Source organism: Atractosteus spatula, chromosome 10 (assembly GCF_055471065.1).
Source record: "Atractosteus spatula isolate fAtrSpa1 chromosome 10, fAtrSpa1.hap1, whole genome shotgun sequence".
Taxonomy (NCBI): Eukaryota; Metazoa; Chordata; class Actinopteri; order Semionotiformes; family Lepisosteidae; genus Atractosteus; species Atractosteus spatula.
The window spans coordinates 7,212,312-7,284,400 of record NC_142715.1 but is presented as its reverse complement, the minus strand read 5'-3'; the positions used below and the strand labels follow the sequence as shown (position 1 = coordinate 7,284,400).

Here is a 72,089-nt window from a genome sequence, read left to right as displayed (position 1 = left end):
CAGAAATTCTAATATCACACTGCCGTCTTGTGTACAGAGATCTGCTTCTTCCTTTTTGAGTGTTTTGGTGTTTAAGAGCACGCTTCCTACCTCGAGTGTTAGTTTCAGGAGATGTGTTACCGGATCACAGATCATCTTGAAAAGATTTGGGGATGCACTGGCTCAGTTATTTGAAGGAACCTATACCACCAATGCACTTCTGAGAAGCACCTGCATATTTTCGCAATCCTCTCTCTCACCTACAAAGTTATGAAGACACAGATGACCAACAAAAACTAATTTGATTCACTCAAGGTTTCACTCTTCTGTTGTGATGTTGTTTTAATTAGTGTTAGCTGTGATGAGGTGTTGTTTCTGCCTCTTAAAGTTTAAGAGTCTGCTCCTTTCTTCCTGGTATAGAAATAACATGTTCCATCTTTGTTTACAAACACCCCTGTAAATTATTTGTCCATCTCTAAAGCCTGTGTGTATTGACAAGGCAATTCAAAAGCACATATTAAATAAGAACATGATCCTTCTTGTTACCATTCCCGTGGTTGGAGCGTTGTTTCGCCCTTTAACGTTCTTCTACAATATTTACAGACAGGGTTTTATCACTGGAGTTGTGTGCATCGGTCCATGAACATCAACTGTACTGCTGTTTTTCTATGCGTAATTTAATCGCAAGCACTTAAAAGATGAAAAAAGGTTTCAAAGAAAACATAATTGAAAGACAGTCGAGTAAGGAGGTAGAAAAACACACTCCCCCGTTGAAGAATCAACCACCGTCGCCCATGTGACTGGATATAAAAATAAATTATTCATTTTGCCCAGTCTCTGGAAGCTTCAATGCGATTATTTTCCCTTCCTTATTTCTTCATTCCCATTGATTTACTTTGTAGTAGAAGAAACGCGAAAGTGGGAAACTGCAGGCATTCTTCATGAAGGGTGGATTGTGGTCAGTGAACATATGCACATCTTTAAGTCAGTTCCACCATCTGTGTCATAGGGGATGTAGCTCAGTGGTAGAGTGCATGCTTTTCGTGTATGAAGTCCTGAGTTCAATCGCTGGCATCATCAGGTGCTTTATATTATTGTGCTCACATCGCAATCTTCTGTTGAGTGAGAACTCTTTGCTCGTGTTCATAGAGAGCCAGGTTTACACAATTAAATTCAGTCACACACGAAGTGCTACAGTGTTGCTCTGCTGTTTTAAATGTACCTCCAAAGCATTTCGTTCTGTTAACTACCAAATGATTTGAACTAATTTGACGTCATATTCAGGAAATCCAGAGAAGGTCATCAGACTTTTAGTGGCTGTTGAAGAAAACACCTGTTGAATCTCACCGGGGATTTCTTGAGAGATCATTCAGTGAGCGAGTCCTCCCTCTGGACTCCAAACATTTTGGGTTAAACTGTTATTCACATACTCTAACGAAGAGAAACGTTAGTGTCTTCCGGTGTGTGAGCCCATTTCTAAAAAAAAAGTTATATAAATTGAATTGTTCTACTTTTTAGGCTTGCATAGTCTTATTAATATTTCAGTTAAATCTTTTTTTCTGTAGTAACATCAGTTGATATTAATATTAGTCCTGATTTATAATTTTTTGTCATGGTTGATCTTAAGTAATTTTGTAATTAGTTTCAGTTTTGAAAAATGGTGCAGAGAAGCTACCAAAACTGGTAATGTTCATATAATGTGTAATGCAATAGCAGCATTTTGGGTTGAAAACAAAAAGTATATCTTGGTATGAATCCCAACACTTCATAGGCAGCGTTCTAGGACTTCTCGCTTCAGATAAAGTTGTCAGTACATCATAGATTTCTACTCAATCAATATCAGCAGTGTTATCGCTACCGAACGCTAAATATAGATCCTGGCAATACGTGAGATCTTCGTAAGAAAATCCAAAATACTACGGAAGGAATCTAATTTATATGTTTCTTTGGATCGAGAATATGATCATTATGAGATTCAAAACATGCCTGTCTTTTCTTTTTTCGAGGACAAATGGATTATTGAGGTGTAAAGATGGGTTCAAAACCAAAATCACCTGCTATCGCTGCTGTTTCTTCAAATCCTTCAACTGATCATCGATATCAAGGAATAATATATAGTTTCTTCAAATCCTTCAACTGATCATCGACATAGAGAAATAATATTATACAAATTGTGTTTTCTGTTAATTGCCAATTTGACTGTAATTACATCTTCGTTTACAGATGTCTTGCATGTATCACAAGGTATAATAGTCGCCGTGCATCCTCAGTTAAAATGTACGACAAAAGTACAACATTTATGGTTACATCCATATTAAAATGAAGGTAAATATACCAAGATATTAAAATACAATTGTACAGTCCTAACTTAATAATGCCTGTGAAGTTTTCCAACAAATCCGAACTGTAATTTTGAAATATTATAGCTGAGAATGAAAAGAGAGTACAAAGATCAAATTCAATGAGTGAAAATGCACCAGTAGTTCTCTAAACTGAGTTTCTTCCCTGAAATGACTTGCTTGTGAAGCACCAAGCAGCCTTGAACGGATCGCGGAAATCAAATATACAGTACAGATGGATTCAGAGTGTGCTTTCCAACTTTTGTGCAACATTTTCCTTTGATAGGGCGGAGTTGTCTTCACAATCTGGGTTAAATAAAAAGGAGTGACGCCAGTGTTAAACAGCTTTCCTTCTTGGGGAACAACGGTTGTGTTCCATATTTCTAATTATTTTGGTTTCAAGATCGCAATTTAGTGTAAAACATAAAAGCCAGCTGGATAAGCTTTATTAATTTCCCTCACAGGATCAATAAAGTATCTACAGTATCTATAAATCTCTTACACGTCATTTACAATGGCCTTTCAACTAATAGCCCGTGCAGGGATCAAACCCTAGCTGTTGGTACAGTACGAGTTGCGTAAGGCTCTGTAACGCGCAGATGAGAAACTAACCTCTGCTTCTTCATTATATACACAGTGAGCTATATATGAGAGCTTACTGCCTCCTACGGGCTCTGTATTTGATTGCGGTACAAGACCGGCCGTGGAGATAAAGTGAGACGGATGTGTGCATTAAAAGGCTCATAGTGTCCCTGGGAGGGCTCAAACCACCACCCTTTTGGTTAACAACCGAACCACAAAGACTCATGTACAGCTTAACACTTCTCGGTCTCAGTGAAAGTGATACACTCTGTAAAATTTCCAGAGATTCATTTATTTTTAAAGGAAAATCACCAACAGCGGCCGAGATCTACTGGAGTTTTTTCATTCTATACTGCGATTTCTGAAAGGTACCCTGTGAAAATACAAGTTTTGACGAGAAGGGATGGACATATAAGGTCAAAAGGCTTGGGGAATTGAACTTTAAGGTGAAGACTGCAGGTTCAGTAGCAGCAGAACCTAATCAGTATCAGTTGACTCCGATATACTTTGAAAATGAACTTGGGGATTTAGAGTCAGACGTGCTACCGTTGCACCATGGGGTACTTAATTTAAAAAAAAAATAGGAAAAAAAAATCAGTGTTCCTGGATCTGTAATTGAGAACAACACCTGCACAAGAGCTGCGCAGGAAGAATAAAATGTGGTCTGGGATGAAGAGACTCTCTTCAGAAGAGCGGCGCTCTTCACAGGAGATTTTTTTTTTTGTGAAGCTGATTTGTCTCCTTTGGGGAATTCAAAGGCATTGACAGCTGTGACCTCGTGGCGCAACGGTAGCGCGTCTGACTCCAGATAAGAAGGCTGCGTGTTCAAATCACGTCGAGGTCAGCTGTTACTTTTTCAGGTTCTGCTGGTCCTGAACACGGAATTCACACCATGCAGTTGAGTTATATCTGTACACCACATAGATAATCTAAATAAAATAGAGCAGTACAGGACACGCAGTGTGGAGCTCACACAGGCTTACAGTCTCTAGTATTGGAGTGGAGGGGAAAAAAAGAAAAAAGATAAGGCACAGTTCACATCTGCTTAACATCACGTCTAACTTCAGAGACAGCTACCTCAGAGAATGGAATCCCGGAAGTTTCAGATAACTGTTTTTAATACAGGTTCAAGCAAACCTGAAAGTTAATGAGTTTCCGGACACTTTTGTTTTATTAAAAAGTGTCTGAAGCCTGAAAATGTAATTTGTAAAAAAAAAACGCTATTGGACATTAGCAGGTGCTTTTTGTAACGATTTGCTATTTCATGCTGGAAAACAAAGGAAACAGACCCAACGTTTGCTTTCAGGTGCGGTTCATCACATAATATACATTTATTACTGAGGAGCTTGAATAAAATTTACACGAGCCAGGTAGAAGTCGAACCTACAATCTTATGATCCGAAATCAGACGCGTTGTTTATCAAACCGCTGGCATTTCACATGACCTGAATTCCCCCATAGTGTGCTCAGCGCCACTACTAGTAATGCACCGCTCCATCTAAAATTTTAAAGTGAGAAACATGTGTTTTCTGATTTTTTATGAGTTTTAAAATATAATCTCTTTAAATCAGACAAGGGGTTTATGTTTCGCATTGAAATTCTGATTGATTGAGAATTCAAAGAAAGACTGTTTTCTTCCACAACACCGTATAATTATCACATCCACCAGACTCTCCAACCTCTCCAGACCTTGCTGGTTGAGCAATTGCTCCGATAAATTAGGTCACGTATCATGTTAAATCATTTCTTCTCAACACAACATTTCCTGGTGCACGTTTTCTCTATGAAAAAAATACATTTTTCCCTTGCATGATTTCTCGTTTTTTATCAAAGCGTACAGAAATAAAAAAGAAGAAATAGTGTCGCAAAAGAACTCTGTCGCCCTTGGGAGATGTCAAACGCATTGGACATGAAAAATGCCAGATAAAAGCCAGTTCTCTTCGTTTCTCAGTGTCGGGGCTGCTACTGTATGTAAAAGAGGCAATTTGCTCTGAGCGCAGGTTCAGCGCTTACTGAACGCAGATGTCTCAGAGCGGTGTGTCCAAGTGGCTGTAAAAGGTGATGGCTGTCCTGTCACCGTAGCTTAGTTGGTTAAAGCGCTTCTCTATTAAACAAAAGAACCGAGATTCAAATCCCAGCCGTGTCTTTCTTCCTATCTTGTAGTACAGAACGTACCATTTTGGGCACTCACAAAGGGCTTGATTTCGTTAAATGCATGTGTTCACTTCCTTTCTGGAAAACTTGTTTTTGATGAAATTCACACAGCTTGCGAAAAATGAAATTCAATTCTTGGTTATCAGTGCAGAAGAAATATTACCGGCTGGCAAAATAAACGGTAAGAGATTTTTTTTTAACCGAAAACTTGTGATTCGAGAGAAGAACCTGCCAGTCAGTCTCTGTGGCGCAATCGGTTAACGCGTTCGGCTATTAATCGAAAGGTTGGTGGTTCGAGTCCACCCAGGGACGGGGTTCTTTTGCGATGTAAACGTTGTCTTCAGTCGATTGGATTTCTCAGCGAAACCATAACCATTTTAATATTTTCAGGAAATGCGAGTGTTTAACACGTGTCAGGGTCACCGGGAAATGTCCAATAATGCCCAACATTGCAACTCCCCAGAAAACCATATTCACCCAAGAAAAATGATCGTCGAATCGTCATTTATACTCCAGTTGAATCCTCTGCTGAAATATTTTAAAAATACAATGCAGGTTTGTTTGAGAACTTGACAAGCATTGTTACGATAGCACTGTGCAGTTGGATTTTGATATTTTGACATATTTACCTTAATTTTAAACATAAATACTATACAGTCTATTGTAATTTTAAAATATGTTAGCTGAGGATGCAAAGGGGTGAAAGGGAAAGGTCAGAGGGTATAGTAACAACAAGGTTAGGATTGGTAGAGGTGGTAGGGGTGTTGATGGTTTTTCTCTGTAGAGGATGATTGAGTTTTTTATCCTTCTCTGAAGTGAGAAATTGGAAGAGTTAGGAGTTGAGGGATCTGATGAGGTTAGTTATAAAAGGAAGTTGATGTGGAGCTGTTAGCCGTAAAACTTCCTAACGTCTTTGATGTTGTCATCAAAGATAAACTGCAGTAAGTAAAGATAAAGAAAATTATCTTTGCTTACTGCCCTGTCTTTCTCACACCTGAAGAAGGCTCCACGGCCAACACGTTATGTTTCCTTTCTTCTCTTTTCAGCATGGAATAATCCTTTACTTTTTCCTTTTCAGCCTACGCATGCTGACACAGCTACCCACCTGATATATAACATTCCTATAATCACAACTATGAATGTCCACTGTGGGTATTTTTTCCATTATTATTTATTTTGGCATTGAAGCATATTTTATGTAATACCAAAGTGTCATAATCACTGAAAAACATATTTTTTCATTTAGAAAGAATGAAAAAAATTAAATCACTTTGAATTGCATTTAGCCTGTTCTGATCTAGGTTTTCTATATACTTTAACATGCCATGTTCAGAATGTCACAACGCAGAAATGCAACAGTGAAGTGTCGTAATTACAAATGTTCGTGATGAGTGATTTTGTCTCTCTTACCTTAGTGTCGGAATACTAAGATGTTTTGGTAACGAGGAAGGAGGGAAAAAGTAAATCAGCAGAAGGGGTGCTATTTTGTTGACTATAAATCCTCACATGCCATGTTCAGAGGGTCATATTTAAAAAAAATGGTACAGTAAATTTTCTTATACTTCATGATTTTCATAATTTGTTACATTGTGTCTCACACCTTTGTGTCAGAATTCTGAGATGTTTTTTTCTAAACAGGGGCCATAGCAATACAACAGAAAGAGCAATTAGATTTTCCCAATGAATTCTCTCATGCCATGTTCAGAGGGTCATATTTTAAAAATGATACAGCAACATTTCCTGAAGTTCAGGATTTTGACAGTCTGTTACATTGTGTCTCACACCTCAGTGGCAGAATTGTGAGACGATTTTATAATCAGGAGGGAGGGTCATAGCAATAAGCAGAAAGTGTCATCACCCTTTGCTCATGCTCATCCACCATATATTCTCATATGCCATGTTCTAAATGTCCCATTGTAAACTGCTATAATAACGTTTCTTGCAAAATGCAAGATTTTGAGACTTAGAGAATTCACGTTTTGCCTTTGTCTTATTTACTTGAAGTCTAACATGCCAGTTTGTGTTATTGTGAGTTTTGAAAATTGGTTTTCGATTTTCTGAAATGTGTTTCATACAAAAATGCAATTTGGATAATCATTACTTACATATTCCCCTTTACTGAGGATATGTGCAGTAATCCACTCGGATTAGTATTTTTAAAAATGACTATAGAGAGCCATCTACAGGCGAAAGGCGGCATAACATCACAGCAGCAGTATTTAAGGTGGAACAAAAAACGCGAATAAGAAGCTGGCGAATAAGCAGCCAACTTCAGCCTCGTTAATGCAATAGGCTTGGGTGAGGTAGAAAAATATTTCTTCCTCTGAATCCTAACATTTTTGTAGGTGTTCTAGGACTTCTCGCCTCAGATAAAGCTGCCAATACATCACTTATTTCTACTCCATCAATATCAGCAGTGTTATCGGTACTGAGCCCTAAGTGTAGGTCCTGTCATCATATAAAAACTTGAACGTATCGACTGCATTCACCTGATAAAATCTGATAAAATTGAAAAATACATGGGAAACAAATTTGCGTGTTTTTTTCAGATCCAGAATAGCATCATCATGAGACTCAAAACAGACCTGTTTTAAATTCTTTCCAGGAGGAAAGATTATTCAGATGCAAGCATGGGTCCAAAATCAATGTACTCACCTATCGGTGTTGCTTCTTCAAATCCTTCAACTGAATGTCGATATTGAGGGATGATATCATACAAATTTTGGTTTTCTTTTGAAGCAAATTTTATTAAAATATGAGCCTCTATTATAGTTTTCTTGGATGTTTCACAAGGTATAATCAACCCCCTTGTGCCCTCCGCTAAAATATTATTAAATACAACAATCTTTATATATATATAGAACAGCATTTATGGTTACATGTATATTAAAATTAAGATAAATATACAAAAGTATTAAAATAGAAATGTACAGTCCTAACATAATCATGCTGTCCAACTGTCTTTTTTGCTTTTCAAGTTCTCCAACAAATCTGTGTTGTAATTTTAAATATTTTAACTAAGGGTGCAACGAGAGTATAAATGAATTCTCCCGCCAGCCATTTGAAGGTCAAAGTCCATGGCTGAATACGATTCCCTTGAATGTTGGCCATGACTGGTCATTCCCAGTGATAATGACTAATGTACTCAATTGTTTACTTGTTGTAGTTCGCCACACAAAACAACTGCATTTCCTGCAAATATCAAGTGGGTTAAGGTTTTACTAAGAAATCCAATTATCTCCAATAATGAGAAATGGGCTCGAACCACTAACCTTTCAATTAACAGCTCCCAGAGACTCACATGCATCCCTTTTCTCCATTTGCAAGCTTTTGGTAAAAAAAAAGACTTTATTCTTGCCAGCCTGTGATATTTGTTTTGCACTGAAAAGCAAGATCTGTGTTTCATCTTTCGCAAGCTGTATGAATTTCATGAAAAGCAAGTTGTTCTAGAAAGAAAATGAAAACTTGCATTTAACAAAATCAAGCCGCACGTGATCATCCATAGTGATACATTCTATAAGACAAGACAGGAAGAAAGGCACCACTGGGATTTGAACTCAAGGTCTCCTGTTTAATAGGAAAACGCATTAAACAAATCAGCCAAAGTGCTGTCAGAGTATTAACATCATGTCTGATGTCAGTGATTGCAGCTGACTATCGCTGGAGGACAGTTCACTGTGAACAAGTCAGCCTGCATAATGAGGGGAAGAGACCAGCCTCTGTGATGCACTATAGAGTAACACTAACCTTCTGCCCTACTATTCTCTGCTGCATTCTACCCTAGCAGATAAATATTGGTTTCCATGCATGTAAGGTTTCTTTTTTTTGTCAAATATTTTCAAGCATATTTTTGCTGTTGAAAATAAGTGGTTTGTGGTTTTGAGTGTTGTGTTCCTCTTCCCTTAGTGTCACCCAAAGTGATACATTGTGCTTTGGCAATTCTTCAGGCTATAGTGTTTAGAGGAGTTCAGTTGAATTAGTTTGCATAGATAAAGTATTTATTTTCCTTTTAATCCTTTAAAGCATATTACATTGTCAATACATTGTATCTTTCTTCCTACTAACTGTCATCATTTTTTTTCTGGCTTGATCTCGTAATCAGATATTTCAGAATCTTCCTTAAAAACTAGTAAAAGAAGTGGGACACATTCATGCACACTAACAAATACGAAAGGGTAGCAGGACACAGTAACCACCAAACATCTTGTAGATTATGAATGTGCCTAAAATATTTCAGTACTTTAGAGGGTTCTGCCATTTTAGATGTTGTACTGTGCCTGTCTGATTTATCAAACGTGTCATTTAAATCTCCCGTCATTTCTATATCAGTCTGAAGGCCTTTCAGTAAAGATTGTAATTCATCCCAAAATGCCAAGTTTCCCACTGTTGATACGTACAAAGAAATTAATGTACATTTTCCCCCAAAATCAACCAATTTAAAAATCAAATGCATCCCTCCTCATCTGCAGTTGGAGAGAATAATGTCAGAATAAATACAGGTTTAAAAGTCAGGAGCATTGATAGTCCTATTTAAAAATTTTGCTAAAATGCTCACAATATATTAAAAAAGTTCTATAAAATGCAAAAATAATTAAAACATATTAAAACAAGCTAAAAAGAAATGATACACAGTTATAAAGATCAGGAATTATCAATTTGAAGTTACAATCCACTTACAATATGCCAAAAATGGCAAGAATATGTAAAACAGGTGTATAATTTTTTTAAAATAAAACAAGTTAAAAATAAATACTAAATGCTTTTAAAATTCAGGAATGTGATTGGTCAGATGCTTACGATGAGTGTTGTTGGTGTTTCGTGTGATTTAGCGAATTGAAAAAATATTAAATTTAAAAACGGCAATAGCTCGTATGAAAAAAATTGTTCGTAAGTATCTTTGTTGTAACAGCTGCGCCAGAACTAGTGTATTCATATTCATCAGAAAAGTACCTGAACTTGACTGGTTTATATTCAGTTATGTGCGTTGGGAACAAAAGGGAGACTTACTGTACGTGGATTTTATTAGGTTTTAGGTTATTAGGTGTTGTATTTTTACACGTTTATGCCTACGAGCAGAAATAACTTCCTGCTTTCAGCGCTTTTATTGTTTCTGCTTGTAACCTCGAACAGAGAAACCCAGTACTGACTCACAGAAACGCCCCAGAGTTTCTGTGTTTCTGGGATTTAAGAGAGATGTATGAAGACAGTAAAGGGGAGTTTGTTGTTTTTTTCCCCCCACTGTAGAGTATGAAGGCGGTGTGACGAGTCTGGAGGGAGGAGACGCGCATTCCGCACGGGGAGCGCAGAGCAATGAGTTTCACCTGCAGCTCGCCGAGCCCTGTTCTATATAGCCGCTGAGCCCGGACACACAGAGTCTCCAGCCAGTGTTGGAGACGCACTATGTCAATAGTTTTTTTTTTAGCAGAAGCCGGGGTTCTTTCGCTATTATTATTATTATTATTGGATTATTTGAGTTAGTGGTTACTGTGCTAGGCGGCGCGAATAGCGCTTCTATTTCTTTTCTCTGCTCAAACACTGCTGGGCAAAGCTTAAATTAAAACCCTTTTTCTGAAACATTGAGTGTGAGGGGTAACAGGTGGAGATAGTCTGTATCGAGGTCACCGAGGGGGTACTCCTGTCTCCCCAGATGACACTTTTTATTTTTAAGAGAAACGCGAGATAAACAACGTTTGTTTGAAATCGCTCCACAAATTTTCTCACATGCACGTATTCTCCAACAAAACCATAAAGTTTGTTTCCACAGACATGACACTATTATGCAATAAACCAATAAATTAATGAACTAGCAGAATCCCAATAAAAACACCCGGCCACCTGGCCAGCACAGCATGTCAATATCATACATTTTTACCAACAAAACCGCAAAAGCAAAAACCAGCAAATATATATATATATCCCATGTTTTTACCTTATTCTGGAGCATGATATATATCCAAAATAACCCAGACTAGTTTATCTCAAGAGCTAGAGACTAGTAAACGTTATTGATTACGTAGTAAATGTTTGAAGAACGACCACTAGAAATAAGGCGATTTGATTGGTAAAAACTGCTGTCATTCATTGTATTTTCAGCCCTTCAGAGCCATTAGGGGGTGAGACTTCCTCTAGAAGCTGCAGGCTGCATTTTTAGCTGTCAATCATTGACTCAGAAGGGGTAATCAATCAGTTTTTTTATCAGTTTCTTATCAGTGCTCCTTTTTTTCCCACACTAGAAGTTAACTCTGAGGTTTTGTTTTCATTGCATAACAGCAGATAAAGGCTCTCTAGCAGTGTCTAAAGGTTTTTATAGCAATTGCAATGATTTTTATTCTTATTTTCAATATTTTCATGATTTTTTATTAATTTATTAATGTCATTCCAGGTCCAGTCTTCACAAAACATGATGTAGAATTTTTTCTAATTGATCAATTTGTCCCAGATTTTTATCCAAGCTAGTAGTTACCTAGAACAAGGTTTTCAAATCATTCCCAGGCCCTTGACATACATATAGTTGAAAAATCTGACCTCTGAAGACCAAAAAAACATGTTCACCAGCTGGTTTTTTTTCATATGTTTGTCGGCTGAGTGGACACATTAAGAAATTTGACTATTCACACTCAAAGCCAAGGGGGCTAGCTTCAATTTAAGACCTGAACCAGGCTCCTGCTATGTTCTGCTGCAGAGATATAACAAATGTTTAAGGGGGAGGAAATTGCAGGCGGACATTGACATATTTAGACAATGTTGTTAAGTGGTTAAAGCCCAAATGAAGGGCTGTTTTGGATGAAAGCAGTAGATTGGGTCTGATCAAGCTCGTTACTGACCTCACTCACGCAAACTCCATACGCGGTATTCGGGACTACGTGCGATAAAGAGAAGAGTGCCCCCTTCTGATATATCAAGAATACACATAACTATGGAAGCCCGTCTAACCAGGGAGTGAAAAAAAACGCGCTATGGTATCTCATATTTGCAACTTCAAAATTATCCCCATTTAACTGTCTGTCCTTTTCTTATTGTAAGGGATTTGGGTTCTAGGGCTTGTACCCCTGCCACTCCCACCCTAGTTCGTGCCTCACTGTATAGGCTCGAACCCAGGTCTTGCCCACTATGCTAAAGACCTTCGAGTAAAAAAAGAATTGTACCAGAATTGTTTTGGATAGATTTGTGAAATGTTATTGTTAAATACATAACTCACCAGAGCTGTTTTTTAAACAAAATAAATAAAAACAATAGGGCACTGCTGGAGTTTATAGACTGTGATGCAAATACAGGAACAACTAAGAGAGGAGGGACTAGTTCAGGAGCACAACTGGCCCTCCCCTGCCCAATTTCACAGCAGGCTCTGTTGTACCCCAATGTGAAATTCAGTATCTTGGAGTTCAGCTTTTGATCACTCAGCTGAGAGATGAGCCCTGGGAGTATGGGGCAAATACAGGAGATACACATGACTCAAGGGAGAGTTTTTATCCCTAAGGGATAACTTGTTTTACAATGGCAGACAATATAATGAAACAAAACCTCTGTTCTGCTGCTCCAGGCTGGTTCCACTGGGAACAAGTGGAGCTAGGAGCTCATGAACAGCAATTGGCCCAGAGGGCAAAAGATGTAGAATATAAGTCTATTAAATGCATACCTGAGACGTATAAATGTGGTCCGTAATTTGTCTAGAATGAAATTCTAATATACGTATATTGTTATACGTCAATTATACATCTATGATTATATGTTCATTATATATAAATGGTTGGAGTTCTATTATACAGATAACTTTAGAGGTCTATTATACATCAAAGAGATTTTATAGCCATAAAAGCTAGTAAATCAAGCCAATGATTTAGTTTAGGAATTTGTTAATTTTCAGAATAATCAAACACACCTGAAAAACATGTAGTTCAAATTATACATCATATACAATATTGTAATCAACAAAGGCTAATTATAAAAAGACACAACTAGTAAACTTTAGCTACAAATTCTTGTAACATGGCTATATATAGTAAAGAGAAACCCAAACTAATTACCTGAACATGCTAATATTTAAGTCAAAAACACATTTCAATTCAAATGTAAATTTTGAAACGTATAACTTCTATATTTCCAAGAAAATATAATTACAATGTGAAGTTAAGACCAATTTTTACTGTTCACCATTTGCAAAGCCCTCTCTAATTGTCCTAAAAGTTAGGACCAGCAACTTATCATTTTCAGTGTCCAGACTTCCAGGCCCCCTGCCTTGCGAACTCAATCTTCAAACAAAGCATTGTGTGCTCCTTTATTTCTTTTTCTGTTGTTGTTGGGTGGGACTTCAGCACTGCAGCTAGGAGAAAATGTTATAATATTAGTACTCAAATAAATGATGATTAATCTCTTTTTGAATATAATCTCAAGAAAGAACCATTAAGGTTTACTAAGCTCAAAGCTTAATCAATGTATTAAGTTTAGCTTGCATCATAGTAATGGACCAATAGTCTGTCCTAATTAAAGAGTACCCAAAGTTTGAAAGTACAACATAGAATAAGAGTACCTTTAATTGCTCTAAAAAGATTTGTCTCTCCCAGGCCCCTCTTTTGTCATTGATCTTTCCAGTTTATGCCAGCGAAGTTGAATTCCATCATCAGTTCATTTGTCATAAGTCTGAAAACCAAATTCTCACTGAGCTTAGATGTTTTTCAAGTGAGTTCCAGTCAATGTTTTTTTACTCATATATTTAGGATCAAATGTACTACTGTAATCCTTATATTTTAAAAGACAGTTTTGCAGCTTTACACCTTGCAAATTCAGTGGTTAGCACATAGGTATCTATAAACTAAATTTTGTGGATATTTTAACTTGATCAAAGTAAAAATGTAACGTAAAAACATCTTAAAAATCAATAAGCAATACCTTGACAACACTGTGAACACACTCCCTCTGACATCACTGCCACCTACTCTCCAAAGTTGGTTTATTTGGAAATAATATATTTGAAATAATATTAGAAGCTTTTTTACTACTGGATCTTCATTAATCAACTAATCAGACATACACATTACCCATGACTACTCAATGGAACGAACACATTTTTACATATTAACTGCACTTTTCTGCAGTATTTGCTCAGTCTTAGAATACAAAGTGACCATATTTCAAAGTTAAATTGTAGTAACGTTTTAGAACATAGAACATTATGTAAAACACTTTATTTTGGCATTAAAAGATAAGTAATATTATACATTATAAACTAAAAATAAGAAAGTATGCCAGAGATGGATCCTATTAATCAGATGTAGGCTGTCAAATTTTGACGCATCTGTAACCTAGAATACTAGTGAATATTTTCTACACCACAGAGAGAATATACAGTAATATCATACCAGCAGCAAGGACTCGCTCATGTGTACAGAACTCATCAATTGTGCTCAGCCTCTTGGAACTGGGAGTCCAACGGTTCTGTACACCTTCCCACACACCTCAGTTCATCTCTGATCAGGAGACCCAATACCCACTTCTGAAACTCTGAAGTCATTCACATTTTGTTTCAACATTTGAAAGGAATTGGATCAGGATTTTCTTACACTATTGTTATATTAGCATTACTGTAGTGTTACTAATGTGCTACATGCAATTTATAATCTTACAAATTTTAAGTTCCCACATTTGTAGTTGATTTTACGTGATCTTCACCTTCAAACTATTTTATGTGCCATTTATTGCTTATTAAAGTACTATTTTTAATCAAAATAATATTAAGTAAGACCTGTAAGTAGTATAAAGCGACACCTTTCGTCAAACTTTTTGACAGGTACCATGCCCCCTTTTTCAGCCAATGGGAGGCCGTGGTGGGTGGATGTCCAGCCCCCTTTTCAACCAATGGTGTGTTGTTATGGTCGGCTGTCCCGCCCTCCACCCGAGCCAATGGTGTGTCATTGTGGAGTGGATATCCCGCCTTCCCCCACCGAGCAGTCCTGAGCCTCAAGGTCCAAATACCCCCCACCGCATTCCCCTCGATTTATAAATAAGTGTTTGAAAGCACGTATTAGCGACGAGGGTTGGAAGGCAAACATGTCTGCTGCGGGGTTGAGCGCGCTCTATTATAACCCTAAGGAAGTGGGGAGTTACGGCAGCATGGGGAGTCTGGTGAGGGCCGCGACTTCCTGGGGTGTGAGCGCCAGCCGCGGCCGGGTGTCAGACTGGTTGTCCGGCCAGCTGGCTTATATGCTGCACAAGCCGGCACGTGTGAGCTTTAAGAGAAACAGAACGCTGGTACCTGAAATGGACCGGCAGTGGCAGGCTGACTTGGTGAACATGAGAGACTACAGTGAGTTCAACGATGGTTTCTGTTACATCTTATCATGTATAGACATGTTGTCTAAATATGCCTGGGCCGTGCCACTGAAAAGTCTGGAGGGGGTGTGACAAGCACTTTCCGAAATATATTTCAAGAGGGTCGTACTCCTAAAAAGCTACAAACGGACGAGGGAAAATAATTTCTTAACAGGACCTTCCAAAATTTTCTCAAATGTGAGAATATTGAACACTTCATTATGGCCAGCAATGTGAAGGTTAGAGTGATAGAGAGGTTTAACAGAACTATTAAAACTTGGATTTTTCCACAGCATGTTTCATTTCATGCATGAGCTGATCGATGTTGCACTAGTACCCTCTAGGTAAGGTACATGTCCATATAGTCTCATCACTGATGAACAGAAAATCTTCATCTTGATCAAATGTGTTTAGCGTATGCGGATAGTGCAGCTCGACCAGACCCACTTCCCAGCTCCTGTCCAGGTCAATCGCCTTTGCCAGATGCTCTGTGAAGCATGCGCTGGTGTTCTTTGGAAACATCTTTGAGGATGAATTACTAGCCAGCGTAACATAGAAGACATTGGGGTTCATTTTTCAGCACCTCTATATTTCTCTGACCTCGGAAGCCTTTACCCAACTATTGAATTTATCGCTCTATCTGCACCACTTTACCAAAATCTGTTTGTTTTTCTTACGCCCCCTGGCTGCTTTAATCTTTTGGATGCGATAGACACTCTCAGCAGTGGTGTTTATCTTCTGTAGCTCTCCTGCGTAGAAGGAGCCCTTAATGTCATCGCCTGCGTAGTCCTGCAGTTTGTAATAGGGTTTCAGAGCCGGGGTCCGCTCTTTGACAATGAAAATTTCATCTGTGAAGGTCTGTTCATACCCCTTCTCAAACACTCCCTTTTATTTTGGACACCCGCACATGATCACCTACATTAAATGAAAACTTTGACGGTTTTCGCTTAAAGTGTTCGCCATAGACAGTTCTCCACATCTCGAGGGAGTTGTCAGTCGTAACAGAAGCCGGGGTTCGTTTAATAGTCGTGTGGTAACTATGATAATAAAAGTAAATAAGATCAGACAGATCGGCAATATATCGAAGTGTTTTTGTGTGTCAGGTACCTCCACATTTTTGTTTTAATAGTTCTGTTAAACCTCTCTATCACACTACTGCTCGGTGGGGGAAGGTGGGACATCCGCCCTATAACAACACACCATTGGTTGAAAAGGGGGCGGGACATGGGGTTTTAAAGATTTGACAGACGCTGCACACCACAGTGGGGCAGACTTGAGTTTTTCAAGTAGCTCTCGGTTACCAGCGTTGGCTAGCAAGGTGCCTGGTATATTGATTGTGAACATATCCCAACCCCTGTGAACACATCCCAACCTTTTAGCTTCTTACCGGCCGCAACTGATTGCTGTTGTGTGAGAGCTCTGACAAGATCAATCATGTGAGAGCCCTCAACGGGTGCCTCCTTCTACACAAATTTTCCTTTTTAATTCCAGGCTATTAATGGTTTATTGCGTGCCTTAGTCTTTAACAATATCTCGGCATTTCTCTGGAACCACTGAGACGTGCTGCGTAAAATATACCCAAAGTCAGTGTCAGTCGATGACGGCTGTTGTGGTAACGCGTGTAATAGATCGGCGGGTGCATTTTCGGGTAGTACAACAGTTAAAGTCCCCTCTTCAGAAACCTCCTGGCGTACTAATGTCAAATACCGTTGTAACACCTGACTATACAGTTTCACTTTTTCATATTCAGGCAGATGCGAGTTCTGAAAAATGTCTCTCATTTCGTCATCCAACCTGCGGGTTATTTTTCTCACATCGCTTTCGTTGCCGGACCGGTCTCGAAGTCGATCGAGCTGTTTCTGAGGTACAAGGTACATTTTTTTTCAGTGTGGTCCATTATCGGTGTTGTAGAAGCTCCGTAATCAATGGTACTGCAATACTCAACAGTGTCCCGATAAAACTGCCGGACTGAATCACCAAGAGTCTCTTTCCTTTAAGAGAAAGACCCTTTTGACTAAAAGTCTTTAAAAGCTTATGCGTTCTCTTCAGGGTCCCAAACTGCTTAGCAGGCTTAGCTATTGCCTGTACAAGATCATCTGAAGCCCCACAGAGAATAGCTTTCCGGTGACTGGGGCTGGCTTTTACCAGAAAATGTAAGTGTCAGGTTTCTCCGAACGCGTGAAGACATGACGACGGCCCGAACGTGTTTTTTCTACTGAGTATATGGTTGCGAGATCACCGACTTTTAGATTCTAAATACATAAGCTGCGGGTTCATCTGGGGGGAAAAGACCTGTTCACAAGCGATAGTCATCTGGGGTGTCGGCATTTAAATCCACCAACAAGTAACCGAAAGGTTTTTTAGTAGCGTCATCGAACGCTTTACTGGGGTACATCTGCCGGGACAGGGTTGTAATCTGTAGTTTATCTCTAGGGTTTTTAAACAGCACCATGTACTTTGTATTTAACGCTATGGTTCTACTTTTCCGGCCTTGACAAAACACATTTTGGACGATATACATGATGCTGAGGTTTCGGTGGTGTACGTATTTGGTAAAAGGTTTTTCTATCTCATTATTTTCACACGCACAGACTCCATCAAATCATCAACTATAATCAAATTTACTCTATCCGGTGGCAGTAGCTGGTCGTCGGAAAACAACGTCGGTAGCCCTTCTATAAACTGAATGTATGGAAATTTCACAAGCAACTCAGTGTATAGAGGTTGCCAGCAGCTGTAACACCAGACTATGTTTTCGGGTTTACGAGTCATAACGGTATCACCGTTCTCCAAGAGTTATTTTATAAAATAACTTTTACCGCAATTCGAGGGTCTGGACAAAATGCATGAAAAAGTGTGTTTTAACCCGACATCCATCGTGTTAATATCCGTAGGGCAACGATGTCAAATTTTCTTGCAGCACCCGCTTGTCGTACACCACCTTCTGGGTTTTCTTTAAGGTCCGGGTCTCACTGCGCCAATCCTTTTTAACACGCACGATCATCGGCTGTTGAATAGAAATGTGTTTAAATTACCAGCACTCTGCATAAGGGTTAACGCCATAGTCAAAAACCAAGTCCCGCAAACTCTCAAAGTTAACTTTTTCACAATTGTTCACATTGAGTGTAATGCCTTTCACCTTTAAACAGGCTTTCCCACCAGACAGCTTGTACCCGTATGACTTGGGTCCTGTTGACACAAACTCGGTGATGTGTTGTCCAGCATCGATTTCGCTGGTCAGCTCACCCAAATAGTCACCCAGCCCCGGATTCTACTCACCCTCCCGGCTCACAAAGATAACGGAATCTGTGTCGTGGTACAGACAGTGGCCTTGCAAAGCATTTAGCAGGTTGTATAACTCCAAGCGGGCATAGGCTGATGTAAAGCTAGCGATGAAAATGTTAGTGTTTGAATGGCCCGTATAGTGGTGTTTAGTGTGTTTCCACGTAACACAGGCTGTGTCTTCATCGATAAACTCGCAGGCTGACACCTCATGATATGCCGTAAATAAGTACCTGAACAATTCATCGGGGTTTCTCACAATGGTGGTCTGTGGTAAATTGTCTCTTTGCCCATACTTGCCCCACAAACTGGCAATTTTTGAAAGCTGTCTTTTGGCCGGATTCTTTTTAATGTTGCCGGGGTCCAGCCGGACACCCTCTTTTTCATAATATTCGCTGATATATCTTTGTTGTTTCGCGACATCTGTACACCACTCTGGAAACCCCGAAGCTACCTATTTCCCTTTCAGATGCAGTTTGATGTAGTCGGGGAAAAAAGATCGTGTGAGGCCTTTTCGAAATGCCAAATTTAGTAAATTTTACACACTCTATACCCCAGATCTAAGACCATCTGCAATTCAGGGGTGCACCAGACACCAGTCAAGGCGCGATCTTCATCACTGTGCTCGCAGGGAGTGGTCTGTTTTGTTTCAGCACACGTACGACACAGTGTGAAAAACAGTCAATTTTGGTTGGAAGAACTGGAAAGTACAAACGTCTGGGTGGGTAAACTTTCACCTTCGCTAAACCGAAATACAGTTTTAAATCTCCAAAGTTGTAATACATTATTCGGGGGTGCCCCAGTGGGTATTTTTTAGTTTTGTTCACAAACGGATACAGACTGGTGAAATCATAGTAATGAATGTTTTCACCGGGCTGCACTGTGTAATGCAAAAAAATAGCATTTGTTCTCACCCCAAAAAGCGAATCGCGCGGTTGCAGAGGCTCTGGTAACTGCGCAGCTGTTAGAAATTTACCCAAGTCACCAGACACTAGCAATGGTCACAAACTGAAAGGGGTCGATGCAGACAACGCAGGCGGCCCCTGTCTCAGTCACGCATGTCTGTCTGGTCATATTCTTGACCTCGTCCCGAAACCTGACACAGCCTTCTCTTAGAATTGCCACTTCCAACTGGTAGTAACGTTTCAACTCCCTCTGTAAGTTAAACACACTTCCCTTGCATTCTTCATACCAAACCAAAAACTCGGCTTTCTTGCTTGGCAGCATGTAGTTAACGCCGTAAAGTTCTGGCGGCGGCAGCGGGCCGACATAATTTTGGTTTTCTGAAGTGTTCATCAAGTGTGGAAAATGACCCTTACCCCCGGGGAACCCCGGGGAGAAAGTTTAAAGAATCGATAAATCTGATGTTCAGAGCTTTTACAGTCATACACATTATCTTAAAACCCTGATTAATTAGTTCAACGTCCATCTTTTCATCTAACAACTGTCTGATTACTAGGTAATTGTCATATCCCTTGCCATTGTGCGATATGAACGTATGGTTTTTGAAACGTCTATCGATAAATTTACACACAAAATCCTTTAGACAAGTTTCACCATAAAATTCCCAGCTTCGTTTATTGTTAATATGAAGGGCGTGGACGTAATTTGGTATGTGTGTCCCCATTTCTTGCATACATTCAAAGTCGAAAAAAATGTACTTGTTTGAAATTTTGGGGTTGTCCAAAGGCGGTATGTAGCACAAATGTGTGTCAGGGGTGTCGATCACATTGTTACAACGCAAGCACAGTTTCTCTTTACATTTGTGACATGCGAGGTTATAAACCCCACATTTCTCACAAAAGACCCTGCGCTCACATTTACTAACACCCGTCGCCGCATTCTGAAAGTGTCTCGCCAAACACTGAGAGCTACGACAAAAGACCTTACAGGCCGGGCAATTCAGAAATTCTGCATCAATTTCGCAGCACTGGGGATCTAAACATGTTTTACAAGCTTTAACACAGGCGTGTGCGTTCTTGTGGCTATACGCCGCATGGCAGTTAGTGCAAAAATACGCCGCCCCAACAAAAGCTTTAATATTTAAAAACCCGTAACAATGCTCTTCATGCAGTAGACCAAAAAAATATTTTAGAATTTGGTGGTGTGGGCCCCGTTGTAAAATATTTCCAATCACCCTGGTCGTGGTACAAAATTTTAATGACCACCTTTAAGTGTTTTTCAAAAGCTGTAATGTCTGACAAACTAATTTTCAGATTCTCTGGAAAACCCAACTCTTTGTGCATTTGTTTAGCGCCCTGTAACATTTCCCCATCGGTACAACCTTCATTCAACAAACCGTACACACTCCCGGCGAAACACAGATTACCGCCCGTGTAATGTAAGTCGATAAGGTGCGCTTTTTTCCGAGCAATTACCCGGCTGTACAGAACGGATTTAAATCTTCAGCGGGCACCCCCCTGCATATTCCTAACTATCGTCACCACTAATCGGAGGCTGTCATTGGTGAGAACTTCTGTGTGGCTCTGTAAGAGGTCTGAGATGTGGCTTAAAAAATCGGCAGCATTTAATTCTCCGGGGTGTCTCCTGCTTGAGAACAAGGGTTTGTTAAACCCACCCGCAGTCAAACGCAGCTGTACAAAATCATTCGCCCCGATGTTTAGAGATAGTTCATCTAATATTCTCTGGACTGCACCATGCACAGCGTCTATAGCCTGTACATACGAGGCTATTCTGTCGAGATTAACAAAACGAAATTCTTCATGGTGCTCTGTTGCTCTAAAATTATTATAAGACCTGTTATAACTACGTATATGCTCCAGGAAAACTAAGGGGTCTCTATTCACCCCTGCACTGCCACCAACCTGATTCAGATCATTCAGCACAACCGGTTCTCGGTTTTCAAAGTTACCGACATCCTGTTCTGCTACAGCACCCCAGGCCATGAAGTTATTTTCCACCAATGCATTCTCATTGTTTGGTTCGGGCGGCCCTTGGGAAATCTGATGCCTCTCTGAATCTTTTACGGCGCAACAAACATGGTTTTGCCAGTTTAATTCTTTTATTAATGTACAAACGCTTGATGTTGGCAAGCGGTTGGTCTTTTAAACACTTTTTAGACCGCATGTTTAGTCATTTATCCCTGGGGGTCTTCACCAATGAACTATGAAATAACATTATAAGGTTATGAAATCCGGAGTTTAGAGTGGCATCCTCTTAAGAAAATTCGTCTAAGAGGCTAGCGGCTTAAACCTGGATCGGTTTTGGAAACAAGGAATGTGCACTTGCTAAAGAGGCTCTTAGATTCTCCAAATCCCGCTTTTTATCCACCTCATTAGTGCCCACTGTTGATAGTAACTGTGCAATATACCACACTGAGTCACGCACATCACCAAACACCAAGTCTCTAATTGTGTTATTATTTCTCTACAAAGGCTTGGCACGTTTGGTTTTGGGCAGAGTATTAACAGCCGTCTTCGATGCAGTCACCACCTTGGGGTCCGACGTTTCCGCCACATGTTTCACCGCTCGTCGATACAGCTGCAGTGTGAATAAATAAAAGACTTTTTAATGCCACGCCAATGCTCCACATCTCAAAATCTGAAAACTACACTGTGATAAAAATAAAAGACTTTTCAACACAACAATCAATGCAATCTAAATGGTCAAAATCAGAAAACTACGATAACTAGGATAAAAATGCCACACATGTGGCGTATCCTTACACAAAGGGCTGCAGGTGAATGGAACAAGTTACGTGGACATGTTGTTACACCGGTTTCCTTTAAGACGGTGGTGGCGCTACTGGGTCAAGCGGCATTGTTAACGGCATATAGACACATGGCACAGACCAGTCGCTTTTAACTTTAAAGGCTAAGCAGTTTTAAAATAAGGCTTTTTAACACTCCCAAACAGAAACTACGCGAACTAGGATCTTTCAATGAATTAACATTCTAACAAAAAAGTAACGTTTGCCGTAAGTGGATCGTAACACATCTTGACCACGCTTAAATTATATTAACCTTTGATTGTTGATTTCAGAGGTTTTGAGCTCGTTGACCCAGTTAACGTGTTGGCTCAGCGTCGCAGTTTACTTTTTGAAGGTCCAGGGTCTGCACGGAGAGGAAAAATACCATTAGTGAAAGAACTCAACACCGCAAATTACCAAAAAATAGAAAAACGGTGGGGATTTTTATTATAGACAAGTTTAAATGGCCATGCTAAAAGAATGTTTTATATAATACCGACCTCTTCTCCCAGGCGATCTGATAATATGCTCCGCACCCTCTGGTATGACGTGAAGATCTGCATGTGTCTCCACAAGGTTTTGTGGTGGTATTGTAAACCCCAAACGAGGTTTTTTAAATGTGTAGCGACTTGTCCCTTCGCCCGCATCTGTGGAATAGACACATATGTGTATTGGTGTGGAGAATGTACCCCTGTGTCTTTAAGACTCACATGGTCGTAAAGCGTTATTCAAAACATTGTCGTAATTACTCACCAGTGTTGGGTTGCGCCGTAACTGGGATTTTTACAGCTGTGGTTTTCGGGGCTAATGGAAATGAATGAATACACACAGTCACGACCACATTACGGAACAACTCCCTGGTAATTCCATTATAATAATTCAATATTGCCTAGTATACAAATATTATACAACGTTTTGTAGCTATAGCTAACATGAGACATGCACCGTGACGTTGTAATTGTCTCACAATAAGCCAGATATACATACCGCTGAAATTCGTGGAGTCCTCGGCTTCGTCTATCAAGTCGAACAGTGTTAAGTCTGTAAATAGACTATCTTCAGACTGTTGTAATTGATCGGCGTGATCCATTCTGACGAGTTAGGCGATAACGTGAGACTGTAAGAATTGGAATCCAGCCAAAACTTCGCCTGTTAAACTGCTGGTACTTATACCCAAACCGATAAACATTATCTTCTAAGAAACACACATGGCCCCCCCATAAAACCATTAATCTTAGGTATCGTTGGGGGTGCACGTACTGGTCTGTAGAAATTATTTTAAGAAACATTTTAGAAAACGTTTTAGACCGCTATAATGTTAAAATCTATATTATTTTAAGGCATACAACGGTGTCTAAATGTCATAGCTGTTAAAACGTGGTGAAAATGTGCTGTGGTGTCTGTGTTTGATTCACCAACAGACCGCTAAGAATATTATCAAGCAAAATGTTTTTTATTAACGCTATAAGAAAATGTATCTGTTCTTTATAGGGACGTGTTCACAAACCAAGCTGACGTTTTGAGGTTTTATTTTTTCGCGCTGCGATGTTAAGAACATTTTTGCGTGAAATACATGGGGTGCTTGTAAATTAGAAAACTTTACATGAATTTAAAATGTTTGTAAACTTTCCCTGGGGGTTCTCACCCCACTCTGCATTCCAGAGCCTTTAACTAACCCCTCACAAATTATCTCTACTGGGTAATTTTAGAACTTTAGGACCAATCCGTTAAAGTATGAAAACCAACACCCCATCATTTGTTGCCTGTTAATACCTTAAAGACTTTTACGCTTGCGCTGTGTGGAAATTTATCTCAAACTTTCGAAAAAGCTGTCGCGAATGTGTTATTAAAAATAAAATGTGTCTTATTACGTTATTTTAAAAACTTTAAGACCAACCCCGCGTGTTTAAAATTTATTTTCTGGGCAAATACATCATTTGTGTTTGCGTTGTGTGTTAATACTTTAAAACTTATAAACTGATACGTGAATACTTTTCGCTCTCGATAAATCAGGGGGGGGTCATCACAACCAATGTTGTGATGCGTTTTAAAGCATCACAACCAATTGAAAAATGTCTTGTGTTATGTAGGCGTGTTACACCATTGGCGCATATTCTTAAACGCTCCGGCCTGACAGGGTCGCAGTGCGTGCTTGGAGCTGTCAGACACCGCGGAGCTGCTGAGATGGCTTCTTTGTGTGGAGAAACAACGGGGTCCGCTACTCTACAAAGTGAAGAGGTAGGCGGCTAAAATATTTTTTCTGATCGTGGAATAGTTGTATCGGTGCTTAGCGTATGTCATTTTAATACTTGGTCTTCTTTTTAGCAAAACCCGATCCCACCCTCTGCACCCTGTGACAGCAGCAGGGGTGTGAGTTCAGCTGGGGTACCAGATGTTGAAGAACTGCCGGGTGCTAGCGATGATACCACGCTACAAATGGTAAATATTAACGAAAAACCTTAGCTCAAAAGTGCGTTAAATGCTCTATATTTTAGGTACAAAGCATGTCTATTTTGTTAAGCCTTCCTTTTCTTTTTCCTTTAATAGAATAAAGAGGATGTGGACGGGTCAGTCTTCAGCCTACCGGCACAAGTGAATGTCTCGTGTCTATGCTTGTGTGTTCGCCCAAATGTTAATAAAGCTGATGCCCATGTCCCTAATGAGCCCGATGTTATGCCCCAGATTGTGAAAGCAGTAGTTTATTGCATCTTCAAACACTGTTTAAAGGGGGTCCTGGTTGATGACTGCCCGGCCTGTTTGATTGACCATCCCGGGCAGCGGGGTCACACATGCCTGTCTGGCGGCTACACAGATGTGTCTGAAGACGTGACGTTTGCCGCTTTAGAAATTTATAAGTCTCTCAGTTTAGCCCGAATTTTATCGGCTGTTCTGTACACCGCCCGGTGTCTGGGTTCATACACCATTACAAATGACACTGAGCGGTGCATAAAACAGTTGCTAAAACATATAATTGAGGACCGCTCCCCATACGAGCATGTACACACCACACTTGAACAGCTGGATGAAAAATTAGTAGACGTGACTTTCGATGCGTTGCAAAAGAAACACTATTCTTATTTGTACAGACGCAAAAAAAAAGATCTAAGTAAAATGTGAATACAGATTTCACTCTGTTTTACAGACCCGGGTGTGCCATTGTCCGAAGAATGAAGAATTTCGAATGTATATGTCTGAATTCTTACTAAGAGTGCTTTACACACTTCTCTCTACAAAGCTTGATATGCAAAACAAAGAGTCGAATGCTAATGTCCTTAAATTTGTTAAAGAGGTAGATGTGTATGTCAAGAACTTGAGTGAAATTATTGCAGATCTGATGTTTTCAGATCAGAAACAGAAGCCTGGGGGGTTCTACAGTGTGTATTCCAAAATACAGCGTGTTTTGTACAGAACCTGTGGTAACACCATCCCGCTGATTACGCAGGCAATTTTTTTTGCTCTGCTAGATCGGATCGCCCAGTGTGGTTCACATGGCTTTAGACATGGGGAGCGGAAGGGGGTTATGAATGCTTTTTCAGATGCCTCAAAGTTTCTCAGCAATGTTGGGGTGGTGGTTACGTGTCCCGAACTAATTTTCCGCACCAACATTTAATTATTGTTTGCAAACAGGAGCCAGTAATGCGTGTGTGCTGCGTTGTTTCAGTGTTTGAAACACCCACTGTTGAAATAAAGCGGTTCACATTTCACATACTTGCAAACTGGAGTCTGTAACTTGTGTAAAAAGTGATGCTGCGCTGTTTCTGTGTTTGAAAACCCCCTGTTGAAATAAAGCGGTTCACATTTCACATACTTGCAAACTGGAGTCTGTAACTTATGTAAAAAGTGATGCTGCGCTGTTTCTGTGTTTGAAAACCCACTGTTGAAATAAAGCGGTTCACATTTCACATGGTGTTTGTCCTGCGCGTTCTTTCCGTGAGACTTTACGCAGTCAGTGTGTGTGTGTGCTTAAAACCCTGCTGCTTTTGAGACACAGCTTGTGCAGCGTATAAGCAGCCTGGCCGGACAACCACTCGGCCACCCGGCCGCGGCTGGCGCCGCTCACACCCCAGGATCTCGCGGCCCGCACCAGACTCCCCGTGCCGCTGTAACTACCCGATTTCCTAGGGTTATAATAGAGCGCACTCAACCCCGCTGCAGACATGGTCCCCTTCCAAACCAATACACACTTTCACACACCTAAAGCGAGGGATGCGCCGCCTTGGGGCTTTGGGACCCTGAGGCTCCGGACCGACCGACCGGCCGGGGGGGGGGAAGGCGGGAGTTCCGACCCTTAACGACACACCATTGGCTCCTGAGGGGGCGGGACAGCCAACCACCGCTGACTCCCATTGGCTGGAAAAGGGGGCGTGGTACCTGTCAAAAGTTTGACGAAAGGTGTCGCTTTATACTACTCACAGGGTTGCCCATAAGAGTGAAAAATAGACATCAATTATTCAAACAATTACAACACTCTTCCTCTTACAGTGGTCTCATGTTATTTTTCTTGCAATAAGAACAGTGGGATTGTTCGACTGTATTGTTCCCCAACTGGTTGAATAATAATAACAATAATAATAGTGGTGGTAGCTGATTTTTCTTGTCCGTGGCCGAGTGACCTGTGCAAGTATGTTGAATTATTCTCCTCAAGGTATTGCTTTAGCAATTCAAAGAGTGCAGGTTTTAACCCATTCAGTGCTTATTTCAACTAACGCCACGTTCCTTCAAATAATTCACAATGTAGAGGTATCATTAGTAATAAGAAAATAGTTGCACCTCGGAGATCCATCTCACAAAAGCAAAGACTTCTTAAAGTGCACTTATGAGCTTTAGAACCCGAAGGAGTTATCTCTCCTAGTTATTAAATGTGCAGATAATGAAATCTGTAATTTACGATTTCCAGCACAGTTTTCTCCAAGCTTCTGCAACCTTCCAGTAAGCGCGGTACTTATACAGCAGTACATGGTGGAGTAATGCCGAGCTTGTGAGTTCAAGCCTCACATGGAGCAGTTTTGCCTGTGTTTTCAGCTGCAGAAACTTAACATCCATTGCCCTAAGATTGTCAAAAAGCAATTCCTTCTCTTTCATTTGAAGTCAGATGAAGAGAAGTCCCAACAAAAGCACCTAGCAGCAGTGGGATTTGAACCCACGCCTCCAAACAGACTTACGCCTTGACCCAGTGCCTTAGACCACTCAGCCATGCTACCTGCCATACTAGGCCTCTTTGTCTCATTACTTGCTCGGAGAAAGCCGGGTGGCTTTTGCTCTTGTCACCCGACTAAGTGGCGTTATGACCGTGGAAATGACTACACCTGCTTTTTTCTGAGATGCTTCCCTTCTCATGGGGAGATCTTGACTTCTTTAACACCTCTGGATAAAGTTCTTCTGTGGAGCAGGCTTCAGACCTCTGTGTACAGCACCTTTGATGTCATTTTATTTTTACAGCAGCCACATCCTAAAAGTTGTGTTTTTTACGTTTTATTTGAACAACAAAACTACATACAATACAAACAAGAGCACATATAACGTATCAAGAAAATCGTCAGGGGCACATGCTATTATACAATTACACTTTATGAAAAACGATTACACAAGGTAAATAAAGATAAGGTCCGCACAGCTTGTTCTTACATTTCGAAAGAGTCCGTAAATACCCCTTTACGTCTATTTTGAACTGTTCAAATGTAGGACTCTTCCAAGACCATTTCACTTTATACCACATTCCTAAACGAGGATGCATCTCCTGTTTTAGAACTATTTTGAGCGGTATGGCTTATACAATGCACCAGCAGTTTTCCTAATCATGGACTGCAGATCTGTGGTATAGTTCAGCCGAATTCGAGGGATCCAGCAATCGTACTGGATTTGACTAGGATTCTGAAATGTCTCTTGCAAAGGTTTTCGGGTTTGCTTGAACCTTTAATAAAATAGTGATCTGAAACTACCCAGCTTACAATCTGTGGGGTTCTTGTGGCAAAGCACAGTCATACCTGACCTGTCTGGAATGACCACTGAGAGTCTTTATCCAGAAGTGACGGCACCACTCCCGGTAGAATGAGCGAGAAATACAGCATGACATGGGGAGTCATGGGGCTCCCACAGTTCATTTTTCCTAATGTTACTGATTTTTTCACTAACATTTTGAGCTTTTCACAATCAGACCTTTTTTCACATTTAATAAAATATTTTAACCAGCGAACCGGTTTTATTGGTTTGTGAGGTTTGTGAATGCGTGCAGTAAGTCCTTATTGAACTAGGACAAAATATTCCTGATGGAGCGCTGTGCGCAAACATTGAATAAACTCGACCCTTGCAGATGATTCGGCATGAAGAAGCAGAAGATTAATGTTTCACAGACAAGCAGCACGCCAGTACAACCAATATAAAATTTAATTGACGGCTCACAAACATTTGCACTGACTCAAAGGTGATCTCGACGGACGTTGTACCCTGCATAACGCTGAAAGAGCTAAAGAACATTTCTGTTGAGAAGACAAAAACACGCTTCTTTGTGCTATGATGATAAGATGACAAAATTTGTCTTTAAACACCTTGCTCAGCCTCTCACGAGACTGTCAAAAATTGCTCCCACCGATTGTATTTCAAATCGGAGGAAGCAGGGTATTGGGAAATGTTTTCAACTAGCAGTAACTGCACCTCTGCTAAACCTCATAGGCGAAGATACTGCCACTGTGCAAAGCTGACGGTTGCCAGGCAACCATGGGGCTCCTACGGAAATTGCGATTAATCATCTCATGATATGCCATTCCTGTAACGCTTCACGTTTGTCTTCCCCTTATAGCTTTAGGTTTACATAGGTTTAACTATTACATAGTTTACATCCTTTGGATACATAGGGCATTCTGAGAAATCACTGCTCATTTTCAGCAGTAGATGACAGAGCCTTGATGACGATGACAGAGCAAAGATATAAGATAACAGAGCAATGTTCTCGGATTTTGCACAAACAAATCCTAACTTCCTGAAAGTATTACAGCACATTTCCGTCTGACTTTCCGTAGCTTCAATATGACTGACACGACTGGACAAACACAATCTGTGGCATTGAGCATGAATAGTCTAGCAGGCATTGTGTTGTCTCACTGCAATACAATACCACTGCGGTTCGTGACTCTCTAGGAAACAGTCCACCTGGCCCTGAAACCCATTCGAACGTCTAGCGACAGTATTGAACAATATCATGATTCCTTCGCGATTTGTGGAATCAGCACAAATGCTGGAGAAAGCTTCCGATATCAGTGGCATTATCGTATGATGTTCTGAGGGGCTCTGTGGTGTGCGCGTTGATGGTGTAGTGTTGGGCATAGCTGTCTTCCAAGCAGTTGACCCGGGGTCAGTTCAAGCCCAATGCATCAACAGCCGTTTTCAAATGCTGTTGAAAACTGTTAGGAAGCTAGTCACCTATACATTTTTGAAAGCACTAAAGCACAGCCAGTCTGAATTTGGGAGAATCATACAGGTGATTCTGAGTGATGTCTGCATCCACACAATTTGATAAATGCTAAATGGAGAGGGGATTCTGTGTTAATTGTGCTCCTCCTGGGAGAGGTCAAGATGAGAAGTTCACGAGGCTGGTGGTAAATATCCTGTCCAGCAATATCGGGGCTGTGGGGGGTCAGATCTATAGATGTAGTAAACACATTAGTAGAGACGGTGTGTCTGCTCTCTGTGTGAGAGCCGAGCAGGAAGAATAATCTGTGGTCTGGGACGAAGAGACCCTCGTTGCGGTGTTCCTCACAGGAGAGAATGAAAAAAAAATAATTTTTCAGGGACGCTGATTTTTCTCTTTGGGGGAATTAAAAGCACGTGTAGCGAGTGATCTCGTGGCGCAACGGTAGCGCGTCTGACTCCAGATCAGAAGGTTGCGTGTTCAAATCACGTCGAGGTCAGCTGATGGGTTTGCAGGTGCTGCTGGTGCCAAACCCGGAAGTTACACCACGCTGTTCAGTTTTATCTGTACACCACATAGGTAATCTGAACGACAGAACAGTACAAAACACGCAGTCAGGAGCTTATGCAGCGTTTCATCTTGAACACGACAAGAGAAAAGGCACACTGCACATCCGCGAAACATCACGTCTGACTTTAGAGAAAGTGACATCAGAGAATGGAAGTTTCAGACCGCTTTTTTGTTACAGGTTCAAGCAAACCTGAAAGTTAGGGAGTGTTTGGTCACTTTTGTATGAAAAAGTGTCTGAAGCCTGTAATTATAATTTGCCCTTTTTTAATTGTGGTTGAAATCCACTCCCATGTACCAAGACCTTACAGTATATTCATGTTTACTTAAATGACTAACTATTGGACTATTGGACATTAGTTGGTGTTTTTTTTGTAACGATTTGCTATTTCATGCAGGAAAGAAAGGAACCCAGACCCAACGTTTGCTTTCAGGTGCGGTTCATTTACGTAACGGACATCTATTTCTGAGGAGCCTGATTTAAATCACACAACCCCGGTAGAAGTCGAATCGACAATCTTATAAACCGAAATCAGACGCGTTATCCATTAAAGCACTAGCCCGTCACGTAACTGAATTGCACCATGGTGAGTTCAGCGCCGCTACTAGTAATACCCCACCCCCATCTTAAATTTCTACGCGAGAAACGTGTTTTCTACATTTTTATCAGTTTTAAAAAATCATCACTTTTAAGCAGACAAAGCCTTTATGTGTCGCTCTGAATTTCTAATTGATTTAGAATTCCAAGAAAAAAGCGTTTTGTTCCACAACGGCGTGAAATGATCACGTCTTTCACTCTACTTCTCTCTAGTAGTAAAGCAGATCTTGCTAGGTGAGCATTTGCTCCGGTAAATTAGGTCACTTTTCATGTTAACTCACTTCTTCTAAACACAACATTTCCTGGTGCATGTTTTCTCCATCAAAAAAGACATTTTCCCTTACATGATTTCTCGTTTTGTTTCATCAAAGAGTACAGAAAGAAGAAAGAAAGAAAGGAAAAGTGTCGTAAATGAACTCTGCCGCCCATAGGAGATGTCAAGCGCATTGGACATGAAAAGTGCACAATAAAAGCCATTTCTCTTCGTGTCGGGGCTCCTATTGAATGTAAAGGAGGGAACGTGCTCAGCCAGCCGACTCAGCGCTTACTGAACGCAGGTGTCTCAGAGCGGTGTGTCCAAGTGGCAGTAAAAGAGGAGAATTCTGCCGGCGCCGTGGCTTAGTTGGTTAAAGTACCTGTCTAGTTAACGGGAAATCCTGGATCCAAATCCTAGCAATCCATCGCCTGTGTTGCACTGGACACCCTGTAGATCATCAAAAGCATATTGAGCTCCTTGGTAATGAAATTGCCGGATAAAAGCCATTTCACATCCTTTCTCAACATGCTCAGCGAGCAGGCTCACCGCACACCGAACGAAGATGTGACAGAGCGGTGTGTGCAATTGGCTGTAAAAGGGTACTGCTTCGCCGTCGTTGTGGCTTAGTTGGTTAAAGCTCCTGTCTAATAAACAGGAAATCCTGGGTTCAAATCCCAGCGGTGCCTTTCTTCCTGTCTTCTCGCACCGTTTATTGATATAGACAACATGCTTCTGCATTATGTTTAAAAGAAGTGTTCATTTCCTTTTTGGCACAGCTTATTTTTCAAGAAATCCACACATTGCGAAAGATAAAGTGCTCATCTTTCTTATCAATGCAAAAGAATTACTGCCAGCTGGCAAGAAAATGACAACGATTTGTTTTTACTTTAGCCAAACATCTGTGAATGTAGAAAAAATACGACATGTGTTAGTTTCTATGCCACACTCAGGGTGTCCTTCAGTTAAACACAACGTTGGTAGATCAAACGCACGCAGAGACACACTTCGAATTAATCCGATCTAAACATTACCTTCTCTAAATGTGATTGAGTTTCTTTCCATGTCCTTAGCCATCTTGATGTTTGCAGAGATTTTCAACTTTTGACACGAGTCAAACTACGAGTCAATAGTTGAGTACCTAAGTCAATATCACCGGGAATGTGAAAATAAATGTAAACATCAATAATTCTGCTGTCTCCTGAGAAACACAAGTATAGAGTCAAAACACAATAAATAATGCTAAAAAATTATTCAGTTAACACCCAGATGTGACAAAACACATTTAAGACTTACATCCCCTTTAAATATGTATTTCCTTAATATCAGTTCTCTTCCCTCCCCAGGACACTTGCAAATTCACTATAGCATATTAAAAGCTGTGTGTAAGTCTTACATGTGTTCTGTCACATCTGGGTGTTAAATTAATAGATGTGTTGTGTTATTTAATATGATTTGACTCCACGCTTGTGTTTCTCGGGAGACAGCAGAAATATTGGGGATTTGCGGCTACAGAGAATAATGTGAACTTTACAGGCAAAAGTAAGGTTACGTTAAAGAAACAAAAACTTATTGTCACCCTTTTTAACGTGATTTTTTAAGACATTTGTTCGGAATAGTATATCTTCTCGTGTCTGTGGCTGTTATCCTACAATAACGGTGGTGAAATAGCAGGAATGTGCGGAAAGAATCGGAGATTGAACAGAAGACTCATCCAGTCGATAGTAAGGTTGTGTAGGACCTCACACACTACGATGTCAGTGTTGAGTAGCGTGGTTTAAAAGCTTCTTCACGAACCAGGAAGGAGTAGAAACCTAAAGTCTTCTGATCCGTAATCAGACACGTTATCCATTGTGCCATTGGCGTTTGCATCGCGTTCCCATACAGCACCACATTCAGTTCAGAGCCGCTACTATTCATGTGTTTTGTACGTGTGTCTAGTTACTACGTCTTTCATTATGTCTGGTTTAAAATAATGTATCTTTAAAACAGACAAAGAGTTTATGAGTCTCCCTGAAATTCACACACGAAGAATAAAAGATATCGCGTTTAAAAAGAATACAGAGATGCCGGCGATAGAAAACGGAGCGTCTTAAGTGCGCGCTATCACTGAACTAAACTCCCGATCGGTAAGTTTGTCGGCGGGTTTTTAATTGTGTTAGGAAGGGCAAACAGTCCACAGTGTACATTTTAAAGGTCTAAGCAAAACAGTCAGACGTGAGGATTATTCAGAACAGGAGCCTTTACTTCTTTGTATACTGAGCTTTCGGGTGAACGTCAAAGTGAAAGACAAATTCGCAATTTTCACTTTTTGATTAAGGAACAAGAAAATACCATCCCTCGAGCTGGATTCAAACCAGGGACATAGGAAATGTCCGTTGTTTTTGTTTACAGTCTTAAGATCTAGTAACTGAGCTATCGAGAGGTCGAAAAGCAAACGCTTTGTCACACGTGTAGCCCAATGTAGTTTAGTGTTCCTCTTTATTTAAATCCCAGTTCGACATCAAAATACTCACTCCCATAGTCTCGTTCAGAAGAAGAAACGGACCAGGCTTCCACTGTATAAACGTCCAGAGTTCTTAACGTAAAACGTTTGAAGGGACATCAGTGCAGGCGGAAATTGACCCTTTTTCTAGTAGGATCAGGATCATATAAAACCTTTCTTTTGGATTGAGAAGAGGATCATGGAGACACTCAAAACATCCCTGTCTTTGCTTCTTTCAAGGACGAATGGAGTATTGAGCTGCAAGCATCGGTTCAAATCAAAACTCTCTGCTACTGCAGTTGCTTGTTTGAGAGTTTCTTCAAATCTTTCAACTGAACGTTGATATCAAGGGATATTGACGGTAATATCATACGGATTTTGGTTTTCTTTTGATCGAAAATTGTATTAAAATACAAGCCTCTTTCACATTTGTATAATACTTTCCCTTGCATCCTCAGATAAAAATTCTAAATACCACAAAGTTACAATATATGGAAAATGTATTTTAAAATTTGCATTTAATTAGAGCTATATTTAGAGCTTAGTAAAGATAACATTGCTAATATTGATGGAGTAGAAATGTAAGATGAATTGATAGCTTTTTCTGAGCTAAAAAGTCCTACAACGCCTCCTGTAACAGGTAAGGACTCATAGCAAGACATTGCTATTGCATTGCGCATTTTGCAGATACGACCAGTTTCTGCTTCTGGTGAGTGCATTTTTTCCAAACTGAAATTAACAAGAACATTTTCAAGATGCGCCATGTCCCTAAATCGTTCATCAGGACTACTATTAATATCAGGTGAAAGCAGTACAAAGCATAAATGTAACCTATTAAGAGACGATATTTGTCAGCTACTGCTGTAAGCCATGTTCAGCCAACTCTAGAAATATTACTGCTCTACTACAGCAGCTGAAGAAAGCAAGTCAGACTTAGATTTAGAAACGGATCACAAGTCGAAGACATAAACCAACGAGGATGGGATTCAAACCCACGCGTGCAAAGCACAATGGATTAGCAGTCCATCCCCTTAACCACTCGGCCACCTCATCACAAAAGCCATCTACCCTTGGGCATGATTTTGGTCGGCAACCAGGCTCAGCGCACATCGACCTCAGATGTCTCAGAGCGGTGTGTCCAAGCGGCTGTATAAGATTAGGTAATAGGTTTATTCCATGCTGAAAAAAGAAGAAAGAGACAACAACGTTTCGGCCGTGGAGCCTTCTTCAGGTGTGAGAGAGACAGGGCAGTAGGCAAAGGTAAAGTAGTGGGAGAACAAAGGTTTGAGGGTGGGTACCCACCTGTATAAGAATAGTGTTCTGCCGGCGCTGTGGTAAAGCTGGTTAAAACACCTGTTTCATAAAGAGGAGATCCTGGATCCGAATTCCAGCGGTACCTTTTTTCCTGTCTTGTTCTACAGAACATGTAATTTGGGACACTCAAAGAGGTCTTGATTTGGTTTAATGCGTTTATTCATTTCCTTTGCAGAACAACTTGTTTTTTTTTAAATCATATAGCTTGCGAAAGATGAAATGCGAGCGAATTTTTTTGTTCACCAAAAGTATGTAAATGAAAAAAAGCAAGGTGTTAGCATTTCTGTGGTGCAACCGGTTAGCGTGTTCAGCTATTAACTCCAAGGTGGGTTTTTTGATCCCACCCAAGGACGCACTTCTTCCTATAGTAAACATCATCGCCGCAAAAATTTAATTGTTCCGCAAAACCTGAACTATTTCGATATTTGCAGTAGTAAACAATTGAGTACCAGAGTCAACATTACCGAGAATTTCCAATAATTACGGACATTGGCAATTTCCAAGCAGTTAGTATTCACCCATGGAATTATAGGTTCCAGTGGGTGGCGGGAGAATTCACTTATTGAATTACTTCATGAGCGTTTATGACCGTCTTTAAAAAGCTGAGAGCAGGAGAAAAAGTCATTGGAAATGAGGAAATGTCTGCTGACTGTAAACAGACCTCACGCTCAGCTGCGAATAAGCGCTCCTCTTTAGTACAGTGCTGAGTGCCTACGCTTGCTGCGCGGGAAACCGGGGTACTTTTCTGTGACAGGGCGCTGGTTTAATTTTTTAACAACCTGACTCCACTTAAAAGTGTGTACTGTGTACTAACTTTCGAACTACTTAGTGCGGTAGAATATGGAGATCATCTCTAGCTCTGAGCTCAACTGCAACAAGAAGTCGTGCTGAACAAAGTCAGAGCCCAGCTGAACGTGTGCTCAGTGTGGTGCTCAGGACACGGGAGCATTGTTGTGGTTCTAATTAGCACAAACTGCAGGGGCTCTGAATCAGAACGTTTCAATTTATCTGTTCAATAACTTAAAATGCAGAACATGTTAAAATCGGATTATGACTATATAACCAAATGTCCCTCACAGTTTAAAAGATACCAGTAAGGACACACAATTACTAATGCGATACTTATTGGAAATAGTCCCAAAACAAGCACGTATCGCAGCTGGTAGACCCCTGTAATAAATTTGCAGTGACAGAACACTTTGAAGATTTGCAATCTATTTAAATATGAATTTTCTAAATTTCAGTTCTCTTCACTCCCTGGCATAACTGAACTCTCACCTTCACATACTAAAGGCATTACATGCATTAGCTGTGATAATGCTTCTAAGAAACACAGAATGACATTTAGTTTTGTTCCTCATTTCCCCCAAGAAAAAAAAAGGAGTCAATTTCCACCTGGAATGATTGATGCCCCATCAAACATGTTTTAATATCCCCGGAAGTTTATACGGTAGAATCCTGGTTTGTGGCTTAAATTCAAGGTAAAAAAGACTAAGGAAACGAGTTGGAAACAATATCGATCTGGGATTTTACTCATCTGGAACATTTCACTACATTGGGCAGTATGTGCCAGAGTGCAGCTCCTGGTATCCCTTCGATAGCTCAGTTGGTAGAGTGGGGAACTGTAATGGAAACACTTGGGAAACACTTGGGAATCCCTAGGTCGTTGGTTTGACTCCAGCTTGAAGGAAGGTGCCTTTTGTGTATTTTAATCAAAGAGTTAAAATAGTGAATCTGTTTAATTCAGTCATTGATCAAAAGCTCAATAAACGACGAAGCAGAGGCTCCTGTTCCGAATTCAGCTCCCATCTGATTGTCTTGTTTTGGCCAAGAACTGATCTATGAATTAAGGGACTTCTCTGTCTGCTTTGTAATTCAAAAATACATTTTGTAATGCAAATGTCACGTTTTTTGTAGATATAAAGGTCTTCTCTGTTTTCAAAGGATAGCTACTTAATTGGCTTTATGATTTGGTATTGATTTTGTATCGTTGTATTATTAACTTTGTGCTTTCTGTGTTTTTATCGTATTGTGGACTTATTTTTTAAACAAATGCTTATAGAGGCAGACACGGCACACATCTGTTTATACCAGCGGTGAATTGTACATTTTTAATTAAGTACAATCTACTGTGCACTTTTGGGAGTATAACAGGTTCCATATAAAGTGGCAAAAATATAAAAGGGGAAAATACCCCAGACTGCGTGTAAAGCCCTTGTTGTGGCTGTTGTTTTATTTTTAGATAAAAATGGCGTACTGTGCACGAAATGTTGCAGAAACACAATCTGATATTTTAATAACTATTATTTTAATAATTTGATAAGTATGAGGCCCCGGATCCAAATCTTCGGTTCTGATTTTTTAAACATGATATCTTCCCTTCCTCTCGATGTGAGTAATTGTATTTTTTCACGTTGCGATCCAAAGAGCCTCAGACGCACAGTCTAACAGTAACCAAACCAGAATGGATTCTGCTGGGAGCCGGACTGAGCTCATTCTCACTCCCTGTGCTGAAAACAGAATTATCTCTTCCCCGAACATCGTCTACAGATCACTTGTGTGCTTTTAACCTTCTCCCAGCTACAGGCGAGACTGAAGCTGGAGATGTGAAGGCACCCGCTGGTGCATCTTCTCCAAATTTCACAATTGCAACAGACTTCTCTTTTTTTAAAAAAGTAGATATAGCCCTGAAAAAAGCATTAGCTTTATCAGTTTTTACATTAATCGATTTTGAAACAAATATTCTATTTTTATTGCAATTTACATAATAATAATTATTATTATTATCGCTTACACTTATATAGCGCTTTTCTGGACACTCCACTCAAAGCGCTTTACAGGTAATGGGGAATCCCACTACCGCCACCAATGTGCAGCCCCACCTGGATGATGCAACAGCAGCCATACTGTGCCAAAATGCTCACTACACATCAACAATCAGTGGGGAGGAGAGCAGAGTAATGAAGCCAGTTCATAGATGGGGATTATTAGGAGGTCATGACTGGTAAGGGCCAATGGAAAATTGGGCCAGGATGCCAGGGTTACACCCCTACTCTTTCAAGAGACGACCTGGGATTTTTAAAGGCCAGAGAGAGTCAGGACCTCAGTTTTACTTCTCAGCCGACGGACGGCACCTGTTTACAGTTTAGTGTCCCCGTCATTATACTGGGGCATGAGGACCCACATGGACCGCAGGGTGAACGCCCAGCGACAGAAACCAGATGGTACCGTGTGTCGGGCTCGGCTGCGAGCAGGACAATGACGTCACGGGGACAAAGTAGAAAAAATCAAAACAGTTCTGTAAAAGACCTGTGTCAGCTGTTGGTTAGCAGTCTGGACTCTAAATCCATCGATCTGATTTCAAATCTCTCTAACACCTGAGCTGCGGCTTCTTTCGAGTAGTTATTCAGGAGAACACTATGTTGATTGTATAGATGAAACGTTTAATGTATTCAGGTGGGTAGCTACTTCAGCATGCATATCTGCAAAGAAACAAGTAATGTTTGTATATAAATGAATGTCTCTGACAACTTAATGTTAGTTTTTAATTTAGTTTTAGTTTTACGATGTAGGTCAGGCGTTGACATATGCACAAACACACGAAATGTCTCACTCCTGATTCAGCTCATGCTTCATATGAGTGAAGCGATTCCTCCTGCTTCTCGTACAACCATATCAGAACAGAAGCCCGTGTCACCATGCTCTGATTCAAGAGCAACTCACATCTTGACAGGGTGCCCCTTTGGTCAGAAAAAATAGTTGTCAGAAAATGTGAGAAAAGGAAAGTTATGTACAGTAAGCTCTCACACACAGCTCTCACACACAGCATTAGAGATTGGAATCTGATTGTAAAATAAAAAACTGCCCGTCTCCCAGGCATTTAACGGTGCTGTTGTTTTTATTTTACATATTGTTAGCATTTTAATGAATTGTTAAAAGATTTATACACAAATCGCTAAATACGAAACGTAAAAAAACCAACTGTATGCATTTGACCATTCATATTCCTGAATTTTAAATCCCTGTGTTTATCTGTGTCCAAGTGCCTGGTGCAGCTATTTTGAAAGCATACCTCAAGGAGGGCTTTACACGCAGTCTGGGGTATTTTCTCCTTTTACATTTTTGCGATTTTATATCGAACCTGGTATACTCCCAAAAGTGCACAGTAGCTTGTACTGTGTGCCCTGTTTGCCTTTGTAAGCGTTTGTTTAAAAAATAAGTTCACAATACGATAAAAACAGAGAAAGCACAAACTTAATAATATAACGATTCAAAATCAAAACCAAATCATAAAGTCAATTAAGTACCTAACTTTTGAAAACAGACAACACTTTATCTATAAAAAACTTGACATTTGTATCTATTTTTGAATTACAAAGCAGACAGAGCAGTCCCTGAACTTAAAGACCAGATTTGTTCAAATCCCTTGTACCAATTTAGATTGATCTTGATCAGAACACGACCATCAGACGTGAGGGGAATTCGGAACAGGAGCCTCTGCTTCGTCATTTATTGAGCTTCTGATCAACGTCTGAGTGAAAGTTATTTATTGTCTTTGATTAAAGTACGCAAAAGGCACCTGCGTACACCTTTTAGCTCATAAATTCATCGTACATTTATATCCCATCAATATAAACAATGTTATCTTTACCTAGCACTAAATGTAGCTCTAAATAAATGCAAATTTTAAAAAAACATTTAAAAATTAATGCTATTCCATATATTGTAACTTTGTGGTATTTAGAATTTTTAGCTGAGGATGCAGGGGAAAGTATTATACAACTGTGAAAGAGGCTCGAATTTTAATACAATTTCGATCAAAAGAAAACCAAAATCCGTAAGATTTTACCGTCAATATCCCTCGATATTGACGTTCAGTTGAAAGATTTGAAGAAACTCTCAAAGAAGCAACTGCAGTTGGAGAGATTTGATTTGAACCGATGTTCGCAGCTCAATAATCCATTCGTCCTCGAAAGAAGCAAAGGTTAGTATGTTCTGAGTGTCTCCATGATCCTCTTCTCAATCCAAACGAAAGGTTTTATGTGATCCTGATCCCACTAGAAAAAGAGTCAATTTCCGCCTGCACTGATATCCCTTCAAATGTTTTATAAGAACTCTGGACGTTTATACAGTAGAAGCCTGGGCCATTTCTTCTACTAAACGAGACTATGGGAGTGAGTATTTTGATGTCGAACTGGGATTTAAATAAAAAGGAACACTACACTACATTGGGCTACGCGTGTGCCAAAACGTTTATTTTCTGACCTCTCGATAGCTCAGTTGCTAGCTCTTAAGACTGTAGAAAAAGCAGCGAGTATTTCTTATGTCCCAGGTCTAAATCCAGTTTGAAGGATGGTGTTTTATTGTTCCTTAATCAAAAAGTGAAAATTGCTAATTTGTCTTTCACTTTGACATTCACCCGAAAACTCAGTATACAAAGAAGTAGAGGCTCCTGTTCTGAATAATCCTCACGTCTGATTGTTTTGCTTAGACCTTTAAAATGTACACTGTGGACTGTTTGCTCTTCCTAACACAATTAAAAACCCGCCGACAAACTTACCGATCGGGAGTTTAGTTCAGTGATAGCGCGCACTTAAGACGCTCCGTTTTCTATCGCCGGCATCTCTGTATTCTTTTTAAACGCGATATATTTTATTCTTCGTGTGTGAATTTCAGGGAGACTCATAAACCCTTTGTCTGTTTTAAAGATACATTATTTTAAACCAGACATGATGAAAGACGTAGTAAGTAGACACACGTACGAAACACATGAATAGTAGCGGCTCTGAACTGAATGTGGTGCTGTATGGGAACGCGATGCAAACGCCAATGGCACAATGGATAACGTGTCTGATTACGGATCAGAAGACTTTAGGTTTCTACTCCTTTCTGGTTCGTGAAGAAGATTTAAACCACACTACTCAACACTGACATCGACGTGTGTGAGGTCCTACACAACCTTACTATCGACTAGATGAGTCTTCTGTTCCATCTCCGATTCTTTCCGCACATTCCTGCTATTTCACCACCGTTATTGTAGGACAACAGCCACAGACACGAGAAGATATACTATTCCGAACAAATGTCTTAAATAATCAAGTTGAAAAGGGTGACAATAAGTTTTTGTTTCTTTAACGTAACCTTACTTTTGCCTGTAAAGTTCACATTATTTTCTGTAGCCGCAAATCCCCAATATTTCTGCTGTCTCCCGAGAAACACAAGCGTGGAGTCAAATCATATTACAGTACACAGCTGATAGTAATTTAAGTAGGGAGCTGCGTCAGCATGCGTGGGCATGCTGCAAAGGGAAAAGTATAGGTTTATTCCATGCTGAAAAGAGAAGGAAACACAATGTTTCAGCTGTGGAGCCTTCTTTGATTGTGACTCGAAATAAACCTTTACTTGTTCGTTTGATGTTAATTTATCTCCATCAAATACCTAAGAGTATCTAAACTCGACAGTTGCTTACAGTAGCTAAGGACACTGCTCCAGGTGAGGCTTGAACTCACGACTTGAGCATGACTCCGCTGTGCACTGCTATATAAGTACCGCGCGCTGACCGATTGCGCTACTGGAGCTGTGGGAGTTGTGCTCCTCATACAGACTGACGCTGCAGAAACAAAGGGTGAAAACGGTTTAGGTTGTGGATCCATCTCCTCATGGGGAAAAGCAACAGTAAAATAGCAAGGAAAATACAAGAAAAGAAACTGAAAGAATTGTGCTAACAGCAAAGAAGGACGGAGGGGGGTGGTCTGACAAGTAAATCAACCCGGCGGATTATTTGTAGCGACATTTTTGAGTCAATCGGCACACGGATTTCTCTTCATGTGCCTTAAGCTGTGCAGTTTGTATTTTCGATGTCGATAGGTTTCTTCAGAAGTCCAGTAAATTGACAATAATGGAGAACTAGCTGACGCACCCCGTCGTGAAGACCCTCTGTAAGGTGATTACACGTTTCATTTTCAAGTCGCCTCCTTTACACGCAATTGCAGCCCCGACACTGAGAGAAAGCATGAGAAATGGCTTCAATTTCAATGTGAATCGCAGTACAGGCTCGATGGCTTCACATCTTCCATCGATCACATAAAATTGCAGTAAAGCGCTCTAAATATGACTCTGAAGTACTGGGAAAGATGATTATTTTGAGCGTGCCTCCCAGGGTCTGCTACGAGGCTGAAGTTGGCTTCTTATTCGCCAGCTTCTTATTCGCGTTTTTCGTTCCACCTTAAATGCTGCTGCTGTGATGTTATGTCGCCTTTCGCCTGTAGATGGCTCTCTTCGATCAGTACTAATCCGGCTGGAATACTGTAGACATCCTCAGTGAAAGGAAATATCCAAATAAATAGCGACTGTCTAAATCATATTTTTGTATGGAATATATTTCAGAAAATCGCAAACCAATTTTGAAAACTCACCATAACACGGACTTACACTGGGAAAAGGTGATTGTACTTTCTGTTTATTGCTACGGCCTTCCCCCCCAATTATGAAAATGTCTCACAGTCCTGACACCGACGTTTGAAAGACAATGTAACAGACTATCAAAATCCTGAAGTACAAAAAATTTTAATGCACCAGTTTTTTTAAATATGACCCTCTGATCTTGGCATGTCAGAATACATTGGGAAAAAGTATGGCACGAATTGCACGAATTGCAATGGCACACATTGTTGAGAATATCACTGACCTTGCCGATATTTGCAGGGGATACGAATATTTTGTACATGTTGAACTGCAACACGTAAAAATTGAGCTCCTTAGTCAATATCACCGGGAATGTCCAATAATGACGAACATCAGTAGCTCCAAGGAAACTTAGACTCGCACATGGAGTTTTATCTTCGAATGGAGGGTGGGAGAATTCATTTGTACTCTCGTTGCTCATTAGCTAAACTATTTTAAAAATATGACACAGATTTGTCCGAGAAACTTGTAATCGCCTTAAAGAGAGTCTTCTTGAAGATGTGCACCAGCTAGCTCTCCACTGTCAATTGACAGGACTTTAGAAGAAACTGTTCTCATACAACCAACATACAAATTACACATCTTAAGTCACATGAAGAGAAATCCTTGTACTAAATAACATAAAACTGTCACTGCAAATTATCACCAAGCTGTTTTATGTGTCTGACCACCTCTTTCCTACTTTGCAGAGAGCACAATTCTTTCTGTTTCTTCATCGCTATTTTACTGTCTCTTTCCCCCACGTGGAGATGGATCCACAGCAGAAACTTTTGGTCCGTTCCTGTTACTCTGTCCGATTGAAAGAGCTGTATTAAAGGCACTCCCATCTCTGCAGGAAAGTTATTGCTGCTCTCAACACAATATACTGCAGCCAAATGTGATAGCGATACTGTCACTGCCTGTGGGCCACGTGTTCCTGCTGTCAGCCTATTGTGTCATGTCCATCCACACCCAGAAACATTACTGCTGCAGCACAAGAGTTATATAGGCGCAGTCAATAGTCAATGAATCTCTTAATCTCAGAACTGTGGGTTCAGCCCCCACATTGGGTCCCTCTGTGTCAATTTGATCCCCCCAATCCTCCTAGCATGACCTGATGACGTAACAGTGATACCCAGTGCCTTATATGACCTTTGCGTAATTCAGCTTTCTTTCCACTTGATTCAGATTTTCATCTGAAATCATCGGCCAAACAAGAGTTTGTCTAAATCGAGGGAGATCTGCTCACAAGCAAGTATTAAACACTTCAGCATTTACTGTTCGAATACCACACTTTGTCAAAACACTGCCGCTTCTTAAGCTAATAAGTAATGGTTTTTGAGCACGCATTGTATTGTTAATGCTTATATTAAAAAAGCATAAATTCACATAATGGAATTTGGACTGAACAAAGTAGTCCAGCCCCTTTACAACATTACATACCCACTGATTAAAGCTTAAAACTACAGCAGCAGGAGTAACAATAATGGCAACAACATGTTTGGAGTTCGGCATTTCATTTATTCTGCGGAAACATCGTATCGGAATGAACTGCCCGAGATAAAAGAGTAATTGCGGCTTCAGATCGTTTTTACAGAGCATTGCGTTGTTCTGTTCATACTGACTATACGCTTTAAATTTGTCATTTACTGCAAGCGTGGCTTTTCCAGGCTTTTCGGAAATTCCTCGCATTTGAGCCAGCACTAAAATATTGCATTCCCGTCGCTGAATACATCGTGGAAACGGTATTTGCAACGGAATGCTGTCACACATGAAACCTTTTTGTTATTCGGTTCTGAAGTTTGAAAATGAAAATAAAACGGGGGTCACTTCATAGGCTTGAAAGAAGTCCAAGCAGCATAAAAACCCGCGAATTCTCACAAAGGCTGCACCTTTCTTCTGCTGCTTTTATAAATCAGCCTTAAACATTTGAATGCATACCTTACTGCTGCTAATCACATTCACGTGTTTACGAAGCTTTTTTCTGTCCGTTATGTTTTTTCTAAGTAGTTTCTCCGTTTTCCTCGTACTGTGATTGTCAGCGAACACAACAAGACTGAAACAGTGTAAAGGCAGGTAAAAAAGACAGGGTAAAACGCCTGACTGTCGGGAGTGGGATTTGAACCCGTGCCTCTATTTGGAGAGCGAAACACAAAGCTTAAAAGACACGAAATTGTGAATTTGCTGTTTTAAACCGCTCGACTATCCTGAAGAAATGAGTGGTGATTGCACCAGTTGCATCCGATTTTCCGTAACTTTAGGACGATTGATACGACTGGACGAACACAATTTGAGGCGTTTAGCATGACATGGAAAACGGTACCGGAGCATTCGGGTCCGGACTACCAGACTCAGAAACAGTTTTTACCCCCGCACTATCAAACTATTAAACTCCCAGCCTCTCTCACTCTCACCTATGATCTGAACTATAATGACAATAAACTTGAGCTTGAACTTGACATAGTCTTGCAGGCAGTATATTATTTTATCGTTTACTCGTTTAAAAAAACACGGTCTTCTCGTTCCTAAGTCAGATTTTTAGTGCTTTCGAACGTTACTTCCAACCTGGACTGACAGCTCACCCGATCTGTTTGTGATCAGACCATGGAGTGGGGGGCTGTACCAAGCGCACGTTCCTTCCCAATGCTGAGGCGATCATTCGGAAGATGGGTGTGAAGAGAAACGAGATTTGTCGACTAAAAAACAAGGCAGGATATGCACGAATACTAATCACTGGCGACAGTTATGTTCTCTTACTATTGAGACCCCTACATTGCGAGTTTTTTGAAGACTTTGAAACTAAAGGAAAGTAGTGACAAATGAAACAGGCACAGGTGGGGGTTGAACCCACGATCTTCGGTTTACGAGACCGACGCCTTACAACTTGGCCACCGCGCCTTCAAGTACACATGGGAATAATGTTGTTCAAATTATTTTTTTCTGAATCTGGTTTACATCGCCTGGAGGCAGCAACAACAATAAAAGGGATACTTGTCCTTAAACTCGGACGTGATGTTCTGCAGACATGTGCATAATGTCCTGTTTTCTTACAGTGTAGACATTTTGCTGTTCACGCTCCGCATTCATCTGCTTTGTGCGTTGTTAGTCCGCACCTGTAACATGTAATGTCAGCCGTCCCCTGTTCTTCTATTTCTCTAGTATGACTGCGTCCTGCTGCTCGGCTTTTGTTTGTAAAGTTTGAGCGAGCGCCCCGTTCAGTGCCACTGAAGTCAGAAAGCATTCTTGATTCTGCTTGAGCTGCTTCATGAATCTAGCGACTGTAAGAGCTCTTTCTAAAGTCAGCCTTTCCTCCTGCAGCAATTTATAGTCTCTTATGTGCACATTTTTCCACTAGTTGATCTTTTAACATGTCAGTTTCCAATACTCCAAAGTCACAAGATTTAGCCAGTTCTCTTAGTGCAGTCAAAAAAGCATCAACAGATTCGTCCTGAGACTAATTTCTCTGCCTAAATTTATGCCGTTCCAAAAGCACATTTCTCCGCGGTGTAAAGTAAGCGTCTAAGGCAGCTACAGTCTGTTCATATGTAGCTTTTTCTCCAGGGAGGTTGGCGAAAATCCGCTGCACGGGAGCCCCAATACAGTGCAGTAATGTAGCACGTCTCACGGCATCCTGAGTTTCTGTAGATCCACTGGCTATTTAAAAAAAATCTGTACGACTCCATCCATATCTTGTATTCCGTATACAAATCCGGAGCTCCGAGGTTCAGTAGAAGCGGTGGAAAAAGCTGGGCATAAGCAAAGCTTTTCGGCGCGGCTGCCATATCTTCCATGGCGCAAGCTAAACGAAAAGTCCGAAAATTCAGAAGTTCGTTTCTACCAGCAAGAGAACTAAAATCTGCACTGTTCTGTTCGCTTTGAGTCCGTCAAGCACTCATCTCTCGTCGCCATAAATGTTGTGTATCTTAATAAAGAGACGTTTTTATATTATTTTAACTATTTTGTTAACTACACAGATCACGCCCTTACACCATATATTCCCGCCTTCTACTCTCTCGTTCTGTTGTCTCGCGATGTCTACTCACTATAATACATTTAGCATGACTTCTTGTTGCAGTTGAGCTCAAAGCTGGAGATGATCTCCATATTCTACTGCACTATCTAGTCCGAAACGTAGTACACAGTACACACTTTTTGAGTGAAGTCAGGTTGTTAAAAAATTAAACCAGCGCCCTGTCACAGAAACGTACCCCGGTCTCCCGCGCAACAAGCGGGGTACTCAGCACTATACTAACGAGGAGCACTTGTCTGCAGCTGAGCGTCAGCTCTGTTTACTGTCAGCAGTCATTTCCTCATTTCCAAAGACTTTTTCACCTGCTCTCAGCTTTTAAAGACAGTCATAAACGCTCAAGAAGTAATTCATGTCTGTTTGAAGTCTGTTTCTGTTGTCTCAGCTTTTGATAAAGAAAAGCCGTGCGTGGGAGACTCCCTCTCTGAAGACGTTTGCTGTCACCCTGCGAGGGAGAAGAGCCATCAATCACCGAGGCAACCACTGAGACAGTTAACATTAAACACGTGAAATGCGAGATGTTGTGATTTTTTCCCGCTTAAGGCTTCTATCGTTTCTACTCTAACGAGAAAGACCTCTTAGAAGTGAGATTTTAACAAACGTCTCCAGGGTTAACTGCGACCTGAACGCAACGCCTAAGACCACCAGCCATCTTGCCTGTGGTACATAGAGCAGCGCTCAATAAAAATGATCAGAACCCGAAAGCGCTTCTTATGCGGATCAGTACACTATATTCCGATACCACTGGTTCTGCAGAAGAAATAAGAAAAGCCGAACTCAAAGCAGAAATGTGTTGCCATTACGGGTACTCTGTCTGCAGCTGCTTTAATATCTACTCACACCGTGTTGCCATTAAGGCTACCTAGTTAAAAAAAAAAAAACTTATCGTCACCTTTTTGAATGTGATTATTAGACACCCGTTAAATCTCCATCGAGGTTTCTTGAGAGATCGTTCAGCGAGCGAGTAATAAAAAACTACTTCGCTTCCAACCTCTGCTGTCACTGTAAACTCGGACGTGATGTTCTGCAGATGTGCAGGGGGCCTTTCCTCTCGTCGTATCCAAGAGTACTCACTGTGTGAGCTCCTCACTGCGTGTTCTGTACTCTACTGTGATTTAATTTAGATGATTTCGTGGAGTAGAGTGACAAGATCTACTTGAACATTTTCGGTTTGTGAAATGAAACACTAAATGCACTACTGTAAATACAAGTAATGGACATTTAAAATAACCACAGTAGAGCTAGAAGAGTGAAAGATAAAAGACTATTTAGAATGACATTCACAATAGACTTAAGAACAGCACAACCGCCCGAACGGGGAGTTGAACCCAGGGGCCTCAGATTAAAACTCTGATGTTCTTCCGACTGAGCTATCGGGGCTCTGTAAGGAAAGTCCACACTGTCGGGATCCTCGCAAGTCACGTGTCTCTTGTGCCGAAGCGCAGTCATACCTGACCCGTCTGGAATGACCACTGACAGACTTTATCCAGAAGCGACGGCACCACTCCCAGTAGAATGAGTGAGAAATACAGCATGACATGGGTAGTTAAGGGGCTCCCAGAATCCATCTTTCCTCACATTACTGATTTTTTTCAATAGCATTTTGACCTTTTTTCACATTCAGATTTTTTTCACATTTAAAAAAATCTTTTAATCAACAACATTAAAAAGAAAACAAATGGAACATTTTTTTGGAACAATAATTAAAAAAAAACTTTCAATGCCTTGGTTGTTTACGTGTGCACACTCTTTATAAAGGGAGTTGCAACAGTGCTGAAATCTAAAGAGCGTTTCTGTAGAGAAAACAGCATTTTTTCTGCCTTGATGTTAAGCTTAGGGGGCCTGTCTTTTAGAAATTCTATTTCTTAACACTTTGCACAGCCTCCCGACAGACTAACAAATATTTTTGGGAGAAATTGGCTCACACACCGGAAGACACTAACGTTTATCTACGTTAGAGTATGTGAATAACAGTTTAACCGAAAAAGTTTGCAATTGTGATTTTGTTAAAATTCAATAAATCATCTATCAACAGTTAGAAATTATTAAGAAATTGTTTTATTTCATAAACTATAAGACAATTAAGAAAGTTTATAGGTCATATCCGTCGCTTATGTTCTTTTAACTCTAGCGTTCAGGATCCAAACCCAGGTGCGGACGGTTGTGTTTCTTGAATCTCTTGTAATCATCAAAAGTCGATGTGTAGTCCTTCAGTACTTTCTCGAGTTGTGCCATGGATATTTTATACGATCAATACTTGTCATGCTCTTTTGCATTTTCGTTAACAAACGGAAAAAGTTCAAAGTGTGTTTATGGCTGTGCTTCACATCTACACGAGAGCACTTGTAACAGTACAGGACACGTAGTGAGGAGTTCGTGAAGCTTTCAGTTTAGTGCGGAGTTCAGAAGGAGGATTCGCTCGCTGAATGATCTCTCAGGAAATCCCGGGTGAGATTCAACAGGTGTTTTCTGCAACAGCCACGACAAGTGTGAAGCAATCTCTGGATTTCCTGAATTTGAACTAAATTATTAGTTCAAATAATTTAGGATTTAACAGAACTAAATGAGGTACATTTAAAACAGCAGCGCAACTCTGCCTGCATTTAATTGTGTAAACCTGGCTCTCTCTGAACTCAAGCAAAGAGTTCTCACTCAACAGAAGATTGCAACGTGAGTACTGTAATATAAAGCACCTGGAGATGCCAGCGATTGAACCCGGGACCTCATACATGCGAAGCATGCGCTCTACCACTGAGCTACATCCCCGATGGATCAGGTAATGGAAGAGACTTAGAGATGTGCAGATGCTCACTGATCACAATCCATCACTCACGAAGAATGCCTGCAGTTTCCCACTTTCGCATTTCCTCTACTACAGAGCAAATTCATGGGAATGAAGAAATAAGGAAGGAAAAATAATCGCATTGAAGCTTCAAGAGACTGGGCACAAATTAATCTACTATTTTTGTATCCAGTCACACGTGCGACGGTGGTTAATTCCCAGACGGGGGAGTGCTTTTTTCCTACCTCCTTACTCGACTGTCTTTTAATTCTGTTTTATTTGAAAGCTTTTTGCATCTTTTAAGTGCTCTTGATTAAACTATGCATAGAAAAACAGCACTACTGATGATTTTTATGGACCGATGCACACTTGTTCTGTACAACCCGAGTGATAAAGCCCTGTCTGCAAATATTGTAGAAGAACATAAAATGGTGAAACAACGCCCCAACCACAGGAATGGTAACAGGAAGGATCGTGTTCTTATTTGATAAGTCCTTTTGAGATGCCTTGTCAATGCACAACGGCGTTAGAGCTGTATAATTTACTTTTAGTGGTGTTTTTAAACAAAGATGGAACATGTTATTTCTATACCAGGAAGAAAGGAGCAGACTTTAACTTTAAGAGGCAAAAACGACACCTTATCAAAGCTAATATTAATTAAAATGACATCACAACAAAAGAGTGTAGCCTTGAGTGAATAAAATTAGTTTTCATTGGACGTCTGTGTCTCCATAACTTTGTAGGTGAGAGAGAGGATTGTGATCATTTGCAGGTGCTTCTCGGAAGTGCGTTGGTGGTACAGGCGCCTTCCAAATAATTGAGTCGGGTTTGAATCCCAGCCAGTACAAACCCAAATCTTCTCAAGATAATCTGTGGTCTGCTAACACATCTTTTGAAGCACTACAACAGGTAACACCCCGTGTGAAACATCATGAGCATCTGTTAAACCTCTCTACCTGCCCGTTCCTCACAGAGACATGACGAGGGTCTAAAGGGACATTTTGAGCCGTAGAAACATTTTATCATTCCGTACTTTCCTGTGCAGTCAGGCCAGTTCTACTTCAACTGCGCCCGACAACGGAGGTCGTTTTGAAAACAATGAGAGTAAAGGGACACTGCACGTCTGCAGAACATCACGTCCGAGTTTAAGGACAGCAACATCAGAGATTGGAAGCTAGGGAGTTTCAGGTCTGTGGTTGTATTATAGGTTCTAGAAAGTCTGAATACCTTTGCAAGAAGTATTTCAGAATCCCACTCAAATCCAGTACGAATGCCGCATAGATCTGCATTGTACAGTTAGTATACTGTTTGTCCGTTGAATCAAACACGCCTTATAAAGCATTTCTAAAACAGGAGAGATCGTTAGGGAATGCGTCTTCCTGTAAAAATAAAATGACTTCAAGGGCACTATAAGCAGAGGTGTGAAAGCCTGCTCTGCAGAAGAACTATAGCCAGAGATGCCAAAGAGGTCGAGATTTCACCACGTGAGAGAAAGCATCTCAGAAAACGAAGTTGCGGCCGTTTCCACGCGTTATAAAACCACTAGGTCAAACAACAAGAGCTGAAGAGCCGCTGTTGAGAGCAACGCGGCCAAGCGCTCTAAGGAGCTGGCACAAACCTCCAGTCTCTTCAGGAGCATCTGTTGGAGTCACACTGCTACAGCGTATCTCCTTGTTAAGTATCCCTTTTATTGTTGTTGCTGCCTCCAGGCGATGTAAACCAGATTCAGAAAAAAAATAATTTGAACAACATTATTCCGATGTGTACCTGAAGGCGCGGTGGCCAAGTTGTAAGGCGTCAGTCTTCTAAACCGAAGATCGTGGGTTCACACCCAACCTGTGCCTGTTTCATTTGTCACTGCTTTCCTTTAGTTTCAAAGTCTTCAAAAAACTCGCAATGTAGGAGTCTCAATAGTAAGAGAACATAACTGTCGCCAGTGATTAGTATTCTTGCATATCCTGCCTTGTTTTTTAGTCGACAAAGCTTGTTTCTCTTCACACCCATCTTCCGAATGATCGCCTCAGCATTGGGAAGGAACGTGCGCTTGGTACAGCCCCCCACTCCATGGTCTGATCACAAACAGATCGGGTGAGCTGTCAGTCCAGGTTAGAAGTAACGTTCGAAAGCACTAAAAATCTGACTTAGGAACGAGAAGACCGTGTTTTTTTAAACGAGTAAACGATAAAATAATATACTGCCTGCAAGACTATGTCAAGTTCAAGTTCAAGTTTATTGTCATTATACTTATACACAGGTATATGGTATAACAAAATGCTGTTTAGCTAGCTCTCGGACATAAGTTGTACAAAGAAAAAAACACAACACAACAACAATACAATTGTATTACAAAAGAAAGACAGAGACAACAGCCGATGTGCAAAAAACAACAACAGGCAGTGTGCAAAACAACAAAAAGGTAACAGGTTATGTGCAAAAACATGCATCAAAAGAATGAAATAAAGGGATAGAAATTATGGGGAATGAGCTTTTGACATGTATGGTAGAGGTAGATTTTCAATGTGTGTTTGGGTTTCTGGTAAGAAAGAAGGAACTGTGAGGTTCAGATCATAGGTGAGAGTGAGAGAGGCTGGGAGTTTAATAGTTTGATAGTGCGGGGGTAAAAACTGTTTCTAAGTCTGGTAGTCCGGACCCGAATGCTCCGGTACCGTTTTCCATGTCATGCTAAACGCCACAAATTGTGTTCGTCCAGTCGTATCAATCGTCCTAAAGTTACGGAAAATCGGATGCATCTGGTGCAATCAGCACCCATTTCTTCAGGTTAGGCGAGCGGTTTAAAACGGCAAATTTACAGATTCGTGTCTTTTAAGCTTTGTGTTTCGCTCTCCAAATAGAGGCACGGGTTCAAATCCCACTCCCGACAGTCAGGCGTTTTACCCTGTCTTCTTTACCTGCCTTTACACTGTTTCAGTCTTGTTGTGCTCGCTGACAATCACAGTACGAGGAAAACGGAGAAACTACTTAGAAAAAACATAAAGGACAGAAAAAAGCTTCGTAAACACGTGAATGTGATTAGTAGCAGTAAGGTATGCATTCAAATGTTTAAGGCTGATTTATACAAGCAGCAGAAGAAAGGTGCAGCCTTTGTGAGAATTCGCGGGTTTTTTATGCTGCTTGGACTTCTTTCAAGCCTATGAAGTGACCCCCGTTTTATTTTCATTTTCAAACTTCAGAACCGAATAACAAAAAGGTTTCATGTGTGACAGCATTCCGTTGCAAATACCGTTTCCACGATGTATTCAGCGACGGGAATGAAATATTTTAGTGCTGGCTCAAATGCGAGGAATTTCCGAAAAGCCTGGAAAAGCAACGCTTGCAGTAAATGACAAATTTAAAGCGTATAGTCAGTATGAACAGAACAACGCAATGCTCTGTAAAAACGATCTGAAGCCGCAATTACTCTTTTATCTCGGGCAGTTCATTCCGATACGATGTTTCCGCAGAATAAATGAAATGCCGAACTCCAAACATGTTGTTGCCATTATTGTTACTCCTGCTGCTGTAGTTTTAAGCTTTAATCAGTGGGTATGTAATGTTGTAATGGGGCTGGACTACTTTGTTCAGTCCAAATTCCATTATGTGAATTTATGCTTTTTTAATATAAGCATTAACAATACAATGCGTGCTCAAAAACCATTACTTATTAGCTTAAGAAGCGGCAGTGTTTTGACAAAGTGTGGTATTCGAACAGTAAATGCTGAAGTGTTTAATACTTGCTTGTGAGCAGATCTCCCTCGATTTAGACAAACTCTTGTTTGGCCGATGATTTCAGATGAAAATCTGAATCAAGTGGAAAGAAAGCTGAATTACGCAAAGGTCATATAAGGCACTGGGTATCACTGTTATGCCATCAGGTCATGCTAGGAGGATTGGGGGGATCAAATTGACACAGAGGGACCCAATGTGGGGGCTGAACCCACAGTTCTGAGATTAAGAGGTTCATGCTCTATTGACTGCGCCTATATAACTCTTGTGCTACAGCAGTAATGTTTCTGGGTGTGGATGGACATGACATAATAGGCTGACAGCAGGAACACGTGGCCCACAGGCAGTGACAGTATCGCTATCACATTTGGCTGCAGTATATTGTGTTGAGAGCAGCAATAACTTTCCTGCAGAGATGGGAGTGCCTTTAATACAGCTCTTTCAATCGGACAGAGTAACAGGAACGGACCAAAAGTTTCTGCTGTGGATCCATCTCCACGTGGGGGAAAGAGACAGTAAAATAGCGATGAAGAAACAGAAAGAATTGTGCTCTCTGCAAAGTAGGAAAGAGGTGGTCAGACACATAAAACATCTTGGTGATAATTTGCAGCGACAGTTTTATGTTATTTAGTACAAGGATTTCTCTTCATGTGACTTAAGATGTGTAATTTGTATGTTGGTTGTATGAGAACAGTTTCTTCTAAAGTCCTGTCAATTGACAGTGGAGAGCTAGCTGGTTCACATCTTCAAGAAGACTCTTTTTAAGGTGATTACAAGTTTCTTGAACAAATCTGTGTCATATTTTCAGCTATTTTTAGCTATGTCATATAGTTTAGCTAATGAGCAACGAGAGTCTAAATGAATTCTCCCACCCTCCATTCGAAGATAAAACTCCATGTGCGAGTCTAAGTTTCCTTGAAGCTACTGATGTTCGTCATTATTGGACATTCCCGGTGATAATGACTAAGGAGCTCAATTTTTACGTGTTGTAGTTCAACATGTGCAAAACATTTGTATCCCCTGCAAATATCGGCAAGGTCAGTGATATTCTCAACAATTTGTGCCATTGCAATTCGTGCAATTCATGCCATACTTTTTCGAAATGTATTCTGACATGCCAGGATCAGAGGGTCATATTAAAAAAATTGGTGCATTAAAATTTCTTGTACTTCAGGATTTTGATAGTCTGTTACATTGTCTTTCACACATCAGTGTCAGAACTGTGAGACATTTTCATAACCGGGGGGAAGGCCGTAGCAATAAGCAGAAAGTGCAATCACCTCTTCCCAGTGTAAGTCTGTGTTATGGTGAGTTTTTACATTGAAATTGAAGCCATTTCTTATGCTTTCTCTCAGTGTCGGAGCTGCAATTGCGTGTGTAGTGTTTCATAGCCGTTCAGGGAAGCCAAATATGTAACGTTGTGGCTCTCTGAAGGCACCAGTTCTGTAGGGTTTGGGCATTTACTGAGACAATTATCAATTGTAGCAGTAAATCACAAAGTTGATTCTTTTGATGGCTTTAGAATCCAACCATGCGACATAACTCAAACAACGCACACACACAGGTACTAATACACGAGGATACATTTATTAATACATAGAATATGCATATAAACCTAACAGATCTTATCGAGAGGGTTATCAGAATACAAAAGATATATATTCAATCAGTTACGAAGTGTTACACATATCAAGAGGACATACGTTCAGTATATCATTCATTAAGACCGTTTCATAAATGAACTTGGCTATAACTTCTACATTAGATACTCAAAACAAGTACATAACTCTTAGGAATTAAATTGATATCAACTGGTTGGGATAACAATTGAATTCTCGAGCTGTAATGCATTGAAGTTGAATACTCATCCAATCTCTGGGGATTCAGATCTCTTGCGGGCACAAAGAAACAGTTGCAGGCTGTTGCTGTCCAATCCGCGCTCTCTGGCTCGGTGCCAGGTTGTGCTGTGCGGCTTGCGACGGTGCGCTGCTGATGCTTACTGACCGGCTAGTTAGTGTTGGCTTTAACTAGCAAAGTTTGTGCACAGGAGAAAAGATGACTGTGGGTCCCAGCAAATCAGGAAGAGGACCGGTTCGTTCCTGATGAAGCGCTAGTTCTGAATAGTGATTCAGCTGTCCACAGTTCCGACCTGTTCACGAGGCCTGCTGCTGGTTACTCTCTGGCAACCTCCACTCTAGACTCTTAGAACAAAGGAAAGTTCTGGCACTCGGACACACTGGCCGTTCCGTGGTTGTCCGGGCTGAGTCTCGGGATGGTCAGGAGGCGCGCTGCGAGAATGTCCTGCCCTTGGGAGCCTTCTGCTCCTGGGCCGTCCTGCCCTGGAATTCTCCTTTGAATTCCCTTTAGAACAGTCCACAGAATCCTCTCCAGAATCTTACTGAATCTCCCAGGCTCTCATTGAATCTGAATCTCCAGGCCTGTGTTGCCTGTTTTTACCTGGAGGAACTTCAGCTTGTTGATTGGCTGAAAGTTCCATGGGCATCAGAGTCCCACGTGGGTTACTCAGCCCTACCAGTCCCTGATTGGTTGATCAAGGTGAGATATGAGTCACTTAGTCCTGACACTTAGTAATGCAGTCCAGATGTCCATCCGGCACTCCCTAGACTGATAGGCGCCAGTGGATGACCATTGATCATGATAGCCAGACTTAGCTAAGTGCATCCCCCTTTGGGAGCTGTCCTAGGAAACCTTAAATCACCCTGCACTAATGGTCTCTCTGTGGCTGCACCACAGAGATGAACAGAGAAATTGGGCCTCATTTGGGAAGCTCAGAAACACTTAATTCTGCCTTATTATTAAGCCTCGCCGCTACATATCCCCCCTTTTTGAAGGTCACGAGGTCCTGAGGCGTTGTTGCCTTCAAAACAAAACAGAGTTAAGTGATGTCCCTTGCCATTAGAACATTAATCTTAAATGTCTACATTACTCCTCGAGAATTCATACCAGAACCAGCATTGGATACAAACAGGATGAATAACATCTGGAGTATGTATAAACACTGTAGGAGACATTATCTAAGTCTAGGAATTACACATCAGGAAGTTCACTGTCAATATCTGATACCTCTGTAGGCAGATATTTGGGAAGAAGTAACTTCCTTTCTTTTGACATGCTACCTTTGACTCATTCGTACTACCCGGAGTACATCTTGATGTAAGAGTACAGCATTCAGAGTACACTGTCAGTCATGATCCAGCTACCCGGCAGTAGTGTTACAATAACACCAGTTCTTGTTCCCAGCCCCCCGATAAACCACAACACCTGTGTTGGGTATCTGCTAGGGTGGTTTGGAGGTTTGTTCCATTAAAGCAAACGCAACTACCTGTACCTCTTCAGGCTTACTGTTTCTTGGATTTCTATCCAATTCCTTAGTGTGGCACCTGAAGGCATCCACGACCTCAAGTTTGGTCTTATATTGTCTGGTTCCAGACCATACAGTATTAAGTTCAAGAGCACTGTGGCCTCCTCGGGAACTTGCAGAAAACTATTTGGTTAGGTAGCTGCATTGTGGTAGCTGTATCATGCCTGTCACAAGTCATGGTGACAGTTAAATGTGGTGTGCTGACCAGCCATTTACTTCCCACCTGCTCTTCATGGGGTTCATTAACCTCCCTCTGCCCATTAGTAGCTTTACACCCTTCATTGGTGAATCGTTTAGACACAGCCAATGGATAGCTTTGGTAGCCATACCCATCTCAAGATTTGGAACCAAATTCAATCTTGGATTGCCTTCTGGGTGAGCTATGAGCGATGGGGTTAATGTCACATACTCCTCTACTGAGAAGAGTGGAATGAGTGGGTTGGGATTTGTGCCGTGGTTAGACTGGCTACAGTGGCACCAAGCTCCCTTAACAGGTCTTGTGTCAACATTCTGGCCTGTTGCACACAAGCATAAACCCACTGTATAACACCAACAATCATGTCCACTGTTTGGGGAATAAGGTTTAACCCTGTTGCATAGGAAGTTGCCTGTAGGGTTTTCCCTAAGCTTTCCAACTTTTGCTGCTGTCGATACAGTCTGTCACTACCCTCTGGCATCTCTGACACCTGCCTTCTTGGGGCAGTCAGGGTGAGAGTGCCAGTAACAAACAAACCTACCAAAAAGAGCAAATGCACAACAGTGGTGGCAGCAATCAGTCCTCCCAAAAGTCTTTTAGGGTGGCTGATCCCAGTCATCTCCTTCTGAGTGACTGTTGCCTTTCTAAGCTGGCACAGCTTGTACATGGTGTCTTTCTCAGTATGCCATGTGGCATCCTGGGCACCAACATCCTGGAAATCTGGGGAGATGTGACGCAGCGGCTGATGCTGCTCCTCCATTTCCAGGGCATCTGCTTTTTCGATTTGTTCATGCCTGTGCTCTAGGAACCCTGCAGGGGGCGGTGCAGCGGTGGAGCATGCCTGACCCTCGGCTGAGTGGTCATCTGGAGCACCTGAGTGATCTGGGATTGTTACCCCATTCTCACTGTTCAGGTCCACCCTGCACACTTCCTGATTGAGGAATCCCTCTATCGGCATGTTTACAATCGTTCGCTGGGCGTGGGTGTAGGACACCTGCTCGCTCCCCCCTTCCCTCGCTAGGGGTTCAGGGAGCTGCCCCAGCACTGGGATAGCTAGTTCACTGTCTTCGAACTCGCTATCACCCACCAGGCCCATGTCAGTGCAGGCGGGGATTCTGATACCCCTCTTTGCGATGTCCTGCACTGGCAGGCGGGTGGCTTGACCATCCAGCTCCAGTCTGGGTGAACCACTGTTGGTCAGACTCAGACTGACAGACTGAGCTGGTGGCTGTAAGAAAACCGGCTCGGCTTTCATTCCCTGTCCCTTCTGGGGGACTGGGTGTGTTGGAAACCCTGCCGTTGAGGCAGGAACAATCAGGTCAGTCTCACTCACTACCTGGTAGTTGTGAGAAATAATGTTACCTGACTGCAGGTTCCCTGGGTCACAGCAGAGGGAATCGGCATTTGGGATCAGGTGTGTCCACAGCGCAGTAGTCTCAGCGTCCAGCTGGACCTCCTGTCTAACCTGTGAATGTTGCACCAGGGGCACCTGGCGGTGGCCCCGTGACAGCTGCTCAAGCAGATCCTCACTAATAGAGGACCTCTCAGGGCTAAGGGTGAGGGCTACATCACCAACCTGCTCTCCTGCCATCTGGATCCCTTCCACCACTGCAGGGTGGTGGTCCTGACCCCTCTTGGGTGCCAGGGTGCACAGGGAAAGCTCCTTTTCATCGCCAGGTGGGGAGATCTGCTCCTCTTTAGGGATGTAAAAGGGGTGTGCTTTACCTGGTGGATCAGGCGGCTGCTTGGAGCACCGCTCCTGTGGCATGGAGGCTGTTGTGACCTTGGCCAGGGCACGACTTCCCTGTATATCTGGGAAACAAGATAATATTTTTATTTCTTGTCCAGAGGGAACAGAAGGAATCTCCGCATAGGCTTCTGTGTTCGGTGGGCACTGTGTGAGCACAGTCTGCCTCTTGGCCCCCCTTTCCTTCTGTACAGAAGGCTTAGGAGCCTTGACCTGTTTCCACACTTTGCCTTTCTGGTGATCCACCAAAGGTTCCTCTCTGAGTCGCATGCCCTTTTCTTTTTCTACCCGTTTGAGCTTGCCGTGTGACATCAAACACCTTTCAACCTCAGTGTCAATCAGTGTCTCACTGGGTAAGACATCTCCCATGGCAGCCTTGAGGTAAAAGCTTCCTGCTTTTCCTCTGTGTTTTACTGCCTGCTCTGTGACTTCAGGGGTGGAGTCAGCACTCGCTTGGGAGTGGCTGACCTCATCCAGGCAGGAACCCTTCCGCTCAATCAGATAGACTGAGGGAGTGGGAGGGGGCGGGTCTCCGCTTCCTCCAGTGGAGAGTATCAGCTCATTCACGCTTCCGGCAGCCTTGGGGAGCGGTTGTCCCTGTCCTAATAAAGCTTGTTCAAGCCTGGCCAGGCGGGTGGCTACTGAATCCTTTTGTTCAGCTTTATCTAGCCCTTTTCCTCCCCCGGTGTTCTCATGGCACTTAGGACGCTGGGTGCGGTCCTGTGTGCATGCTTTGGAACGGGGCTTAGCCAGCTCAGGAGCCTGTGCTCCTTCGAGCAGGAGGGAATTAACCCTGCTGGCTCTGACGGCGAACACGGTCGCTTTAGCAGCTTTTTGCTCAGAGCGACTTTGGACATCATACTCCCAGGCTTTCTGCACGAATCTCTTAATATCAGTCATTTTCATGGTCTGTGCATCTGTATGCATTAAGATCATCTTTCTGACTGATGGGTGGAGATTCGCAATGAATAAACCCTTGAAATGTATGTTCTCTTCGCAACCCTCATCATTTCGCCCTGCAAAATAAGTTCGTCTAAGTCTCTCGTAATATTCGCGAGGGGACTCTGCTCTCTCGTGCTTAATGTTAAGGGCGGCGGCTATCGCGGCAGTCGGGTCAATAAACGCACTGTATTCCTCGATAAGTGCATGACAAAGCTGTTCAAAGTCATTACAGACTTCTTTCATCTGCCTAGCCATCCACTCATGTACGGCTCTGCTGGTAGTTTTCCTGACCAGAAACACTTTCTCCTGTTCTGTGGCGTTTGGCAGGTACTGCAGGGTATACCTGAGGTCCTGAATATAACTCTCGATATTATTCTCTGACACTGCGGGGTCAAATCTCTCTACGTCCTTCGCTAGCTCTCTCAGAGAATGGAGGTTTATTCTCCTAGCTTCTCCACTGACGGAGATATGACGGAGATCGTGGTCAGACTTGTCACTGCTAGAGAGAGTGCTTAATAGCGACTCGAATTCAGACCTTTTAGCAACCATCATTAAACTTAAAGAGTATTACTTTTAAGTACGAAATCACAGTTTTACCACAGAAAACCACAAGATCAAGTATGCAATCAACCCGGTAGATTGCAAAAGATCACAAAACACTCAAGCACTGCTTAAAGAGCAAGGGGAACTTTTTCTTTCGGCTTTCAGCACACTGTATTATCGTGTATGAAACCCGCGGCGTTTTATATGAATTATTCCGCTTGGTTGATTCATTTCAGTCTTGCCACGCCGGTCCAGGGACGCCATAAATGTAGTGTTTCATAGCCGTTCAGGGACGCCAAATATGTAATCATAGTGGCTCTCTGAAGGCACCAGTTCTGTAGGGTTTGGGCATTTACTGAGACAATTATCAATTGTAGCAGTAAATCACAAAGTTGATTCTTTTGATGGCTTTAGAATCCAACCACGCGACATAACTCAAACAACGCGCACACACAGGTACTAATACACGAGGATAAATTTATTAATACATAGAATATGCATATAAACCTAACAGATCTTATCGAGAGGGTTATCAGAATACAAAAGGTATATATTCAATCAGTTACGAAGTGTTACACATCAAGAGGACATACGTTCAGTATATCATTCATTAAGACCGTTTCGTAAATGAACTTGGTTATAACTTCTACATTAGATACTCAAAACAAGTACATAACTCTTAGGAATTAAATTGATATCAACTGGTTGGGATAACAATTGAATTCTCGAGCTGTAATGCATTGAAGTTGAATACTCATCCAATTTCTGGGGATTCAGATCTCCTGCAGGCACAAACAATCAGCTGCAGGCTTGTTGCTGTCCAATCCGCGCTCTCTGGCTCCGTGCCAGGCTGTGCTGTGCGGCTTGCGACGGTGCGCTGCTGATGCTCACTGACCGGCTAGTTAGTGTTGGCTTTAACTAGCAAAGTTTGTGCACAGGAGAAAAGATGACTGTGGGTCCCAGCAAGTCAGGAAGAGGACCGGTTCGTTCCTGATGAAGAGCTAGTTCTGAATAGTGATTCAGCTGTCCACAGTTCTGACCTGTCCACGAGGCCTGCTGCTGGTTACTCTCTGGCAACCTCCACTCTAGACTCTTAGAACAAAGGAAAGTTCTGGCACTCGGACACACTGGCCGTTCCGTGGTTGTCCGGGCTGAGTCTCGGGATGGTCAGGAGGCGCGCTGCGAGAATGTCCTGCCCTTGGGAGCCTTCTGCTCCTGGGCCGTCCTTCCCTGGAATTCTCCTTTGAATTCCCTTTAGAACAGTCCACAGAATCCTCTCCAGAATCTTACTGAATCTCCCGAATCTGAATCTTGTTGAATCTGAATCTCACAGGCTCTCTGTGTTGCCTGTTTTTACCTGGAGGAACTTCAGCTCGTTGATTGGCTGAAAGTTCCATGGGCATCAGAGTCCCACGTGGGTTACTCAGCCCTACCAGTCCCTGATTGGTTGATCAAGGTGAGATATGAGTCACTTAGTCCTGACACTTAGGAATGCAGTCCAGATGTCCAACTGGCACTCCCTAGACAGATAGGCGCCAATGGATGACCATTGATCATGATAGCCAGACTTAGCTAAGTGCATCCCCCTTTGGGAGCTGTCCTAGGAAACCTTAAATCACCCTGCACTAATGGTCTCTCTGTGGCTGCTCCACAGAGATGAACAGAGAAATGGGGCCTCATTTGGGAAGCTCAGAAACACTTAATTCTGCCTTATTATTAAGCCTCGCCGCTACACGTGTAAAGGAGGCGACTTGAAAATGAAACGTGTAATCACCTTACAGAGGGTCTTCACGACGGGGTGCGTCAGCTAGTTCTCCATTATTGTCAATTTACTGGACTTCTGAAGAAACCTAGCTACAACGAAAATACAAACTGCACAGTTTAAGGCACATGAAGAGAAATCAGTGTGCTGATTGACTCAAAAAATGTCGCTACAAATAATCTGCCAGGCTGATTTACTTGTCCGACCACCTCCCTCCGTCCCCCTTTGCTGTTAGCACAATTCTTTCAGTTTCTTTTCTTGTATTTTCCTTGCTATTTTAGTGTTCCCCATGTGGAGATGGATCCACAACCGAAACTGGTTTCACCCTGTGTTTCTGCAGCGTCAGTCTGTATGAGGCTCACAGCTCCAGTGGCGCAAGCAGTCAGCGCACGGTACTTATACAGCAGTGCATAGCGGAGTTATGCTGAGGTTGTGAGTTCAAACCTCATCTGGAGCAGTATCTTCAGCTACTAAAAGCAACTGTTGAGTTTAGATACTCTTAGGTATTTGATGGAGATAAACTAACATCAAATGAACAAGTAAATGTTTATTTTGAGTCACAATCAAAGAAGGCTCCACAGCTGAAACATTGTGTTTCCTTCTCTTTGAGTTTTTCCTTTGAAGCCCATGCATGCTGATGCAGCTCCCTACTTAAATTACCATCAGCTGTGTACCTCCAGCTGACCTGTAAACAAATATATGAGAGAGGTATACTGAGACGAGAGGAGCACTGAAGACTTGAAAAAGCTCTCGCATTAGATTCTCTGTTTTTGTTGTTCCCCAGATTTGTTTTTAATGTTTTGTTTTCTTTTTCTTTTGAAGTTGTTGCATTTGGTTGTTTTTTTTTCATAGTTGTTAGACTACTACAGGGATTTACCTAGGTTCCTGGAAGACTTCTCGTTTTGTGTTTGTTGTGTTTTCAGGTTACAACATTTTTTTTCTATTGATAGGACCCCACGCATTACTGTGGGAGTAGTTAACTTTAGTTCTTACATTGCACCTGAAATTACCACATAAACTACTACTCTGTTTCCCTTTTTTTATAAAAGGCACAAGTGAAGTTTGTTTTTCCTTGCTGCTTATTGGTAGCTACAATGGGTCAATTGCAATAAACTTATATACAATAAACTCCGCTAAAATTTGTCAGCAGCTCTGTACTAAACCTGTTCTCAATTGCAACAAACCTAAAATAACAGCTGCTGCCCGTTAGATGTTACTGCATTAGGAGTCTAGCTTAAACCACCTCTTCATAGGTTTTAAGCAACTCAGTAGCGGACTAAGCAGAACAATTGATCACATTAGAACTGTCTTGAATCTAATGGAAATAATAGTACTCATTAAGTAACAAGCTTATGCACCACTTGCTTGAAAATTATTATTATATTTAACTAAAATTGCTTTCCAGACACCACAAATATTGACAATGAATGTTATCATTACACGTTTTTATTAATAAAAGTGTTATTTATTAATAATTAAGTTCCATGTATATCTTTATTAGTAGCTGTATTACAAGTAATGCATATACAGTCTTTATTATAGTTAGTTTTCAGTTATCCTGGGGAGGGAAGAGAATGGAAATTAAGGAAATCAAAATTTAAAGGGCTTAAGTCTTCAATGTGTTCTGTCATAGCTGTGTGTTGTCATATCTGTCATACCTGGGTGTTAATTTAGTATATTTGTTGTATTATTTATTGTGATTTGACACTACACTTGTGTTTCTCAGGAGAAAGCAGTAAGATTTTTTTTTTTATTTGAGGGTACAGAAAATTGTATTGTACGGCCAAATGTAAGGTTACGTTAAGAAACCCTTATTGTTACCTTTTGCAACATTATTTATTGAAGACAGTTCTTCGGAATAGTGTCCCTTACGTATCTGTGACTGTGGTCCAACAATAACGGTGCTGAAATAGCCGGAATGTGTGGGAAGAAGATGGAGATGGAACAGGAGGCTTATTCAGTCGATAGAAAGGTTGTGTAGGACTGAACACACTATGGTTATGGTACTGAGTTTAAGAGCATTACGATCCTACAATCTCCTGATCCGTACTCAGACGAGTTATCCAATACGCCACTGGCCCTTGTACCGCATTCCTCAACGGCACCACTGTGAGCTTGCGTTGCTACAATAATACATTGCCCCGGTCCAAATTGTCTCAGTTAGGTACATGTGTTTTCTATGTGTATTTAGTTACCAAGTCTTTCATTTTGTCTGTTTTAAAATTGCATCTCTTTAAAACAGACAAACGAGTTTATGTGTCGCGCTGAAATTCACACACGAGGGAATACAAATGAAATAAATCACAGAAAAGATATAGTGCTTAAAAAGAAATTCAGAGTGGAGACGCTGGTGATAGAAAACAAAGCTTCATACGATGCATGAGATGCTTTACCTCTGAACTAAACTCAGCTCTTTAATCATGTTAGGAAGAGTGAATAGTCAACAGTTTACGTTTTTAAAATCAAAGCAAGACAATGAGACACGAAGAGAATTCGGAACACGAGCCTCTCCTTCGTCGTTTAATGAGCTTTTGATGAATGTCTAAGTGAAAACACTTTTATCACACGTTATGCACTCCTGATGGTGTCGAATGGTTCTCTTTTCTGCCCTCATTATTTGAGGATCCCGAGCTAAAATATCTATTTAAACTACAACAAAATTGCAATATTTTGAATACTATATAAGTTTACATAGTCACATTCCCGGTGATATTGACTTAGGCGCTCAACTATTAACTTCTTGGAGTTTGATTTGTGCCAAAAGTTTGAAATCTCTGCAACTATCAGGATGCTTAAGGACATCCAAAGAAACCCCATCACATTTAGGGGAGACGGTGTTGAGGTTGGATTAATTTGAAATGTGTCTCTGGGGACTTTTGATTTACCAACGTTATGTTTAACTGAAGGATACGATGACTGATTGTGCCATAGAAACTAACGCACGTCATCTTTTTTTCTACATTCACAGGTTTTTGGCTAAAGACAAAAAAATCGTTTTCGTTTCCTTGCCAGCTGGCAGTAATTCCTCTGCACCGACAAGAAAGATGAATATTTTATCTTTCACAATTTGTATGGATTTTTTTAAAAACACGTTGTTCCAAAAAATAAATGAACACTTCCATTAAATTTAATGTAGAAGCATGTTGCTGTCCATAATGATAAACTGTGCGGCAAGACAGGAAGAAAGGGACCAGTGGGATTCAAGCCCACGATCTCCTGTTTACTAGGCAGGTGTTTTAACCAACTAAGCCACAGCATTCTCTCACTCTGCTGTTAATCCCACATCAGCAGGGTCAGCTTGTCGGCACGCCCATCTCCATTTGGTGGTTTGAGCTGACATTTCCATGACGTTCCCATTAAATGCGACCGAGAATACTCCAACCAGCGCGCCGCTTCGCCTGCTGTCGGAGAACTAAGCCACGGCACTGGCATCAAATATCCCTTTTACAGCTACTTGGACACATCTCAATTGCTCTGAGACACCTGCATTCAGTGTGCGCTGAGCCTGCTCGCTGAGCAAGTGACGAGAAATGGCTTATGTTCAAGGAGCTCAATATGCTTTTCATGTTCAACGGGGTGTCCACTACAGCCGGCACTGAAGCGCAGCACAGGCTCTGTGGTTTGACATCTCCCAAGGTAAATGTTGAAATTGTAGGTGGAAGAGGAAAATTACCCTTGAGTATGGGGAAAGAAGCCAACTCATGTCCGGAGGGGGTTAAAGTGTGTACGGAGGTGGCCTAGTGGTTAAGGCAATAACTTCTTAATACATTATACTCTGCACAAGTAGGTTCAAACCCCATTCTCCTCGAGAAAGGGCTTTGACCTTTTTAAACTTAGTGTGCTTTTGTTTCGTTTCTTCGCTCCTGTACTACAGCAGTAATATTTCTATAGGTGTATGATCATGGTAGGCTGACAGCAGGAACACGTGGCCCACAAGCAGTGACAATATCAGAGGTGTCTGCAGTGTGTTGCTTTGTGAGCAACAATAAAATAACTTGACATGGAAGCAGGTGTGCCTGCATTAATACAGCTCCATCGAGAGGAAAAAGTAACACAAGAATCGACTTAAATTCAACAGTACGTTTCTGCAGCTGAAAACGGAACCTACTACACGTGATGATTGAGCTCACAACCTCGGTATAACTCCACAATAAAAGCACCACAACCTGACCAATTGCGCTACTGGAGCACAACAGCAAAGTAGCACATTTTCCTCAGTGCACTCAAACAGTGCTTCTTCCCTAGCCTACCAGCTTCAAGACTTTTTTAAATCGATCAAAGATTCATTGGAAAAGGTTTGTCGATGGGTCAGGTGGGAATCACTACCGGATTCACTGCTTGCAAGGCAGCTATGTTCATCATTATACCCAGGACTGGCGCCAGGGGAATGATCTGTAGGGGGGGGGTCTGAAATCCTGAGGGGGGCAGTGATATTTCGGTTTAAACGGAGCCATTGCAACCATCCAAGTGAATTCTCGCAAGCATGCCACTGATTAGTATTTCATGTTAGAAGATAACGACAAGCAATCTGGTATTTAGTGATGAAGAACAGTTCCACGTTCATCAGAACTCACGTGATTATTTTTGCCTGGGGCATCAACCATATGTGTTCATTTTTGCAACAACATCAACGGTAACGAGGTTCTGAATCATTAAGAAATCATTGTAAAACCAACAGAAAGTACAAACTTCTATAACTACAGTCCTAGTTATATAACGATTGTAAGTATGAGGAACTACTGCAAGGCATTGGTCCACCTGAGCAAATAAGGTCATAATAATGTTGACACCCCAAAACATAGACACTATGTAACGTGCTGTTCCTGGACGGATAACCCTCCTGCACATCAAACAGTCTGATGTAGTAACTGTGAATTCGGGGTTAGTGTAGTTATCTGACCATTGACAAAGTACAACTATTTTTTACGGCTCAAGTTAAGTAAGTGAAAGTGTTCAAAAACTTTTTATCCAAACCTTTTATCCAAAACTGAGGGGGGTGGGACTGTTCAGTTGAGGGGGCGATTTTGGCATGCTAGTAACATTTTCACAAAACGTCCAAGAGTTACGAAAACACTTACTTTGTGTATAAAGTACATTGTGTACACACTGTAAGTTCAGAACGCGAGAAATACTGCTCAATATGGGATCCTGTCCAGGAATATCAGGGCTGTAAGGGGGTCAGATCTATAGATGTAGTAAACACATTAGTGGAGACAGTGTGTTTGCTCTCTGTGTTAGAGCCGGACAGGAAGAATAATCTGTGGTCTGGGAAGAAGAGACCCTCGTTGGAAGAGCGGCGCTTCTCACAGGAGAGAATGAAAAAAAATCTTTTTCAGGGACGCTGATTTTTCTCCTTGGGGGAATTAAAAGCACTTATAGGGAGTGACCTTGTGGTGCAACGGTAGTGCATCTGATACCACATCAAATGGTTGTGTGTTCAAATCATGTCGAGATCGGCTGATGTATGTTCAGGTTCAGCTGGTGCCGAACCCAGAAATTAGACCATGCAGTTTGGTTTCATCTGTACACCACATAGATAATCTAAATGAAATAACAGAGCAGTACAGGACACACATTCAGGAAATTACACAGCAAGTCATTTTGAACATGACAAGAGAAAAGGCACACTGCACATCCGTGAAACATCACGTCCTACTTTAGAGACAGTTACAGATGCAGCCATTCAAAGTGCGCGTTACAGACACGTACTGCAGGTGGCGTCGCGCATTGTGACGCAAGATGATGTGCGGTACCGCGGTACGTGATTGGTTGACCGATGGGCACTCGTGGTCCGTTGGTCTGTCGTAGAAAGACTTACAGTAAACGTCTTTGCTGTGCCCGTTGTAGATATTGAATTTTACCACTGAAGGGAAATCTTAGTAGCTGAGCATAAAAAGAATAGGAGCATACTGTAACGCGTGTGAAGGCCATAAACGATATTAATTTTGGAACATAAACATACAGTATATGGCTGGTCTTGGTACTTTAAAGAAAAAATACACACCAATATTCCATTTCTCCCTAAACATTTTAAGCATCGAAGTCTTTAACTAAAGAGATACCGGAGTCAACAAGCATACTTTTAGAATTTGATTAAAAGGGAATATAATATGGAATCGCGTATCTAACGAAATGAATAATGATATAATTATATTCATGTACCGCAACACAAGAATAGTACACGCTGTACATTGTCTGTTGATAATGTTTCTGTAGTGCTTTTTCAGCACTCTGCATGTGACTGGGTTAGGTTCCTGACTCCCATGTCACACGGTCTGTGATCGAATCCCATGGAACTATGACTTTATATTTTAACAAACATTTCTTTGAAAAAATGAAACGTTTCCCTTGGTCAGAGATTAAATAAAACCTCACTCACACCAAACAAATTTATATTTCTACATATCACAACATGATCGGATTTAAGTCTTTTTAATAACAATGAATAGTCACCTATGCGTTACAAAATAAACATTTATATTGATTTGAATCGCGTTTTGATTTAAATCGTAAACGCGTGTTTAAATATATGTGTTTAAAGGCGATATATAAAAGCACTGATTCTTATGGAATGTGTTCCGCTGGGGATTCAAAAAATTTATTTTTTCTAATCGCGTATCTAAGGAAAATAGCAGTATAACTTTGTTCATGCACATCATTATACAGTATCTCATTTTGTATTTCTATAAAAAAATCGTTTGCCCAGCCACTATTGTTGTTATTGTTTTTATCCTGTAAAGCGCTTTGAGGAGCACAGCTTTCTCACCACTTAGATTACTTTTTGAAACCATCCTTACACAAAGCAGAAACTGATTGTATTTTCCGATGACATACTGTACAAGTGCAAAGATTACAGATTTTAATCGTCATTTTTCTGAACCAGGGAAAATCTGATCATGTTTCTCTAAAACAATAATAAAAAACTTTATTTTACATATCACCTTTAAAAGTGGCATCTCAAAACAATACAGTAGATGTAAACCACAGATTACAAGGTAAATACCCTTAATCGTTTATTAAATTTAATCGTCTTTTTTCTGAACTGGTTTCACAGCGAAAGACACCTCCCCCCCCCCCCCCCCTCAAAAACCCAGTAAGTACAGTGCTAGTTAAGAAAGGCTAGGCTCCTCAATGAAATCACTTTAACATGCTAATACATTGGTGTAACAGTCCGGGCGTGGCAAGCTTCTAATTTCAACCCGACCACGGCGAAAGGAACCCTTCTTTCATTTGAAGACAATGAACATATTTTAGCCCTGAATGAATTAATAGAATAGAATAAAATACATTTTTCCAAGAAAGTTTAGCCTTTGTCACTAATGAAACCACTAAATAAAGACATAAATATAAAAATCTTAAGATTTTTAAAATACATGACTTTGCTAAAATTTATTTGAAAATAAAAACGATTACAAACGCCAGGGGAGAGAGAGAACAGGGGAGGGATGTTGGTTTTGCAGAAGGGGCGGGGCTATGGAAATGAGGTCTGTTTGGGAATGTGGAGTTACATGTTCTGGCTGTTTGTGAATTATCGTTGTTGAGTATGGAGTGTTGAGGTATTGATTTGGTGTAATGCTTTATGTTGAAAATTGAGGTGGATTTTGTTTATGATAAAGAGGATAAACTGGGATGGGAGGAGGGTTTGGTTTTGCATAAGGGGCGGGATTATGATAATTGGAGGAATTTGCGAGAGTATAATGGTTTGATATATTTGATTTTGTATTGTGGTTGTTATCTATGTTTTTGGTTGGTATTATGTTTATATGGTTGTTTTTGTTGGTTGGTTGTTATTATGGTTATTAATAATACGATCTATAGTTGAAATCTGAGCCTAAATAAAAAGAAAAAGCAAGTGATTAGGTTTATGAGCAATCTAATTACTTATTCGTTTAAAACGCTATATAAAATAAAGTTTATTATTAATTTGCTGGACAGAGCGGTGAACATTATTATGCATAAGACAAAGATAACGATCCTGATCAGTTTAGAAATCTGTGTACGCTGTAAGGTTTTTACTTCTTAAACTTTTAAAATACACGTTTTGAATAGAAAGAAATCCTCTTCCTGGTACAGTCGCATGAAGAGAGAGGCGAAACAGCCCTACACAGCCCTGTCGCAGTACACGAATATAATCATATCGTTATTAAATTCTTTAGATACGCGATTCCATATTATATTAGCAGAAAAGCTTAAAACTACCACTTTTTCACACGCTATTTCACATGTTAGTTAAATACTTCGATGCTTAAAATGTTTAGGGAGCAATGGAATACTGGTGTGTATTTTTCCTTTAAAGTACCGATTCCTGGAATCTGACTGGCTGACACCCTTCTGAAGTGGTTCCATAAGATCTGGTATACGGAAAAGAAAGCGTTGATAAAAAAGCCTGGATTCCCATGTATCTCAGAGAGCGAGTGATCAGAAAAAGGAACAGCTGTTACACCCAGGTTTTACGCTCTCTCTCTGTTGAATGAATAAAAGCATTTTATTAAAAACGCGTTTGCGTTTGTCTGGGTATTTACCTTGTAATCTGTGGTTTACATCTACTGTATTGTTTTGAGATGCCACTTTTAAAGGTGATATGTAAAATAAAGTTTTTTATTTTTGTTATAGAGAAACATGATCAGATTTTCCCTGCTTCAGAAAAAGGATGATTAAAATCTGTAATCTTTCCACTTGTATGTCATCGGACATTAACGAGTACAACCCCCCCTCTCTGCAGGAGTGCTGGCTGTGACGAATTAAACCGGTTTCACAGGTATTTTCAAAGTAGGAAGTACAGTGTTAACTGGTAGCTGGGCTCCTCAATGAAATCGCTTTAACATGCTAATGCGTTGGTGTAACAGTCCGGGCGTGGCAAGCTTCCAATGTCAACTCGACTTGATTGGAAGACAATGAACGTATTTTAGCCCTAAATGAATTAATAGCAAACATGGTTTACATAAAAGACATTTTTCCAAGAAAGTTTATAATAATACGATCTATAGTTGAAATCTGAGCCTAAATATAAAGGAAAAGCATTTTCAGAGAGCAATCACGCTGTGTTTATGTAGAAAAAGCGATTAGGTTTATGAGCAATCTAATTACCTATTCGCTTAAAACGCTATATAAAATAAAGTTTATTTAAAGATGAATGATAAGTGTCGCAGTTTAAATAATTTTCGTAGTAGGGCTTGGACAGATTCCAAGTGCATTTTTGCAATTTACGTTGCATTGTCCAATGTGCTGTTGTATTACAGTTTAGAATACAGTAAGTCTAAACTGTATCAGCTTTATTTATGGGTTGCAATTTAGAAAAAGTCAAAAAACGCACTCAAAATGCAATTTAGAGCTTTCTGGCAAGAGGAGACACCCAAATTATAATGTAACATGCCACTGTTTGTGCATGAACAAAGTTATACTGCAATTTTCCTTAGATACGCGATTAAAAAAAAATAAATTTTTTGAATCCCCGGCGGAACACATTCCAATAAGAATCAGCGCTTTTTTACAGTATATCGCCTTTAAACACATATATTTAAACACGCGTTTACGATTTAAATCAAAACGCGATTCAAATCAATATAAATGTTTATTTTGTAACGCATAGGTGACTATTCATTGTTATTAAAAAGACTTAAATCCAATCATGTTGTGATATTTAGAAATATAAATTTGTTTGGTGCGAGTGAGGTTTTATTTAATCTCTGACCAAGGGAAACGTTTCATTTTTTCAAAGAAATGTTTGTTAAAAAATAAAGTCATAGTTCCATTGGATTCAATCACAGACCATGTGACATGGGAGTCAGGAAACTAACCCACAGCACCACCAGCACGGTCGCATGCTGAGGGCTGAAAAAGCACTACAGAAACATTATCAACAGACAATGTACAGATTTGATAAAGCTATAAAATAATGTAATTAGGCACAGAACAAGTTTACAGCACAGTACAATAATAAATGCTGACCATGACTTTAGAAGCATAAATTACCTTACACTCAATTTAAACACAAGCTGTCTTTAGCCCTCTAAGCTGGTTCATACAGAAATGTAGAGAACCAGGCTCAGAACACACAGCTTCATTAGCGAATACATATGCAGGATAACTGGAGAAGAAGTTTTACAGTGGATGGATTTTTAGAAACATCCCATCAGTGACATCACTGAAGTCAACTCCTAGGTAACTGTCGTGTGGATAGTTTCACAAGAATCAGACAAAGGTTTAAGCATTGCTTGTTCTAGATAAAACTGCAAAAAAAAACAACAACCCATAATGTACTTCTTTGCGGCTCTGTTTGCCCAAATCATATATTCACAACGTGAAATTAGAAAATAATATTACGTAACCAAAATCCGCAATATGGAAACAGAACCTGTGTAATTGTTGACAGATGATGTACTCGTAACATTTTTACAAGACGAACTACAACATTCAAAAAATGACCTGTATGTACTTGATATCTCTAATCAATCAACGGCGATATAGTTAAAGCAGTCCCCGCACAAAACGAAACTAAAACGCCCTGGGCCTACCGTTTCGCGCTTCTTATCAGTTGCTCAAAAGTAATTTGACCGTATGAAATGCATAA

General features: G+C 40.9%; 1 protein-coding gene and 8 non-coding genes across 9 annotated transcripts; 4 read left to right on the top strand and 5 right to left on the bottom strand.

Annotated features, from left to right (window-relative positions):
- Positions 1-3,672: 3,672 nt before the first annotated feature.
- trnaw-cca (transfer RNA tryptophan (anticodon CCA)) lies at positions 3,673-3,744 on the top strand. Its single transcript has one exon. It is a non-coding gene; the product is annotated as a tRNA-Trp (tRNA).
- A 1,548-nt stretch (positions 3,745-5,292) lies between these two features.
- Positions 5,293-5,366, top strand: trnan-auu (transfer RNA asparagine (anticodon AUU)). Its single transcript has one exon. It is a non-coding gene; the product is annotated as a tRNA-Asn (tRNA).
- A 17,739-nt stretch (positions 5,367-23,105) lies between these two features.
- On the top strand, positions 23,106-26,170 carry LOC148824673 (uncharacterized). Its single transcript, XM_088926436.1, has 5 exons — positions 23,106-23,210; positions 24,441-24,588; positions 24,676-24,789; positions 24,898-24,942; positions 25,493-26,170. Exons 1-5 carry the CDS (start codon positions 23,158-23,160, stop codon positions 25,958-25,960), a joined length of 828 nt encoding a protein of 275 aa, XP_088782562.1. The 5' UTR covers positions 23,106-23,157; the 3' UTR covers positions 25,961-26,170.
- A 2,734-nt stretch (positions 26,171-28,904) lies between these two features.
- On the bottom strand, positions 28,905-29,046 carry LOC148824672 (U4 spliceosomal RNA). Its single transcript, XR_016093259.1, has one exon. It is a non-coding gene; the product is annotated as a U4 spliceosomal RNA (small nuclear RNA).
- A 1,136-nt stretch (positions 29,047-30,182) lies between these two features.
- On the top strand, positions 30,183-30,254 carry trnaw-cca (transfer RNA tryptophan (anticodon CCA)). Its single transcript has one exon. It is a non-coding gene; the product is annotated as a tRNA-Trp (tRNA).
- Positions 30,255-34,629: 4,375 nt separating this feature from the next.
- On the bottom strand, positions 34,630-34,711 carry trnas-gcu (transfer RNA serine (anticodon GCU)). The gene has a single exon. It is a non-coding gene; the product is annotated as a tRNA-Ser (tRNA).
- A 6,745-nt stretch (positions 34,712-41,456) lies between these two features.
- On the bottom strand, positions 41,457-41,550 carry trnai-uau (transfer RNA isoleucine (anticodon UAU)). The gene is made up of 2 exons: positions 41,513-41,550; positions 41,457-41,492 (listed from the first exon to the last, which is right to left on the bottom strand). It is a non-coding gene; the product is annotated as a tRNA-Ile (tRNA).
- A 3,691-nt stretch (positions 41,551-45,241) lies between these two features.
- trnat-cgu (transfer RNA threonine (anticodon CGU)) lies at positions 45,242-45,313 on the bottom strand. Its single transcript has one exon. It is a non-coding gene; the product is annotated as a tRNA-Thr (tRNA).
- A 3,823-nt stretch (positions 45,314-49,136) lies between these two features.
- trnaa-cgc (transfer RNA alanine (anticodon CGC)) lies at positions 49,137-49,208 on the bottom strand. The gene has a single exon. It is a non-coding gene; the product is annotated as a tRNA-Ala (tRNA).
- Positions 49,209-72,089: the final 22,881 nt, after the last annotated feature.

Bases quoted from the DNA above. Each gene is read 5' to 3' on its own strand.
- LOC148824673 (XM_088926436.1), top strand. From the start codon at position 23,158: ATGGAAATGAATGAATACACACAGTCACGACCACATTACGGAACAACT. The intron at 23,211-24,440 runs GTAATTCCATTA...TGTGTTATGTAG, and splicing joins CATTACGGAACAACTCCCTG to GCGTGTTACACCATTGGCGC. The intron at 24,943-25,492 runs GTGAATGTCTCG...TCTGTTTTACAG, and splicing joins TCTTCAGCCTACCGGCACAA to ACCCGGGTGTGCCATTGTCC.